The sequence below is a fragment of the Ruditapes philippinarum genome, unplaced genomic scaffold (genome assembly GCF_026571515.1).
Source record: "Ruditapes philippinarum isolate M1 unplaced genomic scaffold, ASM2657151v2 ctg4392_1_1_1_1, whole genome shotgun sequence".
NCBI classification, from domain to species: Eukaryota; Metazoa; Mollusca; class Bivalvia; order Venerida; family Veneridae; genus Ruditapes; species Ruditapes philippinarum.
Window position 1 is genome coordinate 1 of NW_026856530.1, and position 68,728 is coordinate 68,728.

Here is a 68,728-nt window from a genome sequence, read left to right on the forward strand (position 1 = left end):
GGGGCCGCTTTTCTAATAACATATAGAGAGTGGGCCGGTAGATTAGAGTTTCTTATTGTTTATGTATTTTAACTGCGGCAAATTTCATTTTTTTCAACTTCAACGATTTATCTAAAAATAACATATTTCACCTTAAGAGCTAGAGAACCTGAAGCCTGGTCGCTTTAAGTTCTCTTTACTGTAAGCTCAAAAGTCACAACACAGTCTTTTTACACATGCAGAATAAATTGACAATTGAAGTGTTTGTAAAATTTATCCAGTGTAACAGTATTTATTGTTAGGTGTTCTCAACAACTTTTTATCATGAGAAGATTCAGTTGCTGAAGCAAATATTTTCAGAAGTTATTCCCCTATATAAATATTAGACTTTTATGAAAATTTGTTATGAACAACTAAATGTCAACACCGCTTGCGCTGCTCCTGTATTTTGTTTCACTTTGCTTTTCGCCAAATAATTGTTTTCCTAATTTCAATACACTATTAATTATTCTGTGGTCGTAAAAACGGCCCATTTTCTTATCATAAAGAAAATATCAAACAGTAATGTTTCCATCGGAGAGTTTTATTTTTATTTTGGTAAAGATAATGTTATTTGGATCAATATGTTATTTTCAAATGCCTAATTTCACTGCAGTATATAGAATGACACAGAAAACAAAACAAAATATGTTTCATTTAAGGTATGAGCCCCCTAATGGACACTTTAAGGAACTATAAAATTGACAACATCAGGCCAGTTAAATACCTTAAAAGACACAAGAATGCAAAATTTAAACCAAGTTCACCTTATGGTTTACGAGGTATGGAGATTTTACTTAAGGAAAACTTGGCTATTAAAAGGACTCTTTTCAGAAATGAGAAACTCTAAATATTTTATTATATAATCATTATGAAAAAAATGTTTTCCAAAGAAACAAATAATAGCATTCAGCTAACAAATGACCCAGCAAAATTATTGTTTCTATATATGTATATAAATGTTACCTTACCCCACCCATTTTAAGTAGTTGTTTCATCATTTTTCTACCTTGAGGGCCTTATTCCAAATATCCTTAAAATTAACTCAAATCAGGGGCTGTTTTCAAAGTTTGCATAAAATTTTCAAAAGTATATTGGTTGTGCTTGTCAAATATAAAATACTTTTACCGTCTAGTTTTTATTTTATTCGACTTTGAAAATATCAGGTACCATATTTGATAATAACTTCGGCACAATTTAGCAAATAAATACCAATAATAATTTTATAATTAAAATGAAACACTTTTTTCTTATCAAGAGTGATATGAGAGACACAAATAATGTTCAAAGAAAAAAAAAGAAAAAAAAAGTTGCCTCTTCTAGGGCTTGAACCCGCGCCCCTCAGTTTCAATGCAGTTGACAGAAGTACTAGCCTATTGGAGTACTCTTCAAAGTGGAGGTAATGCATAAGTTCAGTTTTTGCCTATATGCAACATAAGGATGTTACACTCTTATAAGAAACATTTCAAATAACATCACTTGTCAAATTTTGAGAATAAATGAGAAATCAATGATATTATTTATACAACACGTTATTCATTATTTGTAAACCTTCACATTCTGTCTTCAAAATATTAAGATTTATTTGCCTTTTATTTTGTTGGGGTGTACTTGTTATTGATGACATTGTGAGAAAAGATGAATAAGGGCAATACAATGATCGTGTACTACTCTAGAATTAATGTCTTTGCAAATGTGTTGTCAAATTTAATAGCTTCACGAACGTTCTATGGCGTTTAAAGCAATGCCGGTGAATTTGTGGTCTTAAGAATGACCTATAAAACAAAATATTGTGGTTGGATTAGCTTTTTAAATTGTTTATTCCAAGAATACATCAAAATCTGAAAACAAAAATAATTTTCTCAATTTGTGAAAAAAACAATCAAGTGACCAGTTAAATAATTTAATCGAGCCTTAACTTATCACACTTCACAGAAAGTATATATAGCATGTTTCTATACGCAGAGCTAGTTCTCCGACTGTATCTGACAAAAATATTTAAAAAATATACTGGTAAAAAAATCCTGACATTTTGGATAAATATTTCGAGGTGTGCAGGTTTGAAGATTCCGATCAGACCCATCATACTCTTCCTCTACTTTTCTTTCTGTTAAATAGTTTTGAAATACCGGTGTCTGTTTGTTTGTTCTAAACGGCTCACTGACAAATTACTGTTTATATCGCACCAAACGTTATAAATATTAATTTAAAATGAATTTAGTACAAGTTTATGAAAGGAGTTACTTTTTACGAATAATATATCAGATTAAACGCAGAATCTATATTTTCAAATTTGAATTAAATCAGAATTATTACCAATCTCTGATACTATGAAACAAGCATTGTTATACGAACAAAACTCTGCATTACCGACGTGATTCGGGATTTTTAGGCTAATTTCAATGGATATCAGTTTATATGGTGCAAAATTTAATTATAGCAATCATTTTGATGCAGAACTCTACCTTTGTCTTGATTTCGGATATAATTGATTTGATTTTATTTTGGAAATATTGCAAGAATTAGATATTGCCAAAAGTGCATCATATAACAGACGACAGTATTGTCAGAAATAAGTTGATTTAGCCAATTCAACGTCTACGTGGAGGGGACTGTTTGTCCAGGTCTTTGCAGTCACGTGGTCACTGGCATTGTTCCTGGTATGATTAAGCTCGTGATCACTAGTCAAAATGTCTTACAAGATAAAATTATTTCCAGTAAAATATCCATGAATGCTTCTTTTAAGCAGTAAGTGTTTCCGTTTACTTATAAATAATACATTAAAAGCTGAATTGAAATCCATTTGGCAAAGATCGTTCGAAGTCAACAGCAAAAGTATAGTCTGTTTTCATTTCAAATATGTAATGTACTTTTCAAACAAGAAATCACAATATCCAAAAAAAAAAAAAAATTATATCAGAGGACATCCGTTGTGATTATGGTCAGTGACTTTAAAGGACTTCCTCCTCACCGTTGTATATTCGAATCCTGTAAGGGACTTTGTAAGATACCTCGCCAGGAAGCTTTGCAGCTAGCTTTCGGAAGATCGGTGGTTCTACTCAGGTCATCCTTTACAAATCTAAACAATTATCAGCAAACAGATATCACAAACAATTTCTACACATAGATGTTTTGTATTGTCAATCATACATGTGAAATTAAACGGGTGCACAGGGGTGCATTTGTACCTATCTTTTGTTGCCACGAAATAATATCTCGTATAATTAACTTGTTCCCACAAGGCATAATCTCGTTCCAATCCCACAGTTATCTGGTACCACCGAGATGAATAAAGAAGTCCACATCTCGTATTTGTGCCAACGTAGAAACACCATTCATATATTGGTTTTGCGTGCCATTTATAGGTAGTAATTGATACTTAAGTGGATATTATATAAAGAAACAATTTAATATTTCCGTAGTAAATTTCTATTTCTAATAAATCAATGAAACTGATACGGTTGCAGTAATTTGTAAAATAAATGATCTTTAAATTAGACATGAATATCGTGAGAGGTAATAATAAATGTACCTTTATAAAAAAAAACACCACATTCATGCATACAGAAATTCTCATTTCTAAGTCCATATTCAAAGTGAGAAACTGTTTGAAATAAAATGAAGACCAAAAGTTGCACATCGGGTAAAGGTCAGTTAAATATACCCTTCAGGATCTATAGATGTCAAATGTTTTAAGGATCAACAATTAACTACATTGTACATGTATGGTAATGGGAACATTTTGAATCTATGAAACGCATATGTTATTTACTCATTGCAAAGATAGTTTTGTTTTTAAAGATAAACATAGGGCTTACTTACAATTACTTTCAATTTAAACAGATTTGAATATCAGTGACTTTAAAACCTAATGTTCGGCGCATACCCCTTAACATACACTTTAATCGTACCCATGATATCTGTTTTATTTAAGATCATTGAGCTAGCAGTCTAAACCGTAGTCATGATTATTGTCCTATTCATCATTTGTATTCTTTCATAAAATGATTATTTTGTAGAGTGCTGTGTACTGTTACAATTAATTTGATACAGTAATTTGCATTATTAACACTAGCTTGTATTGAATATGTGTATGAAATGAAGATGTACTCCCTGCCTCTTGAAGCAAATTAGTATGTGAATTTTTAAAGCTGTATATACTGGAATATTTATGCATGATAATTTAAAGCAGTTATTTTGTATTTAAAGGGAACATTTCGACGAACATTTTATACAGAGTTACTCATTGTTTAACACAAAGCTGTTACTGTAATATACATAGCCTTGATAAGTGTTGGTAATGTGCATGTCAAAACATTAACTTTCGTCAATGCAGCCTATATGCACAGATTTATTTTTTCTTTAAAAAAAGGTCTTGATATAAAACAACAGTATGATACCATATCATTCTTTATCACATTTTTATTTCTATTGAAACCAATTAAGCTTTATGGTGCCCATGTGAGAGTATCTGATTTTCAAAAATTTGCAAACTGTGTTTACCAAATTGCTTACAGCTGAAAACTTTTACCACAAATGTTACTATGAATGATATAATATTGTTCGATTGTAGTTCATCGATTTATGTTGCATCAATTCTGTGTAAGCGTTTTGTAAGGATAAACGATTTAACAACGTTAAGGATTTTGTACAAATTGTATTCTTATTAAAGAATAAACCCCTTTTATTGAAACAGCATATGTGCAATTTTTCGAAAACGATGGACAATCTTTTTTTAAAGAACTATTTCTGTGACCTCAAAGCACGAGTGAACTCATTTCGACATGTAAGAAATTTCATAACAATAATAATTTGATCTTAAGTTAAAATAAGTCATACTCTAAAAAAAAAGCGAAAAATGACGTCATGATATTTTATGCCGGTAAATGTAACTATAGAATATATACTAAGTTTACAACGACCACTGAATTGCAATAACGTTATTTTTAAAGCAAAACTTTTAACAGATATCAACAATCAACAATTCCTATGTCTTAATTTGGGTAAAGATTTATATATTTTTATATTCTTGGAGAATTATCCAATATTAGACATTGCAAATAGTACATCATATTACAGACGACATTAATAAAGACAATTTAATGTCTACGGGGACTGATTGTCCAGGTCATTGTGGTAACATGGTCACTGGCATTTATCTTATTTGATAAAGCTATTGATTATTGGTCAAACAGTATTGCATGACGAATTGTCTCCTAATAAAATATGCTTTTAAGCAATATGTGTTTTCTGTTAATTTATTTATACAAGAATATCTGAAATGAGTTTGTCAACATCAAATGTATGGACTGTTTTCTTGTCAGGTTTGTTACTTATTTCTTAAACAAACAAACAAACAAACAAACAAAGAAACAACATCGACAACAACAAAACAAACAAACAAAAACAATAAAAACGACTTAAGCAGACACACATAAATGGATATTGTTTTAATATTGTAATTAGTACAACAAATTGATGGAAAATTATACATTTAATTTTATATTTAATATGTGTAGTTTGTTTAAATTTAAACTTAATACGTATTAGCAAAAGGGCCGTAATTTTCGAGTGGTAAAGGTGACCGACCCACTTCAAGTCATCTGGCCATCACCGATGTGGGTTCAATTCCGAAACGAACTTTTGACTCTTTCATGTTAGGATGTTTTAAGCATACCTACAGGAGAGCGATGGTTCTAATTCGGTTTTCCTCCACAAGTGTTAATTAAAATCAAGCAAAACAAAACGCACAATTATCAGCAAACATTATAACGAAAATATTGCTATGAATAAGATACACATTCATTATGCACACAATTTATATGAATATATTACTCTGTCTTATAACTTACTTGAATATTGTTATATGTTTGACGAGGAAAGATGTACACACACAAGTCTTCAAATAAATGTTTCGTTCTATCCTGTTACATTTTAACATATATCTGAAATAAAATGGTGACGTTGGTGTGACGTTGGTGTGGTATGTTAAGTTTATTTTTTTCTCACTGCCTCCAGATCAGTTTTGTTTTGTTTTAACGAGATACATTTTAAAGTACATATGTCACCACTTTGTCATTGTAGATTCACTGTTCATATATTGATTTTCTCATGCCATACAACAGGTAGTAATTGATATTCAAGTGGATATTGTCAACAAACAATTGAATATTTCTGTATTAAGAAATCTATTCCTAATCAATTACAATAAAATTGAACTTGTTGCAAAAATGTATAAGATAAATATTATGTAAACACTAAACATAAATGAAGTGTGGGTATTATAATACCGATATGTGAGAACATTACATAGCTTTGTTATTCAATTATTTGATTTATATAACAATCATTTGGTTATGATTAATAACAACTGTAATTCTCGCTATGGTTTTCTTTTTTTGTGTTGATTCATTTGCGCAGAAGTTGACATAATTATATTGAATTACGTTGATTAATATTACCGCAATAAAATGTTTATCAAGCATATATATGAGCGTATATTTTTTTTTATGTGAATTTCACATTTGTAATGTCCATGCTAAAAGTACGTAGCCGAATGTTTGCATTATACATCATTATACATAATCAAATAATCGGAAATAAATTGACAGTCGAAATACTTCAAAATTCATTATAATATTTAAGGGAAATCATGAAAATGTATATCAAAAGATAGTATTCCCTTTTTATAAGCATAAACTATTTAGTTTTGCTAGTTGTTTAACATAAACATGTATTAACATGATAGAATATTCATGAAGATTACGAGGAAAAGATAGATCATTAGAAGTTCAAATGTTAAACCGTGGTTGATCTAAACTGTCGTCATATAACTTGAACCAATTCCAAACATACTTTGTTTAAACCACATATTGACTATGTTTTTGCTTTTGCAGAAAAAAAAAACACACAACTGTTTCCGACTAATTTGGCTCTATATTGGTGGCAAAGACTTTTCACTTTCGCTTCCAACAAACAGACCAAAGTTTACATATTATATATATATGTTTATCAATAATCTCAGATATCATAACAAATACAATACTTTATTACATGTTTTGCAGTAGATTACTGAATTATAACGGTTAATTATATTCTGATAATTTCACAGTAATAATTACCAAATATAATTTCACAGTAGCCGAACTATATTTGGCGTAAAAATAAAATATTTATCATTAATGAATGTTTTTTTCAGCGGAAATGTAGTAAATCATAATAAAAAATGTACGTGATAACTGTAGTTCGTAAATATTTACGAACGTTGTGCTGAAAAACATCTAAAATCTAAAAATAATCATGGAATTATATTTTGCTTCAAGGTTGTGACGTCATTATTTGATGACGTCATGAAGATAAGAGCATGACGTTACGCGGCAAAAATCAGTAAAATGGTGTAAAAATCGTTATAAAATCATGAAATAAACAGAAAATGTGTTTGTTTTACATGTAAGATCAAATAATATTTCACTCGTGAACCCCAGTTATTATATTTTCACTCGTGGCTACGCCACTCGTGGAAAATATTGCATCTGGTGTTCACTCGGTGAAATATTTTTCGATCTTACACTGAAACAAACAAATATCCTCTATATAATAGCCGCTATAGAAATACAGAAGTCAGAAAGGCTACTATGGAATTTTTATTCGCCTTTGGAGAGAAAACTTTATCGTTTATGTATTTAGAGTAACAATATAAAAGTCCCTTTGGTAAAGTTTGAAAGGTGACACATAATCTCATCAATATTGCTATTATACCTGTATACTTTACAAAATAATAAAAGAAACTTCATTTGTTACGGGCGTGCATGAAATGTTCAAATATAATTGGAAAAGAACATTTCATTTCAAATATTTGGCATATTTGTGACTGTTCGATTTCAATAGTCAATATTCCTTATGGAGAACATTTGAAAGGAATGATTGTCAGATTAATAATGTTCATCGTGTTGTTATTTTATTTGATCTATCTCTTGTAAATGTCTGATTTTATTTTCTTTCTCACCACTTCTGCTGAGTCAGTGACATAATGTAAAAATGCGGAAAAGAAAACAACAAAAATTTATGAAAACTGCAGGCTTCATAACCTCAGATCCCCTTTCAAAACAAAATTACATTTTATTTTGTTCCGTCCATTGTTTTCTCGTTTAGGGCAAAAGCATTCTTTTACTCGGGGACCATACGCCGCTTTTCATGGAATGACACGACTGTGTCACATTTAAGGTTCCATGATAACCGCCGTATGAACACATCTGCGGTTGTTTCTAATTCAAAATTTCATAATTTTCGTGTTAAATGTTGAATTCTGCTTAAGCTGGTGCTAGGGGGCGTGGACAGTAACTTGCACTTTCCATTACCGTCCATGAACAGGCTCAATCAAACCGAGCCTGCAACATTTTCAATTTTGTCGTGTTGGACTTTCTTAAGGGATTCTGTTTTCCTCTATTTTATGGTCACATCCGTGTTATTTGTGCCGTGTGGCGGCTGTAAAATGTCTCCCCGTACATTTAATCAAAGATCTCATATTTTCGCCCCTTGAAGATCGTTCAGCACGACATTATTGTTGTGTATACATGTTATGCGGTACTTTAGTTTCTTCTTTTGACCATGTTTAGCTTGGGTGGTTCCAGTATTCCGACTTGAATACTGTATAATCACCCTTAGGATATGTTGCCGGCTTTTTAAATTTGTCTTTTGACGTCTTATCTGTGATATGCAGGCTTCATAACCTCAGATCCCCTTTCAAAATTACATTTTATTTTGTTCCGTCCATTGTTTTCTCGTTTGGGGCAAAACATTCTTTTACTTGGGGGCCATACGCAGCTTTTCCTGGAATGGCACTTCTGTGTTACATTGAAGGTTCCATGATAACCACCGTATGAAAATGTCTGCGGTTATTTCTAATTCAAAATTTCATCATTTTTGTGTTAAATGTTGAATTCTGCTTAAGTCGGTGCTAGGGGGCGTGGACGGTAACTTGCACTTCCCATTACCGTCCATGAACAGGTTCAATCAAACCGAGCCTGCAACATTTTCAATTTTGTCGTGTTGGACTTTTTTTACGGATTCTGTTTTCCTCTATTTTAACAAGTATGAGAGATGTGCAACATTTTCTTACGCCCCTTAGTATTGACTTACGCGAACCTTATCATCAAAACTAAATTTGCTGAAATCATTGACACCACAGGACCAGAAAAATATAACAACTCTAAGCCATTTATACGAGAGAAGGATATAAATTTTGTATGAAGTTATATTGGTCATTTGGGGTAGATGAGAAGGGTATGAAAACAATTTTAATATGTTATATCTATTTTGCAAAAAAAAGTCCTAAATACATCCTAGATAGTAGGATAAATGTTTATTGTAAAAAATACATTATAAAAGAGTCTCCTATTTTTTCTTTATAAAACATGCATAGTTAACTCATTTTACACTAAATGTTGAATAACATCACTAAGTAGGTCAGGATGCGGTCTATAAAAGAATAAAATTGCTTTGATTATGAGACAGACCATGATCATCAATAATGTCATTCAGTACAATACTGATTTCTTTTTGCAAGCACTCTTGTCTTTGAACTCTGGTTGTGAAAGCTTTATGACTTCTAAAGGAATCCTCAAATATTTGTCTGCCACATTTCCTGTGTATGATTTGTATTTCGATTGAAAATGCAATAACCGCTCAATACATGTTAAATTAATCAAAGTATAGTAATGCCAAAGATAAAAATATCAAAACATTACCTTAAAGCGGCCTATAAGAAAACCATTCGATCACCCTTAGTAATCATGATCCTGGAAAACATAAGACAAGTGTGATTATTCTGAAAGCAATAGTTTAGGAGTTATAACCCTTCATTACTTAGACATTGCGTCAAAATGGCATGTTTAGTAGAATGCTTTCAAAATTATAAAACTAGGAATTCTTATTTATTATGAGAAGTTTCAGTTGCTGGAAGAAATTCTTTTAGAAGTTACTCCCCTTGTATAACTAAGAATATTTATGAAAAATTTGTTATTAACAATTTAGCGTCAACACCGCTTGTGCCGCTTCTGTATTTTCTTTCCTTATTCACTTTGCTTTTCATCAAAATCTGTTTTCCAAAATTTATTATGCTATTTCTTATTATTATTCATTATTATTCTGTGGTCGTAAAAACGGCCCATTTTCTTATCATGACAAAGGGAACAACTAAAAGTATGTTTCATTTAAGCTTTTGCCTATATGCAACATTAGGATGTTACACTCTTATAAGAAACATTTTGAATAATATCACTTGTAAAATGATTGAATAAATGAGCAATTCACTATTTGTAAACCTTCACATTTTGCCTTCATAATCTTCATATTTATTTGCCTTTTATTTCGTTGGGGAGTATTTGTGATTGATGAAATTGTTAGAACTTACGAATAAAGGCAGTGCAATGATAGTGTATTACTCTAGAATTAATGTCTTTGCAAATATGTTGTCAAATTTAATAGCTTCATGGACGTTCTATCGTCGGCGAATTTTTGTGATCTTAAGAATGACGTATAAAACCAAAATTCTGGTTGGTTTAGCTTTTAAAATTGTATATTCCAAGAATACATCAAAATATTTTAAAAATCTTAATTTTGTGAAAAGAAATCAAGTGTACAAATTAAATGATTAATTCGAACTTCAATAAATCAAAATTTACCGAAAGTAAATATAACATGTTTATATATGCAGAGCTAGTACTCTGACTGTATCGGCCTAGCATATTTAAAAATGTACTGGTACAAAACAAATCTTGACATTTTGGATAAATATTTCGAGGTGTGCAGGTTTGAAGATTCCGATCAGACCTATCATACTCTGTGTCTAATTTTCTTTGTGTTAAATTGTCTTGAAATACCGGTGTCTGTTTGTTTGTTTGTATTAAACAGCTCACTGTCATATCGCGCCGATTTCCATAAATATTATCCTCAAATCTATTTAGTACAAGTTTATAAAATGAGTAAGTTTTTTCAAATCATCTATCAGATTAAACGCAGAAACTATATTTTCAAAATTGAATTCAAGTAGAATTATAATCAATATTATATCCCTCGGATACTATGAAACAAGCAACGTTGTAAGAACAGAACTTTGCATCACCGACGATGTTTAAGACTAATTTCAATGGTAATAATGGTGCTATATTTAATTAAATCAATCATTTTGAAAATTATCCATTCAATGCAGAACTATGCTCGATGCGGGAATATATATTTATGTATTCTTTTTGGAAAATATTGCAAAAATAAGACATTGTCAATAGTGCATCATATAACAGACGACTATATTATCAGATATAATTTGTTTCAGCCAATTTAACGTCTACGGGGACTGTTTGTCCAGGTCATTGCAGTAACATGGTCACTGGCATTGTTCCTAATTTAATAAATCTCTTGATTATTGGTCAATCTGTCTAACAAGATAAAGTGCCTCCCAATAAATATCCGTCGCTAATAATTCTTAAAATCAATAAATGTTTTCCTTTTATTTATGAAAAAAAAAACAGACTCAATCCAACCGAGTATGAAAACACGTAAAGTAAATGAAGAAAAGCACCAGATAGCTGTTTAAAAGATAAAAGATATGAAATCAAAGTGTATCAGAAACGAAATATCATTTTCTCCTATGTTGTTCAAATACTCTCAAATTCGCCAGAAATACCTTGGTAACATATCATGGCCTCCCTTGAATAAATTTAATAGTATTTTGTCTTGTAACAGCAAAAAGAAACTGACTTTATTATCGAAATTTATTCAAGAAGCTTTGTAATTGCGTAAAAATACCCTTGAAACTGTAACTGTTTCATAAAAGTCTTTGTTTGTACGAATTTGTATTTTTAACAACAACTTTGAATACTGTATCATTACTATTTACAGTGACGAGGAGAGGAATGTGGAAATATAAATATCTGGAAAAAGTGACCATCGCCAGCATTAAAATGGGCAAAATTACGTGAAATTACAAGTCTAAATATTAAAATTACATTCTGTTCTGTTATTCATTCAAGCTTGCACCTGAAATTATAAGCTTTTACAGGGTGATAGTACACTTGTGTATTTATATCGTGACATTGAGATAACATATTGAGATTTTATATTATTCCGACGGCAAAAACATATTGTTCCTACGAGATATTATCTCATTCCCATGAGATTAAATATCGTTCTTACGTCACAAAATGAAGATGAAATGAAATTACATCTTACGCAACAAACAAACAAATATTTTATTATATTCTTTTTATTTTACGCTTATAAACATGTTTAAATGAAATTTTCTCAGTACACGTATAAACTTTGATATTAAAATCCCTGCTAGGCTCAATTTTAGTCCAATTTTGATCGAATTTTTCATTAATACTAGAAGTCTTAAGCTGAAAAATAAGTTCGACAATATTGCACGAGAAATATCATTTGGATTTGTTAGTCATACACCTTTTTATAAGAAAGAAAACTAATTTAAGTATTGTTGCAGACAATAAATAATTGTTGACAGATGTGACATTCAAAAAGCGGTGAGGAATTTGGAAAACATGGATTTGTTCAAAGGCTGGGTTGTTTACTTATTCTTCAGGCTGATGACTGTCATTGCTTTTCAAGTTTACATTTTGCATTAGGCAGTTATTGCTCCTCGAATACTCAAATATGTCAAAATGTCATCAAAAGCAGATTTGCGTGTAAAAGGAAGACTTTTTTAGTGTTTTTCAGATCGTAAAAATGAAACAAATAATTTAGAGATGGTAGTCTATTTGGTGATTTGTTATTTGAATGAATGGAGTAAGTTTTTTTGTCTTTATATTACCTTTGAAATTTAAGTTATTTATCAATTTCAGCTTTTTTCGAAACAACCCTGACAATGTCAGCATTGTCAGCAAAGATAAAATTGAGGTACTACATGGGGAAATCTTTAAAAGTAGTGTCGGCATTGAAAAGTGTGAAATTATATTTTAATTATTTTCACTGTGAAATTATCAAATATAATTTTCACAGATAAATCAGTAATCGACGCAAAAGCATAAAATAAAATCTCATTCTTATGTCTAGCAGTATCTCTCTCGCTTCCACAAGATAAAAAAAGTAGTGCATATGTCATCCCTATGCCACCGTAGAAATAAACCCATCCTTTATTGATTGTGTGTGCCATTTAACAGGCAGTAATTGATATTTAAGTGGACGTTATAAACAAACAAATTAATATCTCTGTTTTATCAATTTTTTTCCTAATCAATTACTATGAAAACGAAAACCTTTGCAAAATGTGTGAAACAGATGATCTGTAAATATTAGATATGAATGTCGTGTTGGTTTATATTGATTTCTGATGATAAAGTGCATGCCTGATAAAATAAGCTTTATCAGTCACTCTAAACTTTACCAGACACCTCATCAATACATATTGAAATAGAATGAGATATTTTAACGAAGTATCTCTTACACTTGACTTAAGCATTCGGGACTGTTTTATATTGATATAATCTTGGCATATGACTGCGCGCAGCATGTACTCGAGAGGTACTTGGTTACCATTTCATTTGAAATTTAAAGAAAAAGTAAATTTCCAAAACATGATAAATGGAATACAGGACACGTGTCTGATATTATACAATTCATCAGGCTTGGCACGAAAATGAAGGACCCAACTTGTAATATCAGACAAGAGCAATGTATTCTCTTTTTATCATACCGATATGTAAGAACATTTTACACATCTTTCTCATTGATATATCTGTTCCTGTTTTGTAAAACAAAACTTTTGACTATGAAAACAACTGTCTTGTTTCCGATGTGGATTTCAATATGCATATTTATTGAATTTACATTCGTTTATTTTGTTGACTTATTTGCAGAGGTTGGCAAAACTTATAAATTGTAAACTAATAGGATCATAGTTTTTAATATCTATCAAGCAACATTTTAAATTAAATTCTATTTCATGTATACATGTATTAATGACGATGACTGTTTATAATTTATATACTGTAAGGCAATTTTAGTGCACAAAAATTATGTTGTTACTTATTTGTTTGTTTGTTTGTTTATTTGTTTATTTATTGGTTTCATTCATCTATGAACTCTATACGATTTGTTTGTAGCATCAACACATGAATACCATTACGCTTCTGATGAAATAACCAATGAAAAACATAATTTGCTAGTTTATGCAAAGTTATTTGAAAATTTTAATATACCGTTTTTCTATGCATGTATTCATTTTGAATTGAATAAAACTTTTAAAAAATACAAAAAGCATCATTTGTATATGGTAACTTACATCCTTTCAACCTTTCTCTCATCCACTATCTCATATATACATATTCTATAATTGTGGCAGTCATTTGATAGTATCTGTTTTGGCTAGGAAATAACAAGCGCGGTCCAATTCGCGTCGTCATGATTATTATCCCATTCATCATTTGTATTTCATGATAAAATGATTATGGTGGTGCCCTGTTACAGTTTATTTAGCATACAACTTTGTAATCTGAACTCTAGATTGTCTTGTATCTGTGTTTTCAATAAAGATGCGCTCTTTTTGTTGATTCAAATTTGAATAGGAGTTTTCAAATTTAAATGTACTTTTATCCGAACGCACGACAAATTAGTTTTTAGTTTAATAATATTTTATTGCATATATAAATATACATCAATTCATTTACATCAACAAAATTAAACAATATACAAAAGGTTGGGCCAAAAGTTTTTACAACATTATCGTGGGCCCTTCCCTGTAAATGTTTAACATCAGTTTCATAAAGTAAAGAAAGTTATACATTAAAGTAAATATGCATTAAGTAACAATACATTTTCATTTTTAAGATGAAAAGATTGAAGAGAAAAAAAAAGAAAAAAAGAAAAGAAAAGAAATGTTGCTGTATCAGTTGTGCGTCGACACTACCACCAACCAATCCCCACTATCAATTGTTAACCAGATACCCATTTGTTTGTACTGAGCAAAAATAACCTAAAATACTTGTTATAGTTAATTAAAGTAAAAAAAAACAATGTATTAACGTTTTATGTAAACCTCTTTGTTTCTTTAATATAATTTTGAACATGCTGAAATAAGATTTTGTTTTGAAAGTCGTTTAAATTTTCAATGACAATTTAGTGACCAAATGATGATTATATGCATTGCAGTATAAAGCAGTAATTTTGTCATAATAGGGAAAGTTTGGCGGGTTTTTTTATATATATTGAGTTTTTTATTGCCTACACAATGCGCGTGAGAGTGTCAAATCATTCAAGAATGTAATTTCATTTTCGTCAGTGCAGCATGTGTAGAAAAGTTAGTTCTATTTTGAGAATAGTTCGTGCTTGATGTTTTTTTATATAACATCAATACGATAACGTATTATTCTTTATCAAATTTCACTTCTATTGAAGCCAGTTAGACTTTATGGTGCCAGTGTGAGCTTATCTGATTTTAGAATTTTGCAAACTGTGTTTTCTAAATTGCCTACATCAGAAAACTCCTTTTACCACAAATATTGCTCTATATATATAAGGTACAATTTATCAATTTCCAGTTGCATCGAATTCAGTGCTTCTATTTGTAGACGCAATATCGTTTTTATAACGTTAGAACATTTTGAAAGAAAGGTCATTTTTAGAAACGTTATAAATAGAAGTTATTTTAATGGTCTGTATCTTACCAAGAGATGATTATAGATATATTCTCTGGACCTGAAAACGATTGCAATTTTTAGATTAGAACTCTCTTCGATGTGTAATGCCATATGCACTTAAACAGTAAATACGTCTCCTTACTCTTTAGTGATTGTATTAAAGGGACTCCACTGAGGTTTTTTGACATGATGGGACGGAAAATATTTTTTTCAGATAAAGGTACCATTTGATGTAGACCACTAATCTTTGTGCAAAATTTCATATCATTCGCGCACTTTGTTTGTCTAGAATAATTATTCAAATTGTAGAAAAATGATCCAAAATGAAAAGCGGTTAAACGCTTTTCACTCGAATCGGGCTAAGCAAAGCATAAACATACGATTTCAATTTATTTCAAAGTATATTTCCTACTATCTTTGCATACATTTCTGTTTAAAGTGCCCCAGATCATTTATGTAAGAAATTCAAATGTTATGTTTTTAGGCTTTTAAACCTCAGTGGAGTCGCTTTAAAGTTTGTCAGACATTGATATTCGTACGGGACTGTTTGGGATATTGTGGCCACTGGCATTGCTCCTAATTTGGTAAAAATTCGTGATTATTGATAAAAAAAAATGTCTTGTAAGTGATTGTCTCTCAAAACATCCATTCATGCTACTTTTAAGCATTTCATTTAGTGTTTACCATAACTTTATGAATACATTATTAAATGAATTGCATTCGATTAGCAAAGTTCGTAAACGCCAAAAGTGTTGGATGTTATTATGTCATGTATGTTATTTACTTCTCAAACAAGACAAAGAAAACAAGGCGATAAACAACAAATGACACAAATGCAGAAAAAAGATAGAATATTGTATAAACATGGAACATCTATATAATTTTAAAACAAAATTGTGATGTAAAATCAAATGTTTTTTTTATCGTTTTTAATGTGTAATGATCTAGTAATTAAGACTTATTATCTCATATTCATTCCTCGAACTTGAGCTTTAATAAAAGAACATGTTTCCCTCTTTGCCTCCATAAAATTGCCATACCTTTATTGACTGTGTTCCATTTAACTGGCAGTAATTGATGTAAGGTGGTTGTTATAAACAAACAACTGAAAATTTTTGTAAAATAAATTCTATGCTTTAGCAATAATTATGAAATTAAAATGTTTCCATTAATTTGTAAAGCAAATGGTCTGTTAACATTACACACAAATATCGTGATGGGTTTTATACAAATAAGTGATAGCAACAATATGTGAGTATCAAAATTTCTTTTAAAATAAAATATCCGTTTTGTAAAAAAACCTTTTGCAAGTGTCATTTCCCGTATTGTTTTCATTGGTCTATCATGTTTACTTATTTGCATAAGCAAAATTGAATTTAGTTTGGCAATATAATCATAGAATTTTTCTGCATTTTTTGTTGTAGTATTAACACAAATTAACTTTACGGTAACGGATACATATTGATTAGATAGGAAAAAAACAGCTGCTAACTCATTTTAAAATAAAAAGAGTTTCCTAATATTAATTTTGAATTAAAAAAAAGATAATTTTTACATATTAACAAAACATAAAATTTCACAAATCATCATGTGTATAAAGGTACTTACATTTCTTAAACAAAATATTCATCCACCTTTTCCTATATCAACATACACTATAAGCAAGGAATTTATTTGATAGTATCTGTTTTATTTAAAAATTGACATTCGCTGTTCATTTAGTGACCAGCCGAAACCTAAGTCATGATAAATATCCCATCCATCTTTTGTATACTATGATAAAATTGATATTCTTTAGAAATAGTGTGGTGTCCTATTACAGTTATTTTGGCACATAATTTGCATTCATAACTCTAGCTTGTCTGCGACAAAAATGCTGTGTCTCTCTTGATGCAAATTTTCAAAGCTGATGTTTAAGACTCCACAAAGATATGAAAACAATCAGTGACAATTTTAAACAGTTATTTTGCATTAGCCTTTTGGTATGCTGGAAGTAATTTGCCTTTGCCACCAGTGAAGAGCCCAGCCATCCATGCAGTATGACGGACGTGACCCGTATCTATGCTGATCTGTATTTTGGTATTGAAATCCCTTAGGATGATAAATCATTACATATAGATAGAAGTGAGAAAGACAGAGCTTGAAAGGTAGCTTATTGCTTTTTTGCAACATGTATTATAGGGAACAAATGAACAAGTGCAATACAATTTTTATTTTTCATCAAAACAAATCTCTTTTGTTTGAAGAAGTATCCTTTAATAAAATGTTGGATGAATAGGGGCAAAGTATGCAAGTTATAAGTCTTAAGAATTGTAAAACCTATAGAAAATATGAGTTAAAATTAAATATGAATTTTTTTCTCTACTCGGTCATGTAATGTAAGTAGAAACAAATACAGTTGCTTCGTAGAAAGAATTGCATTTTCTTGACGATAATGTTGATACAGGGTTATTTAAATATATATTATTCTATGTCCTTTGCATAGTACTTAACAAACGGTTATTGATAACATAATTAAAGGTGTTTGAAAATTCTTAAATAACATTCATTTTGACATTACTCCAGAAGTTCTAACTGGATTCAACGCAGCAATTATCAATAGTTTATTATACACACAAAAACATAAATGCAGGATACATTGTTGCCTTGTTTGGAGTTGTATTTATTGAATTAAAACATAAAACATCTGTAACTTATCAAATAATAAATACTGAATTAAATGCATAGAAAATATGTAATGTTTTTAGAATTATATAGCTTTCGGACGAAATTACATACGCAGATCTTTGTAAATATACAAGTTAACATTGAGCTAGGATTGATTTTGACGGTTTGCATTTCAGTGAAAGCACAGACATACAAAGAGTTCTGTCCGCGACCAATAAATACATAATGCATGAAATGTTTCTCCTTTTTACCCCATACATCATATATTCATGACAACATAATTATTCTTTTACAACAATAAGCGATACTGTTTCAGTATCACTGCCAAGATAATTTGCATTGACATTATTAGTGTCTACTATGATTTTGTTTAAAAGTACATTCTTCACATAGTGGCACCGTGATTCTTTTATATTTTGTGAACACGAAATATCATAGCTCTTTACCTTGCGTTTTTTTTTTTCAAAAGTATTTCTTAAGGGATTAAACTTTATCCTTGATAAATTTTGTTTATATCATTTAAAAATATCATATCATTTGAAATATTACAATATTTGTTTATACTTATAATTATTTATATCAATTTTTTTTTTAAAAATTGTTAAAGATGAATCTCTCTTACAAGTCTACAGTAAACGTATAATCTTAATTGTACTTTTGAATTGCGAAACATTTAAATGAAGACAAAAATCATTATAACGATGAAATAATAATTACAATTATGAAGAGAAAAATAATCATATTGATGAAGATTGTGACTGACTAATTGAATGATCATGGTGATGGTAATGACGATGATAAAGTTGAAAATGATTATTCATTTATTATTTTCTTGATGGTAGTGATAATGATGACGAAAATGATAATGATGATGATGATAATAAGCTAGGTAGTTGTAGTGGTGTAAGATGATGATGTTCTTGATGAAGATGATGATTTGTCTGTAGTTTGTTGATTTTTGTCTATTTTGCTAACTATTTGGCATAAATACTTTACTGCTTCGTCAACGATAACTCTCCAGGACAGATGATTATAACCATATCCCCTTGACAAATCGTTGTAATTTAAGACGTTTCTGGGATACAAACTCTTGTCATGGTATATCATAGTATGATTGTATGAAATAAGCACTGAAGAATTGCATTATTTAGTGATTTATTGTTAGGATCAATAAAAAGTCAGCTTTGAAGTTCACATGAAGGAGGAAACTTTTTAAATATTTTTCATCTAAAACCTAACATTTGATTGGCGTTGTAAACAGAAACGAAATGTAAAACAACTGTAATACATTTTTACGAAGCTAAAGTACATTATATCGTATATATAGCATAAATATTGCTAAATTTAGTAGTTGTAAAAAATAAAGCAATATCTTTATTGTTAAATGATGACTACCACTCTTGTGAATTTTGTTTTTTTCTTATTCATCTGATGCGAAAACAAAATGTTTTTAGAAAATAAATAGACTTTCATTTTCCTGTTGATGAATTGGAATTTAACTTAAATAACATAGGTCTTGAAATGGCATATTACTGTTCCATGTTTCAACATTACGTTGCGTTACAATACATTTTATGATATCTTTGTCCACTGCATCTGTGCTATTTATTTCGATTCAAATACAGTATAGCGTCCCCCTCATAACATTAATGTTAAGTAGATATATATGATAGTACATCTGGGACTAAGTCTGGGCAGAACATTCACTAATATGTTATTACTTTATAATACACACATAAATAATTCATTATAGGGAGATATTTTGACATTCATTTAACATTTCATGAAGGCAAAAATGTGATGTGTTTGCACAATTTGCTAGCTTTTTAGTTGAAATGTTTTACTTTCCTATATTTGATACTTAGACTGCCTCATGAAAGTCATGCTATGCTGAATGTATCTCGTATATTTTAGGGCCTCTGTTCGAGTTAATGAATAAAGTTTTGATAATTTACTAATTAAAGCAGTACGCCTCTAGAAGATACATGTATTACAGAAAATCTACCGTGTAAGAGATATTTAAAAATCTCTTTTCAAAAACACTATAAAATTGAAAGAAATCGCAACTTTAAAATGATCAAATTTTTACTTTTTTGCTCTAAAAACAGTGTTTTCGCCAACGGGAAATACTTTCTTTTATTATACCATGGAATTCTTGCATCCGGGTTGTTTCTAGTCCTACGTGAAGGTACAGGACAATATAGCAACCTGTGATCCGGAACGCACGGAATCCGGGCTCGTATCAAAAATAGAGGGAACAGAATAAACTGTTTTGGATTTGGATTTGATATATATATTGATTTGTGGCATTAAAATTAAAAATGATTAATTTAATAATATACTAGTATTATTATTTTGACAGTATGTCTAAAAACCTAAGTTAAAATATAATAGGGGCCTATTCATTAACGAACATGGCGTTCCCGATCCCGGAATTTTTCCAAATTATTATTGTGACACGTGACAGTTAGTAACGCAGTAGATTATGCAAAGAAGAAACACGATATATTTATACATTTTAAATTCAAGATGTCAGCAGTACATATTAAGCTAACAATGCCAGTTTACAGTCTGCCTGAAATGTAATTTCATTTTGTTTTTCTTTTTATTTCACCATCTGGAGGCGATTGAATTTTAAATAGAAAGAAAAAAAAACATATTGCAAAAAAGAAAAAAAAAACATTAAAAAATACTGCATCGTCGATAAATTAAGCTTATATTTCAATACAAATACGTATTAAAAATAATTCTATTGGCTATAGATGTCTAATTCAAAAAAGGTATTGGAATGTCATGACCCATTTTTTAAAAATATTTATTATCTATGTCTTTCAGGCGATGTCATTCTAAGAAGACTTTTACAGGCTTACGGTTGAAATGTTTAATACAAATTTGATGTACTGTATTGAAAAACTTCTGAACAGTTTACAGTCATAATAAAACAGATTTGAAGAAATAACTCAATGCAGTACAATTAACATGCTGCCAAAATTCACATTCCAGACAATGCTGCACTGCACTTATATTTTGTAGAAATCTGATATAAGTAACATTAAACAAAAACAAACTGACCAGGATGACTTACCTTGTCAAAATAGCTTAATTATTTTCTTGTATAAAGGAAAGGCTTGTGTGAAGATGCACTCACAACCTGTTGGGAGGAAACATTCGTTTCAAGGCGGTCCTCCACCAAAATATTCTACTGTGGTTGACTTCGATGGAACAACAAACTTGCTAAAAGTTGGTGTATCATGTAGCGATAGTGCAATAAATGAGGAGCATTGTTATGCACCCAAAAAACCAGCACGGCTTCCAAACGGACAGGGGACATCTGTGGACGATTGTCGGAACATACAAAAACCGCCAAATAGGAAGAGTATTAAAAGTGCAGAGCTAAGGAGGAAAAGTGAAGCGTCTTGTAATTTGCATAAAGACAGTGAACTACAGAATGAGCAAAACCGTGACGAACTTAGGCGTAAAAGTGACGTTATAATTAGGAAACGTCAGTTACCCTCGGTTTCACAACGTGGAAAATACATGTCAAAAGACTCTGGTGTTTTAACACATCAACGGAGAAGTGTTGTTCATGTTTCCGGTGGAAGTAAAAGGAACCGTAACGTGACGTACAATACGTTACCAGGCGGGAATAGGCGTGCTGTAACAAGTCAACCAATGTCTAGCACGTTTCCAGGACCTACTGAAAATCCTGATTGGCCAGTTTTGAATGAAAATGAGAGTGAAAATAACGGAAATAATTCTGTGTTATTAAAAACAGGAACTTATGGAGTACCATCAGTAACAGAAAGTGTAAAAGGGTTTATGAAAGTTTTATACATTCCATTTCAATGCTGTCAGAAAAAGGTACGTTAATAATGTTGTACTGTGTTGTATTGTGGTTTATAGACAACAGTGCTAAGAGCGTGGACGGTAGATTGTACCTATCACTACTGTCCATGAACAGACTTAATCAAACATTTTAAATTTTGTTGTTTTGGGGTACCTATAGGGATTCCATAAATGGTGCAGTTATATCTTGGTTTACTTTAAATCATCGATTTATACCATGTCATTATGCCTTTTAATAAAGAAGAAAAAAGTAAGGTGTAACGCATGTAACCGGTTATAATTTTTGGTCATATGTTTTAATTTATGGTTGATTTTGAATGTTGTAAACAAGTGTAAAATATTGTCAAATGACGAATTTTCAAACGAAGCAGGTACATGTACAGTACGTGCAAACAGTATTGCATACACAAGAAAAACAAAGATGATTTATTTTTTACTTTTTTTATTCGTCAATGTTATTGACTGAATTATTATGTATATACCATATTTTTTTTAGAATTACACGGTCATTCCTATCGTCAGTCTGATTGCTTGTTTTAGCAGCATGTTTTGGATTCTTGCTAAACATGAAATTTGCTTAGATAAGTATACGATATTTTCATTAGAAACCGTTTTATAAACGTCAAGTCACTCTTTGATATAGCTTCCATCACGAGATTTCCAACAATCAATACGACAAGAATCCATAATAATGTCAGAGTATATTGCTGTATGTTTTAATAACCAATTGTTTAAAAATCGTCTGTCGTTTATGTTTATTTATTGTAAGTGGTAAATAAAGCAAACAATTATTTTTCAGGCTTCTTATTTCGGTTCAAAATTTAACATTAAAATTAACAATATTAGAACACTGTCTGGAAGTCGGGGTTAAAATCAAATGAGCCGCGTCACGACTAAACCAACATAATGTGTTTGCGTCCAGCATGGATCCAGATCAGCCTGCGCATCCGCGCAGTCTGATCAGGATCCATGCTGTCCGCTTACCAACTCTATTACAAGTAGATAAACTGATAGCGAACAGCATGGATCCTGATCAGACTGCGCGGATGCGCAGGCTGGTCTGGATCCATGCTGGTCGCAAACGCACTATATTGGTTTTGTCATGACACGGCTCAAATACTAGTATGGAACATGTAAGAATCAAGTCTTTACCATTTTACTGATCGTGTTGATCATTTTTTCATTATTTGTTTTGTTTATAATGTCACTATAACATACCCGTGAATGTAGAATGATTTATCTGTTAAACGTTCTGCCTTCTGTAAACGAATAATCATTATTTCTAGTCATTTTTGTATATGCCAAATAGTCTAGATATCACTTTATATTCTGTATTTTCATTTTAAAGACAGCTTGTCAATATAAATGTATTGCTCTCCATGCTCTCAGACAGACTCAATCCAACCGAGTCTGCAATTTTTATATAATATTGTTCTTATCAAGCTTGCGAGAAATAGCCTTTTCCAAACTTTATACGAATATCGTCTTTACAATAAACAATAAAATAAATTTCACTTAAGCTTTGATGACATCTTTGAGTCGATTGTTTCTATACGTGCAATGTCAAACGTAAAAAAATATTTCATCAAAGCATCCTACAAACTTTACAGGTACAAATATGTAGCTGTTAAAACTTGCAATAGAAGCTTGACATTATGAGAATTGTTCTATTTGTTGAGAATATCGAGTTGGTACTCATACTGATACAAGAAATGCTATTCCTAAAGCAATACGATTGCGCAAAAACCTAAAAAACTTGTACTTAAAAATTAAATTCGATATTTATTTTCAAATAAAACTCTATGCTTAGTTTCAGTTTCGCTAATGTTGATTCCGTTTGCCTTCAATAAACAAGATCAATCCGATCGAGTCTGCAACATGATGATTGTTTTCCTTTTTTCGGGTGTTCCTTCAAGCTTTCATTTCTCCTTAACTAACCCTCTAACTGCTTTATGATTTATGACGCCAAAGTGTTTGGTGCACATAGTTGATATAATGTTGTTCTAAAGCACTTGCAAGAGAAAGAGACGACATTTTGAAGGCAATTTAAGAAAATCTCAAACTTTTTGAATACAAATATATGTTAGATTAAAAACACAAATTTCCCTAATACAAATTATTTTCTGGGGAAGATTCTTAACAATTATTTATTTATAATCTAGCATACATTCATTGGGTTTTTTTTTATCTGCTACTTTAAGATATGTGATACGTATCGTATATCTAACACTTACGGACAACATATAATTATACTTTTTATGTGTTGTGTTGTCGAGTATCATGTTCAAAGCTATCAGCGGGTGTATAAATGGTATAACAGACCTTCCGTTACGATCAAAACCATGTTAATGATCAACGTTTTTTTGTCCAATCACATTGTAGTATTTTTCAAATTTCTGCTAAGTCTTACTAAAATTTAGTTAATCTGTTGTCTAACCAGTCTTACAAATTTCAATAATGTATAATATTAGGGAGGAGTTAGAGGTGTGGTTTGCACTCTGAATTTTAAAATATCTAGGTTAGTGAAACTATGCCAACGTATAAAAAATAGGCGAGGTCAGGGGTTTCTTAATGTGAGGATACAATCAATTAATTTATTACATAGATAAAACATGTGGGACATGCAGAGACAAATGATTACATAGTAACTTTTTTATATCCTTTTAATTCTTAAAAATGTCTGTTATAAATTGCTGACTCTTTTAAACTTTATATTTTCTAGAAAAAGTAACCAAAACATTATTTTCTTTCACTTGATAGGAATGAACTGCATTAACAATCCTTGATATTAAGATACAATAATTACATTTTTGGCGGAAAACTCATTGAAAATGGACCCCTCCACCTGTTAACCTAATCTTTTGACACAAAGAAAAATAAAAAGAATGAACAGTTTTTCAATTGACCAAATCAATAGGGATTTTAAATGTTAGTGAATAACTTGAAGCTAATAACGAGTTTGTATCAATTAATAATCTCTTATTTATTTTTCTCACATTTTCAATTTATTTTAAAAGGATTTACACATTTCATTAACTGCAATATTTTTATCTAATTGCATCGTTTCCTCGCGTTTTTTCCAGTTATTTTATAGAAACATGATAGTCTTACTGTAGATAAAGGTATAAATTCTGTGACATTTCAGTAAAAAATGTGCCTGATTATATGTTGAAAGGGCCATTTATTTAGCTTATCTAAATGTGACATGCTAGAAACTTGACAAGGTGTAGACATCTTGTAGAGCGAAAGGTTGGAGCTATCGGTGATTTAGAGAAATGCCTTGTTTATGGTTGAAAAAAATAATGTTGATCATTAAATAGGTTAATGTTTAATAATACGCATTAACAAAAATAATTGGTCGCCTCCCATCTATTTTTGAATGTCCATTGTGTAACAATATAAGGTCATTTATGTTAAATATGTCATGATAAAGAACAGATTCTCTTAAAATTTTATTTTTTCATGTTATCAATAAAAACAGACAAAAGAAATATAAATTGTGCAACATTTATACTGTGTAATATATAAGATTAAAAGAGCTTTTTGTAGTTAAATTATTGAATTATTTAATCCTTTAAATTTATTGTTGCAGTTCGTCACCCTTGTTTAATTGTATTGCTGTTTTGTGTTTATTCGACCAGTGGCCTATATTTCTTGAAACAAAAGAACTTATTCGATGTTAACCGAAGTATTGTGCTTTTGCTTCCTCGGTAGGCTCCCAGCAGGATGCGTTGGAAACTTTGCCGGTGAAGCCTTGCAAAAGAACATCCGCTTGACATCGTTTCTGTAATTAATTTAAACAAACTGTGTTAATTTCTCCATCATGTGTTGTTTGTTTAAGAAGACATATTACGTATTCCATTATGTGGTAACTATATTGTACTTACTCGTATAACTAACCAAGAAACAAAAATTAGCTCAAACAAAGAAACGAAATATACTGCATCAGAACAAAAATGTTTTAATGTTAACAATGACACCTGAATTTAACTTATTAATGTGTGTCGAAAGCTAACAGAAGCATAACTTATGAATGAACAATTGTATATTGAGTACTTGTTACAAAGATACTTCAGACGACAAAAAGTGATAATAGATCAAACAGCCTCTGGCTTTATATCATACAAAGAATTCATACATGATATTAAGTAATTAAATGATTTTTGATATACATTAAGAGAAAGTGTTATGTGCCATAAATAGTTCAAAGGTCTTTTACTACACGGTCTACATGAAAAAGTTGCATGACGTATTTCCAGTAAGAAATGATAAAATGGTGCAGAAGATAGCGTTTCTTTGTAAGAGGCAGATCACATACAGAAACATACTTTGATTGGTTGATAGCCTGTCATTATATGATCCTAAAGTCCATCAAATAAACCAACAAACTTTCACTACATATGAAATATAATACAATTAACAATACTAAAGAGTAACTTTTAACATACCAATATGCCATACTGACATCTAGCTTTGAATATGACCCGGTATTCGTCGTTTGGATGTTGAACCTGTAAAAGGTATAATGAATTAAATTCCAAATATTTTAATATTTGGTTTTTCATTTTCGGTACAAATTTTAACATGAGTATGAAACTGAAAGATAAGTTTCTATGCTAATGAGTTTGAGCTTTCGGGAAGAAATATCTCTGTGAACACAAAGCGTTAGAACACTTGACCTGTTAAGAAAGAAACTCTTGTTGCCAATACAAATCCATCACCATCTATTCTAACTTTTGTCACGCTAAATATGTAAAACTTGACTATCTGGACAAACACATTCATTGTTTTTAAGAAATTCATAAACAGCATGAACTGAATGAGCAATTTACAGCGCAGACTATGGTAAGATGTTGTGGTAAGCAGCTTCACAGATTGAAGTTCTAACAAATCAGTTTACAAGGTTAAAATATATGTTAACTATGTACTAATATATATAAACATATCAACATGCTCCGTGACAGGTATTTGATATGGTAACAATATTCGTCATATTATTTCAAACGTCTTTTCATTACCTTGTTATGTTTTTCAAACGTCTTTCATTACAAAAAAATCTTTAAACAATTTAGCAATATTATTAATGTACTTATCTAGACGATATAAAAGTTAAGAAATAAGACTTTAAAATGCTTGACTTTTATCATAAGAGAAATGTACGTTACAAACCAAAAGTGTTTCCTATTCTGGTGATATGATTTTTTCAAGACATATGAGCCGCACCATGAAAACAACATTATGCGTTTGCGACTAGCAAGGATCCAGACCAGTCTGATCAAGATACTTGTTGTTTGTTTACAAACTCTATAACAAGAAGATATACAGCTGATAGCGAACATTTATTCATCACACGGCTCATATATGTTTGCCATACACAAAAGTTATTGCTACTAAGTAAAAATTATACACTCTTTGTATAACATATGCATATTTCTAAATTGCTTCAATGTCAAAGTATGCAATTTCATCTAAATTGTATTTGTCATTTTCTTATGATTAAAAGAAAATAACTTACCTCCACATTTACCCATGCTTGTAACAGGCTGATATAATCAACTTCCAGAAATTTAGCAGCCGTACTTGCAGCTAAGATTGCTCTCTTTGCCAAAACAGAAATTGGTTGCCATTTTGTCGTCGGAGGAGGTGAAGATTCAACACAAACACTCAATAAATAGAGGACGCTTACGAAAAGTGCTACTTTCATTATCAAATTAAAACTGTTCAACAGGAAAAGCTGAATTACAATGATTCTTGAAGAACTTTTGTTTATATGCAGTTCAGCGAAATCTCTGACAACTTGAATGCATTAAATAATGATGTTTATTTCTTTCTAAGGTGTAACCAGAACTGCCAAAATAGCAATTTCAAATGATTTTAAACAAAGCCTTAATTGTAAACCAAATATAAAATTAAAATTGTGTTGTCATTATCTGAAACTTTAAGTATCTGCCAAAGACCTCAACGAACAAAATAATGATACATTTGCATAACTTATTAAATGTTGAACATATCATTCTTTGAGAATAAGCAACTGTTGTTTTGTTTTATATTTTCGCACATTTCTTTCAATGCTAAATTTCTAAAAAAGATATATCTGCACTGTCTTTGTATGAAATTCACTTAACAATAACAATTCTTTTCCTCGAAAATTTTACACGTTTTCTATCTCTTACAGTGACAAAATGTCTATACAAGTGACAATGGTAAATGTCATTGCAATAACTTTCAACTAATTTTCAAATGTATAATTAACAACACATTAAAAATAAAAGTATTATAACCACATGACCAAAAAAAAGCAAATTAAGATGTCCTTGTGAATTTATCGAAGCTTTCATTTTATTAAAATATTGTGGACAGTCATGTTTATAATTATGGCAGTTTATCCAAAATATTTGTCAATATTTTGGTCAATCGCCATAACAACAGGCAATCCTTTGAAAATATAATCAATTTTGTCCAAATTGATTAAAATTAGCATAATGTCATAATGTTATTATACCTTTATCATTTGTAGAAGCAGAAAAATGCATAATTTGTATATGTAGAACAACGTTTTTAAATTCGATGAAAGATTCAAAATTATTTACAGTTACTGTTCTATTATAAAACCTTTAAAAGACTAAAATCATGACTCGAATTTAAATACAGAATATAGAAGTTAAAACAAACAGTGTAAATAGAAAATGTTAAAATGTAATAAAAAGATCATCTACAAGTTGTTTACAAAGTCATCACCTATCTTAATTACGATTTTTCTTCGGGCGAATAAAATGGTAATAAGTATTACAATCAAAACAAAGCTCCACCTGAGTATCGAGCCTTGAACTGCTTGCACACAAGGAGAGTATAGGTATTTGTAAACTACTAGCCCACCTGAATTAAACATTGCAAATTATTCGTAAATAAAAGGAAAGTTTTTCCGAAAATAAGAGATTAAAAGTTCTTCCTCTTCCATTACAAATAGCTATTGACTGTAAAACATTGTTTAAGATTCAAACTGTAATGAGCCTGTTTCTTCACGCAGGTAAAGTCTGCAAAATAGTTTCATCTAAAAACGCTTTCTTTTCCTCTTTTTTTTTTTTTTTGTTTTTTTTGCAGAGAATCGCTCAGCGTAGATAGACCTTGTTTAGGCGCCAATATTTTCCTTGTTGTTATTCATAAGAATACGTCACTATTCCGAAGTCATCCGAAGCTAACTAATATCGTATGCACGCATATTTGTCCAAACAATTGAGTATTTTACGGCCAAAAAATCTTATACCCCGTTGAATCATTGCAACAAGACAGTGTCTATCACTGAATCAATCTGCGAGTATATAAGATGCATTTATGTACTTTATGTAGAATTGTATAGCAACAGCATTATTTTATAAAAGTACTGCCGTCTTGATAAGCACTAATTGGAGATGTCATAAATGGTCATTATGCCCCAGAAGTACTGCTATATTTATTTTACTTTTTTTTTTCATTTTATTGTTGCAGGTGTTCTGTTTATTGTTTCCAAAAAAGTTACTGATTGGCAAATGATTTTTTTTATTTCTTAAAAAAATATAGCATCATTTGCGTTCCTTACTTTTTAGACAAATTAAAAAAAATACAGGCGTTTGTTCTGGTTACAAATGTTATCACAGCAAAATAAAAATAAAATTTAAAAAATAGCAATAAAAAAAATAAAAGTTAAAAAGGATTAATTTAAACGTTGTATATTTGAATCTTAGAAAATAATAACTTAGCAAGCAACATTGTAACATGACATTTGTTTCTGAATTTAGAGAGAAAGTCTTCTATTTATATGAATCCTTGCAAATTTTGTGACAGATTGAATGTTTGAATTGTTATGAAATATGGTAAACAAGATCAACAAGGAAAGTTTATGTATCGGGAATTTCAAATGATTCTAAACAAAGCCTTGATTGTTAAACAAATGTGAAATAATTATAATGATACATTTGCATAACTCATGAAATGCCTATTATTGTACAATTATCTGTATTTTATTTTATCTGTTTTGAATATTTGTACATTTCCTTTAACTTTCAGTACTTGAAAATACATGCACTGTCTTTATAGAAGAACTATATGACAATAAAATGAAGCAGTCGTGTATATTTTATAATTTAATTATTTCCTCTTCAAGCGCGATATTATGTCCATCAAAGGGTAAATAGCTAATGTCAAATAAAAATAATTAATATTTTAGGACTGTACAAATATTAAACAAATTTAACAAATTACTTCTATTCTATGTGCTAATAATTTCACAAAATACAACGTGACAAGGACATCTCCACAAACGACTTTTATGAGAAACAACAAAAGTTGTTTTCTTAGAAAAGTTCAGGTTGAAAATCATTTGATTTATAAAACACGTACTATCAAATTTGAATATTTACAGTACATCAATTATAAAAGTAAACGAAAGCTGTTAGATAATTCTATGATAGATATTAAACAATTCTGGAATATATTTAAAAAAAATTGATTTTTTTAAAGAAAATGTACATTCTTTAATAATCTATAATGAAGGTTTGATTATTTATGGTGATTCTATTAATGCACTGTTCTTGGTCCATGTAAAGTATAATAGCTTCAATTAACGTCCCTTTATCTTTCTTAAAAATCAAACAAAGTATAGACCATTTACGTGCAACTAGATCTGGGTTTGATTGTGTTTACTTTCAATGTGCAGACGTGCAATTTGTATGATTTACCGTTTTAAGGCTTTTTTTGTAGTGAAGGGTTTGTAATTGGTATTTTTCAAAGATTAAAATAAAAAAAAATTATTTTTTAATACTCTATTTTATTTGATTTACAAGTGCTTATCAAAGAAACAGGGTATTTTCTATTATTTCGATGTGTATCTTTTCAGTAATTTCTTGCTCTTAAATAGGGTCTTTCAAATAGAATGGTCTGGAGTCGTACCAAATTTACGAAAAAAGTTGTCTCCGCTGAGTCAAGTGTTTATCAACCGACCGTGATCTGGCACTATACATCACAGTTGAAAATCAAATTATAAACTAACTTTTTGTTACGTCAATCAAAATATTACTGAAAACTAATCCTGGGTGCATTATACTAACAGTTTTTACTTTTAAAAGTATTTTTTTTTTATGGATTTGCAAAGAAATAAGAAATTTATCGTTCCTGGTGTCAAAGTAAAAATCTACTGCTATTATTTGAAAATAGGTCCAAGTTTCATAGGCTTTTTTTTTATTCTATGCAATGTTCAATGACACAATAGAAATTGATTTTACAGACCATTCTATTTGAAAGACCCTGTCTAAAACAATTTATTATCTGCTATATTTAGATACGTAATACCGTATCATATGTCTAACACACAATGTATACTTCTTTCTGGGTATTTTGTCTTGTATAATGTTAAAGCTATCAGCGAAGGTATAAATGGTATAACAGACATTCCATTGTGGTCAAACTCACTTTAACGCAAATGTTATTGTTATTGAGGACGAGTATCATTTATCTTGATTATATAATTTTAATTTCTCGTGTTATCAACAATAACAGAAAAATAGAAGTATAAATTGACGTTTTGTCTGTTGTAAATAGAAAATACAGACTTTAGTAATTGTGTAATATATTTTAAGAAATTAACGATGGTTGTTTTGGTAATTAGAGATATTTTAACAATTTCTTTTTATCTTTTAACTTAGATTGTACGATATAAAGATTTACGGTATAAGGAAAAAATTCAGTTCCAAAAATGACATTGATTATAAGATTTTTTTTATCATTACTGAAATCAAATGTAATCAACATAAACAACAAACTTGGGTATACAGTTTCCATATTAAATCGGATATTTTAACTTGCTTATTACGTCAAAAATATTATTAAGTAGAGACGCCTATAATAGGCGTGGATTTGCATGAACACAGCCTTCAAAGTGTCATCAAAATGACATTTCTGATGAAACATTGTTTCTTTATTTTAACATTATCTCCATTTTGTTCTGTTGAAGAAAACCAGACAAAATTTACAACTAAAAACGTTTAACCTATTTTATCGCCGTTCCTGTACGGCGATATATACAATTGACAGGATTTGAACAGTTCTACCTGTACACCGCCCGCCTTTAGCCAATCAAAGCGAATAATGCAGTATCACATAATTACAAAATGGGCGTTATAAACTTCAATGAGGGACGCTTAAATGGACTCGCCCAACCATGTTGGCGTGTTGGATTTTTTGAAAATGGCAGTTTCCATGGTAACCGTATATCTCAAAATTTTCAAAATAGCCAAACTGTGTTATAATAATGTATAAAATAGCTTATTACACTCACAATAAACATAAGTTTATACAAAGCTTGCTTTGTCTTAGGGTTCAGTATAAAACAAACGATAATTGGAACATATATTTCTTTAAAAAATAAGTTTTCATGCTTTTTACTTAACAAAAAAATGAGAAAAATAAACATGAATTCTGTAAAAAATTAAAGCTATCAAGAAATTTCTTTCATAGAATTTTCTACATTATTGATATATCAAGTAACATTTGATGGTGGATTCAAGAATAGAAATAAAATATATATGTTGAAGTGTTAGTTTTTTGTAAACGGGCAGTTTTCCATGGTTACTGCATATGCCAACTGACAAAATTACCACGCTTTCTTAAGAAATATCAGTGTTATACTAAATGTATTGTCAAATATACAACAAAAACATGTTGTAATAAAAATTTCTTTTTATTTTGATGTTATTGTAAGTAAATGATACTAAATATCTTTTAAAACATATCTAGGGCCATATTATTTTTTTCACTCGAAAACATACCCGAACAGTAAGCAAGTATTCAGAAATTTACAAAGAAAATAATGAAATTCGGAACATTTCTTAGATATTAATTTTTTTTTATTCAACACTTTTAATAAATCATTTAAAACTTCTTTAACCAGTTGCCTGCCAGAAATCAAGTCGTGACGCATTTTCGTGACTATACGATAAGTGGGTGGGGTAACGTGCGCAGAATTATCATCAATGCTGTCGTACTAATGCTTGGAGAATCCTTTATCTGATGTTGTCTAAACGACCTCTTATTCTTTTAACCGATCTCCTTTTGAATTTAGAAATATCTATTCTGTATTATTTACTCATTATTTACTTATAGCCGAAATTTAAACACATATCCGAATACTATTCAACTTGACATTCATTTGAAGAGTAATTATCCGTGATTATCTTTCATGGAAGCGCAAAACGATGCGCACAGAAAACTACCGAAAACGTCTTTAATCTGTTGTCTAACCAGTCCTACAAGTTTCAATAATGTATTATATTAAGGAGGAGTTAGAGGTGTGGTTTGCACTCTGAATTTTAAAATATCTAGGTTAGTGAAACAATGCCAACGTATAAAAAATGGCGAGGTCAGGGGTTTCTAAATGTGAGGATACAATCAAGTAATTTATTACATAGATAAAACATGTGGGACACGCAAAGACAAATGATTACATAGTAACTTTTTTATATCCTTTCAATTCTTAAAAATGTCTGTTATAAATTGCTGACTCTTTTAAACTTTATATTTTCTAGAAAAAGTAACCAAAACATTATTTTCTTTCACTTGATAGGAATTGCATTAACAATCCTTGATATTAAGATACAATAATTACATTTTTGGCGAAAACTCATTGAAAATAGACCCCTCCACCTGTTAACCTAAATTTTTGACACAAAGAAAAATAAAAAAATGAACTGTTTTTCAATTGACCAAATCAATAAGGATTTTAAATGTTAGTGAATAACTTGAAGCTAATAACGAGTTTGTATCAATTAATAATCTCTTATTTATTGTTCTCACATTTTCAATTTATTTTAAAAGGATTTACACATTTCATTAACTCCAATATTTTTACCTAATTGCATCGTTTCCTCGCGTTTTTCAAGTCATTTTATAGAAACATGATAGTCTTACTGTAGATAAAGGTATAAATTCTGTGACATTTCAGTAAAAATGTGCCTGATTATATGTTGAAAGGGCCATTTATTTAGCTTAGTTAGAAACTTGACAAGGTGTAGACATCTTGTAGAGCGAAAGGGTGGAGCTATCGCGTGATTTAGATAAATGCCTTGTTTATGGTTGAAAAAAATAATGTTGATCATTAAATAGGTTAATGTTTAATAATACGCATTAACAAAAATAATTGGTCGCCTCCCATCTATTTTTTGAATGTCCATTGTGTAACAATATAAGGTCATTTATGTTAAATATGTCATGATAAAGAACAGATTCTCTTAAAATTTTATTTTTTCATGTTATCAATAAAAACAGACAAAAGAAATATAAATTGTGCAACATTTATACTGTGTAATATATAAGATTAAAAGAGCTTTTTGTAGTTAAATTATTGAATTATTTAATCCTTTAAATTTATTGTTGCAGTTCGTCACCCTTGTTTAATTGTATTGCTGTTTTGTGTTTATTCGACCAGTGGCCTATATTTCTTGAAACAAAAGAACTTATTCGATGTTAACCGAAGTATTGTGCTTTTGCTTCCTCGGTAGGCTCCCAGCAGGATGCGTTGGAAACTTTGCCGGTGAAGCCTTGCAAAAGAACATCCGCTTGACATCGTTTCTGTAATTAATTTAAACAAACTGTGTTTATTTCTCCATCATGTGTTGTTTGTTTAAGAAGACATATTACGTATTCCATTATGTGGTAACTATATTGTACTTACTCGTATAACTAACCAAGAAACAAAAATTAGCTCAAACAAAGAAACGAAATATACTGCATCAGAACAAAAATGTTTTAATGTTAACAATGACACCTAAATTTAACTTATTAATGTGTGTCGAAAGCTAACAGAAGCATAACTTATGAATGAACAATTGTATATTGAGTACTTGTTACAAAGATACTTCAGACGACAAAGTGATAATAGATCAAACAGTTCTCAGGCTTTATATCATACAAAGAATTCATACATGATATTAAGTAATTAAATGATTTTTGATATACATTAAGAGAAAGTGTTATGTGCCATAAATAGTTCAAAGGTCTTTTACTACACGGTCTACATGAAAAAGTTGCATGACGTATTTCTAGTAAGAAATGATAAAATGGTGCAGAAGATAGCGTTTCTTTGTAAGAGGCAGATCACATACAGAATCATACTTTGATTGGTTCATTATATGATCCTAAAGTCCATCAAATAAACCAACAAACTTTCACTACATATGAAATATAATACAATTAACAATACTAAAGAGGTAACTTTTAACATACCAATATTCCATACTGACATCTAGCTTTGAATATGACCCGGTATTCGTCGTTTGGATGTTGAACCTGTAAAAGGTTTAATGAATTAAATTCCAAATATTTTAATATTTGGTTTTTCATTTTTAGTACAAATTTTAACATGAGTATTAAACTGAAAGATAAGTTTCTATGCTAATGAGTTTGGGCTTTCGGGAAGAAATATCTCTGTGAACACAAAGCGTTAGAACACTTGACCTGTTAAGAAAGAAACTATTGTTGCCAATACAAATCCATCACCATCTATTCTAACTTTTGTCACGCTAAATATGTAAAACTTGACTACCTGGACAAACACATTCATTGTTTTTAAGAAATTCATAAACAGCATGAACTGAATGAGCAATTTACAGCGCAGACTATGGTAAGATGTTGTGGTAAGCAGCTTCACAGATTGAAGTTCTAACAAATCAGTTAACAAGGTTAAAATATATGTTAACTATGTACTAATATTTATAAACATATCAACATGCTCCGTGACAGGTATTTAATATGGTAACAATATTCGTCATATTATTTCAAACGTCTTTTCATTACCTTGTTATGTTTTTGAAACGTCTTTCATTACAAAAAAATCTTTAAACAATTTAGCAATATTATTAATGTACTTATCTAGACGATATAAAAGTTAAGAAATGAGACTTTAAAATGCTTGACTTTTATCATAAGAGAAATGTACGTTACAAACCAAAAGTGGTTCCTATTCTGGTGAAGACATATGAGCCGCACCATGAAAACAACATAGTGCGTTTGCGACTAGCATGGATCCAGACCAGTCTGATCAAGATACATGCCGTCTGCTTACAAACTCTATTACAAGAGGAGATACTGATAGCGAACATTTATTCACCACGCGGCTCATATATGTTTGCCATACACAAAAGTTATTGCTACTAAGTGAAAATTATACACTCTTTCTATAACATATGCATATTTCTAAATTGCTTCAATGTCAAAGTATGCAATTTCATCTAAATTGTATTTGTCATTGTTTTATGATTAAAAGAAAATAACTTACCTCCACATTTACCCATGCTTTTAACAGGCTGATATAATCAACTTCCAGAAATTCAGCAGCCGTACTTGCAGCTAAGATTGCTCTCTTTGCCAAAACAGAAATTGGTTGCCATTTTGTCGTCTGAGGTGAAGATTCAACACCAACACTCAACAAATAGAGGACGCTTACGAAAAGTGCCAATTTCATTTTCAAATTAAAACTGTTCAACAGGGAAAGCTGAATTGCAATGAATCTTGAAGGACTTCTGTTTATATGCAGTTCAGCGAATTCTCTGACAACTTAAATGCATTAAAATAATGATGTTTATGTCATTTCTAAGGTGTAACCAGAACTGTCATAATAGCAATTTCAAATGATTTTAAACAAAGTTTTAATTGTAGACCCAAAATGAAATTAAGAAATTGTTATAATTATCTCAAACGTAAAGTATGTGCCAAAGACCTTGAAGAATATAATAATTATTCATTTGCATAACTTGCACATCATTCCTTTGAGAATAAGAGCCTCTTGTTTTATTTTATATATTCGCACCTTTCTTTCAATTCTAAAGTTCTTCATAAGAATACGTCACTATTCCGACGTCATCTGAAGCTAACTAGTATCGTATGCACGCATATTTTTCCAAACAATTGAGTATTATACGGCCACAAAAACCTTTATATACTCCGTTGAATCATTGCAACAAGACAATGTCAATCACTGAATTAATCTGCGAGTATATTAGATGCATTTATGTATGGTGGCTGATTTGTGCCTTTTGTGTTTTCGCTCCGTGACCCCGTAAGCGAAAAAGTCAAGAATAGACAAGTTAAAATGGCGGGCGCGCAGAGCGAAAAGTCGCTAATGAGCGGGGGCGCGGGGCGAAGTTTAAGAAATAAAACTTCGCCCTGCGGGGCCGCGGAGTGACAGTTTTCGCCCCGCGACCCTGCCAAGCGAAAAGTCGAGAAATAAAAAGTTAAAATCGCGGGGGCGCGGAGCAAAAACACGCTTATTAGTAAGGGCGCAGGGCGAAGTTTAAGAAAAAAACGGCGGGTGCGCGGAGCTAAAACACGCTAATTAGCGCGGGGGCGGGGTCTTGATAAGCACTTATTGGAGATGTAATAAATGGTCACTATGCCCTAGAAGTACTGTTATACTTATTTTACAAAACTTTTATTTTTTTTATTTCAGGTGTTCTGTTTATTTTTTAGTTCATAGATTCGTTGTCCTTTCTTTAAATCTTTAAGTGCTGCAAAACTATATGCACTGCCTTTGTAAGGGGAACTTTTCATATAAACAATTCATTGCCGTTAATATTTTATGACCCTTGTGTGTTGAAATGGTTGAGCCTTCGCGAAATGTATATATTTTTACCGTCAATGTTTGATACTTACAAAATCACATTGTGCTTTAAAAGCAACACTGAAAGACATTTTGTTTAATGTAATGTGTCTCTGTAAAGTTAAACCGTTTGGTGGCTTCGTACTTAATGGACAAAATAAGATCAAGATTAATACAACGAACAAATACGGATACTATATATTCATATTATATAGTATAAAATTGTATTATATAATATATGATCTTGGTCTGTACTGGTCGGTCGTATGGGGTTGTATTAGTTGCGCCAAGCAGACTGTAAGAAATTAAAACAAATATATCACAAGGAGAAAATTCTTCACATATCATAAGAAAACTGCACGAAATTATTACATTCTTAATATTGCCAAATTTTTAATTTTAGAAACATACGTTTTGCAATACTATAAAAATATACATCAAGTAAATAAATGATATAAGTTGTTTATAAATAAGTTTCGATTTAAATGTAATCTAAATAAATAAATAAATAAATCGTGTTTTGAAACAGAATAGATTTACTCTACACAGTTCCATGCTTTTAATAGGCTTAAATATATTAAACTTCAAATATTAAGAGGCCGTACTTGCAGCTAAAATTTCCCTCTTTGACAAAGTAGAAACTGGGTGCCATTGTAGGCATGGAATCTATAGCAGCGCTCAATATACAGACAAAGATTATAAAAAAAGTCCTAGTTTGATTTTCCAAATACATTTTTTACAACAAAAAAGCCAAATCAAGGTGATTCTAAAAGCACTTCTAGGATTATATATATGTATCCTAGCAAGTTCGCTGACAGATTGAATGTCGTTTATGTCCTTAGAATTACAAATCATTTTAAACAAAGCCTTCATTGTCAACCTTACGTGAAATAAAGTATGTTGTTGATATTTGAAACCGGTTTGATTGATATGAAGACTCTTATCTTGTCAGGTTTAAATATTTGTACTTTTGTTACATTTCAAATGCTTTAAACATCTGTACTGTCTTTATTGGAGTAAATTTTACTATTACATGCTTTTTAGATTTTGGTAACTTCACAGTGAAATAATTGAACATAATTTTTACAGAAGCCGGATTATATTTGAATGCAGTTGAAAATAACGTTAGTGGAAATATCGTCAGACATAAACTCTGTCCTCCGAAACTGTGCATATAATGACAAAGAGCATTTGAAAATTTGCACATTTGATGTTAAAACATTTAACAAAAAATTTGACATTTTACATACAAGTAATTTATTTTCAGCAAGTATATTATGTCATAAATGATTTGGTGACACAATGAACCAATCGCAACTACTGGGCCCTTTCCGTCAGTCTTCGGATAAGGACCTCGAACACAATAGTATGAATACACAGAACGGATACGGTATTTCGGTCTAACCTACGCTAAGAAACTAGACATGTAAACAAATGGTAATTTAATGCTGGGAGTTGTTGACAAGTTTATTTCCAATATATCAAGTAAATGCCCACCTAAAATAAGTGAATTCATAGATACAAAAGCAAACAATACATTATTTGTATATTTATTATTAGGGTTGTAGAAACCGAAAGTACAAAATGCCAACCTGTTAACATTCAGTCGCATTTGTTTATAATTGTATACAGCAGTGGGTATATTCAAATTAAAAATGGTTGTCAGATATATTTTCAATCATAATTGTACCGAAACAGACTTAATTTTCTTTTTGATGTCAATCATATAAACATTCGTTTTATATCTCTCTCTTTATGTTTACATCTGAAACCACATGGTAGAACTACTTTCACGTGCACTCCGTATTGTTTCGGAGGTTATTATAGATAATAGCCGAGGTAGTTCCGAATGACCATGAACGAGAATACATGCCATTATGTAGCAATAATTTTTAAAAAGAATGAAATAGATAGAAAATATCGGACATTATATATAATGTAAATTATATAAATGCACTATAGTCTCATTCTGTGGGAAGTGTATTTTTAGGGCGTTCTTTAAAGTTTCATTTATACTTGACTTACCCTCTAACTACCCCCTTATTTATGCCGCCTAAATGTTCGATCCAATCATTTGTTTCGTGTTCGGTGACCATATTAGTTGACTTAATGTTGTTCCGGGTCACGTGCAAGAGAAACAGACGACATTTTGAACACGATTTAACAAAAACTAAAAAACCTTCTTCAACACATATATTTACTTACCGCAACGATGTTATTCCAGAAAAAACCCGTCGTTAGTCTAGTAAAAAATTGACGGAATTATCCGTTCTGATAGCCAAACATAAATCAGATAGGAATACATTATTTTCACCAGATACCGTCTCTTAACGCCAAATTCGGTCTACTATATCATTTCCATCTTGGGACCAATTTAATTATGTATAACACGTACTAATAAATTTTAATCAGCTTAGTGTTTTAAGAGAATAAAGCATTTTTAAAGTTTTTTTCTTTAAGTGCAAGTTTTTGAAAGAAAACAAAATATATCCTTTTTTTAGACTACATTCTCTAATCAGACATGACATGTAGCAAAAATTATTGCTATTTGCTGTGTTTATCCTGCAAGGGACTAAAGGCTGGTACTGAGTCCGTACATTGATAATGATATTTTTCCCGTCAAAACATGGCGGTTGGGCGAGTTCATTTAAGCATTCCTTATTGAAGTTTTTGACGTTTATTTTGTTATCATGTGGTACTGAATTATTCGCTTTGATTGGCTAAAGGCGGGCGGTGTACATGTAAAACTGTTAAAATCTTGTTAATTGTATATTTTGATTCTGAACAAAATGAACGTCAAAAACTTCAATAAGGGATGCTTAAATGGACTCGTCCAACCGCCATGTTTTGAGGGGGAAAAAACATTATCAATGTACGAACTCAGTACCAGTCTTTAGTCTCTTGCAGGATAAACATAGCAAATTGCATTATCTTTTGCTAAATGTTATTTCTGATCTAAAAAGGAGTATACGGTATTTTGTTTTCTTTCAAAAACTTGCACTTAAAGAAAAAACTTTAAGGATACTTTCTTCCGGGCGAGTTTAATACTATGAGTGTTGTTTTTGCAAATTATTAGGTATTATATGTATTATCATTATCACATAAAGTAGGTCAGTTATAAAAATAAAATATTATAAAAACATTGATTTTCAATTGTATTGTTTATGCTGTACATGAATACTTTGATTTATGTGACTCATAAGTAAATTGTTTTGAAACTTCGGTAAACCAGGGTATACAAATCTTTCATGTGGTAAAACAAAAAAGAACACAGATGTAGCTGTGATTCTGAAAGTATAACAGTTTTTATTTGTTTTGGTCGTCAAGAGTTCAAATCCAAGTTAAGGCAATTCTTGTTGTTGTTTTTTTAATTGTTTAAGCCAAATAAACATTGAATTGAATATCAGTGTTGTAATTAGTCTTATAACCAATTTGCTACAGTTATAACACTGGAAACAGCATTGGTGGCACTATACAATCAAAGCACAGAAGGCGCTGAATTTGTTTGGGTCTCAGAATGTCAGAAAGGTGAAGGTTGTGAGATTATAAAACAATTTGTTTTTGTAAAGTGCCACCAATGCATTCCAGCGTTTCAATTGTAGTAAATTGGCTATAAGAGTAATTTAAAATCTGATATTCAATCCAATGTTTATTTGACTTAAACAATTTGAAAAAAAAATGAGTTGCCTTAACTGGGATTTGAACTCCAGACCTCTCGCTTCCTAAGCGAGCGCGCAAACCCCTCGGCCACGGTGAATTTATTTGTTAACAGCCTGAAGAAAACTATATTATTCTATATTAGGGTTTGTAACGACGCTAACTGTTGTTTAACACAGATGTAAATAATCATGGAGCTTACTATAAGCATGTATATCTATAAAGAATAAAACAATATTAGAAATCTTCGACCATTCGGGAATTATTTTGCTTGAAAATTAATGCGCCTGTCATTTGACCATCTTTACGCAGTGATCTCCCCTGAATTTTTCGGCGTTAGTTTACATATAAAGGGAAGTAACCGCTTCAAAAAAGCGGACTACTTTCGGCACTTGCAATTAACAGCATTAGAGTCTGAAATTTCGCTACCATTATTTGTTTGGGCTGACGACCCAAACAAATAAAAACAAATTGGTTTATAACCTCACAACCTTCACCTTTCTGACATTCTGAGACCCAAACAAATTCAGCGCCTTCTGTGCTTTGATTGTTGAAATACTCGCTAATCAAACTTGTGTTGATCAAATCACTTGAATTTTATTGCGTGATTGAAAGTTTCAAATTTTTGATAAGTGCAGATTCTATAATTTATGTAAATGATATTCTTTTTGTTGCATATGATCACTTGAATATTCATCTATTTATTCAAGTGAAGATAATAGTGATATCCATATTTTGAAAAAAAAATTAGATTTAACATAAATTTTCCTTATACAAAATTATTTTCTGTGGAAAATTCTACAAATATGAACAATTATTTATTTATCATCTAGAACGCATTGATAAGGTTTATAATCTGCTATTTAAAGATATGTGGTATCGTTACTTACGAACAATAATCATATGTACATCTTTCGTGTTCTGTTGTCGTGTATGATGTTACATGCTATCAACGTACTAAGTATAAATGGTATAACATACCTTCCATTATAGTCAACATCACTTTAAAGACAAAATTTAATATTGTAATTGAGGACGAGTATAATTTATCTTTGAATGTTCATTGTGTAACAATATAAGATATATTTATGTCAAATATATCATGATTAAGAACCGATTCTCTCATAGTTTTATTTTCTCATGTTATCAACAATAATAGGGAAAAAAATTTAAATTCTTTAAAATTTATTTTACTGTGCAAAGATATAAGAGAAAAAGAACTGTATATAGTTTAAATTTTGAATTATTTAATCCTTTAAATTATTTTTGCAGTTCGTTACTACTGTTTAATTGTATTGCTTTTTTGTGTTTGTCCGACCAGTGGCCTATATTTCTTGAAACAAAAGCACTAATTCAATATGCGTTGTTTTGTGCTTTTGCTTCCTCGATAGCCTGCCAGCAGGATGCGTTGTAAACCTTGCTGGTGGGGCCGTGAAAATACACATCCGCTTGACATTGTTTCTGAAATTAATGTTAAAGCTATATATATCTTGCCATGTTGTAAAAGTTGTTTAAGAAGACACATGTTCATTATTGTCGTTACTATGGGCTCTTGTATTAATAATTAACCGAGAAACAAAATTAGCTCAAACAATCCAAGAAACGAAATATACTGTATCAGAACCAAAGTGTCTTACTTTGTAAAGAAAGACACCTGAAATAATTTATTAATGTTGATCGACAGATGACAAAAACATAACTTATCAATGAATAATTGTATATTGTGTACTCACTTGTTACGCGAAAAAAAGTGATAATAGGTCAAACAGTATTACGCTTTATATCACACAAAGAATTCATACATGATATTACAAATATGCATATCCATAAAGAGAAATAATAAGTAATTTGTATAGTTAATATTCCATAAAATAGTTCAATGACGATTTGTAAAATAGAAATAATAACATAGTGCGGGATATGATGGTTCTTTGTTTTTAAGCAGAACTCATAGATAATCATTCTATGCTAGATTGATTGATAGCATGTCATTATATAACCCTAAATCAAACAAATTAACCAACAAACTTCTACTACATATGAAATATAATACAATTAACAATACTAAAGAGGTAACTTTTAACATACCAATATGCCATACTGACATCTTGCTTGAAATATGACCCGGTATTCCTCTAGTGGATATTGAACCTGTAGAAGAAAAAATGATTTAAGTTTAAAATACAATACTATTTCGTTCTTGAGTAAAAACTTTAACATGATGGGTATGGAACTTGAAGAAAAGCTTCGATGCTGAAGAGGTTGATCTTTTGGGTGGAAAATATTCGCTCAACGTAAAAGTTTCACAATTCGACTTGTACCTCTGTAAGCGCAATGCGTTTGCACACTTGGTATGATATTCACGTGCTCAAAATCTAAAATCTACTGGACAAACCTATTCATTGCTGTTTAAGATATTCACAAACGGGTTGTACTGACTGAGTAGTTAACATTGCAGACTCGGATCAGACGGAGCAAACAATTGTATCAGTTACCATGGTTACGGTCAGCAGCTTAACAGAGAAACGTTTTAACAAAACAAATACGAAGAGAAAATATATGTTAACTATGTACTTATGGATATAATTAGTACCAACATGCTTCATGACAGATATTTAATATAGTAGACAATAACCGTTATATTTTTCAAACGTCTTTTCATTACCTTATTATATTTTTCAAACGTCTTTTCATTACCAAAAATAATCTTGAAAACGATTGTAGCAATATTTTAATGTACTAAACGATATAAAAGTTAAGAAATGAGAATTTTAAAGTCTTGACTTTCATCATAAGAGAACTGTACGATACAAACCGAAAATGGTTAATATTTTGGTGTTATGATTTTTTAAAAGACTTATGAGCTGCGCCATGGCAAAAACCAACATAGTTCGTTTGCGACCAGCATGGATCCAGAAAAATCTGCGCATCCAGAAAGTCTGACCAGGATCATTGCTGTTTGCTTACAAACTCTATTACGAGAAGAGAAACTAATAGCGAAAATCATGGAACTTGATCCATGCTGGTCGCAAACGTACTATGCTGGCTTTTGTCAAGACGCGGCTCGTATATGTTTGCCATACATAAAAGTTATTGTTACTAAGTGAAAATTATTACACTCCTTCTATAACATATGCATATTTCTATATTGCAAACATGTCAGTTTGTAAACACGTATGCAATTTCATCTAATTTATATGTGTCAGTGTTTTATGATCAAAAGGACTTACCAGCACATTTTCCCAAGCTTGTAACAGGCGAATGTAGTCAACTTCTAGATGTTTAGCAGCCGTACTTGCAGCTAAAATTGCCCTTTTTAGCGTAACAGAAACTGGTTGCCATTTTGTCGGAGGAGGAGGTACCAGTGAAGATTCAACACCAACACTCAATATACAGAGGACACTTACGAAAAGTGCTAGTTTCATTTTCAAATTAAAACTGTTCAACAGGAAAATCTGAATTGCAATGATTCGTGAAGAACTTCTGTTTATATGCAGCTCAGCGAATTCTCTGACAACTTGAATGCATTAAATAATGATGTTTATTTCTTTCTAAGGTGTAACCAGAACTGCCAAAATATCAATTTCAAACGATTTTAAACACAACCTTAATTGTTAACCAAATATGAAATTAAAATTTTGTTGTCATTATCTGAAACTTTAAGTATTTGCCAAAGTCTGCGAAGAACATAATAATGATAAATTTGCATAACTTATTAAATGTTGAACATATCATTCTTTGAGAATAAGCAACTCTTGTTTTGTTTTATATATTCACACATTTCTTTCAATGCTAATGTTTTAAAAAATATATCTGCACTGTCTTTGTATGAAATTCTCTTAACAATAACAATTCTTTTCTTCGAATATTTTACACGTTTTCTATCTCTTTCAGTGACATTATGTCCATATAAGTAACAATGGTAAATGTCATTGCAATAACTAAACAATTCAACTGTATAATTTACTTCACCTGAAAAATGAAAAAAATTACAACCACATGATTTGGATGTCCTTGAGAATTTATCGGTAGGATTCATTTTATAAAAATATTGCGGACAGTCATGTTTATAATTAATGCAGTTTTATAACTTATCCAAACTATTTGTCAATATTTTGGTCAATCGCCATTTTAACAGACAATCTTTTGAAATATATAACCAGTTTGGCCCAAATTGATTAATATTAGCATAATGCAATAATGTTATTATACCTATATCATTTGTAGAAGAAGAATGCAATACATAACAACGATTTGTATATGTAAAATCGATGAAAAATTCATAATTATTTACAGTGACTGTTATATTATAGAACATTTAAAAGACTAAAATCGTGCCTCAAATTTAAATACAGTATATAGAAGTTAAAACAAACAGTGTAAATAGAAAATGTTAAAACATAAAACAAATATCGTTTTTCACAAAGTCATCACCGATCTTAATTACGATTTTTCTTCGGGCGTATAAAATGGTAATAGGTACTACAATCAAAACAAAGCTCCACTTGAGTATCGAGCCTTGAACTGCTTGCACACAAGGAGAGTATAGGTATTTGTAAACTACTATTCCACCTGAATTAAACGTTACAAATTATTCGTTACTAATAGGAAAGTTTTTCCGAAAAATAAGAGATTAAAAGTTCTTCCTCTTCCATTACAAATAGCTATTGACTGTAAAACATTGTTTTAGATTCAAACTGTTATAAACCTGTTTCTTCACGCAGGTAAAGTCTGCAAAATAGTTTCATCTAAAAACGCTTTCTTTTCTTCTTTTTCTTTATTTTTTGCAGAGAATCGCTCAGCGTAGATAGACCTTGTCTTAGGCTCCAATATTGTCCTTGTTGTAAGTTCATATGCTACTATAAGAAACAAGTGCGTAATGAAAATACCAGGTTTTGTAATTTCTGTTCTGAAAATAATTGGTATGTAATATGCAAGAAAAAGAATCAAACAACGGCTGTCGGTACAGACGGGAATATCTAGCTCTCGGGTAACTGTTTAAGCGGAAACTCGGCAGAGCCTCGTTACCGCCGTAAACAGTTACCCTCGAGCTAGATATTTCGGTCTGTATCGGCAGCCAGTGTAAGATTCTTATAGTCTATCACCGAATCAATCTGCCAGTATATTAGATGCATTTATGTACTTTACGTAGAATTATATTGCAATAAAATTATTTTATAAAAGTACTGCCGTCTTGATAAGCACTAATTGGAGATGTCATAAGTGGTCATTATTCCCCGGAAGTACTGTTATATTTATTTTACAACATTTTTATTTATTGTTTAATGTGTTCTGTTTATTGTTTCCAAAAAAAGTTACTGATTTGCCAATTATGTTTTTATTTTAAAAAATATAGCTACATTTGCGTTTCTTACCTTTCAGACAAAATATAAATTACAGGCGGTTGTTCTGGTTACAAATGTACATACAGCAAAATAAAAATAAAATTTAAAAAATGCAATTAAAAAATAAAAGTAAAAAGGATTAATTTAAACTTTGCATATTTAAATTAAAAAAAAATAATTTAGCCAGCAGCATTGTAACATGACATTTGTTTCTGATTAAGAGAGATGGATATTGGTGGATGATAGTATGGACGTGACCTGCATATGAATGATGCTGGATAATAACTTTTGGTGGAACAAATGAGATGAATTATTATATCATGATGAGACTAATTATTATATTATGTTAGGAATTATCTTTTTGACAACATTTCTTGGTTGTAAATTTTTATAGTTGCAGAATTGAAGATAATCAATTGGAAGAAAGAAAAAAGTTAAGGATCCCGAGCTCGTTTTTAATTTTTCTGCCGTTGAAATTTTTTTATATTTTTTGTTATTGCAAGAATTTACAATGGACAACTAACTTATACATAAGTCTATCAAACCTAATTTGAACTACGTGTAAATGTTTCCATTTTATTCTTTGGCTACAATACAAAAAAAAATCTTTTAAGTAAAAGTATAAAGACTAAAACTTTGTTAAAAATATGAAAATGTTTAGAAATAAATAAGAAAAAATAAACAAACTACTTATTTCTATTTCTTAAAATTTGGTTTAATACTGAAAAGAATGTCAGCTACGGGCAAAAATAAAAATTGTAAGAAAATGAGCATAATTCTGTGGCATTCCGCATACTTTTAAAATTCAAAGGCTGATAACTCAAAAATGATGTTACTTTTAATGTTTAATGAAAATCTGGAATCAAAGTGTGATCCCTCGTAAGCATTAACCACAATAAAATTACGAGAGAATTGCAGACTCGGTTTGATTGAGTCTGTACATGAGGGATACTGAATAAGTGCAACATCCCTCACGCCCCCTAGCATCGGCTTGAGCGGTACTTAATACTCAACACTTAATAGTGCTGGCATCAATGATCCCGAAGGACCAGAAAAATACAACAACACTGAAGTGAAGTACGGTGCAACTTTTTACAGCTGCCACACAGCACTTGACACCTGCAGTTGTGAAGTATAAAAATCTGGAAACAAAATGTGATCCCTCGGAAGTCTATTATACTGTTTTTATTCCGAAATATGTCTATATGTAACCGAACTATAAAATGTTACATGTTACAATTCTTCACAGAAACTGTACAATACTGTTATCATCTTGTTTTATTACTTTTATATTATACAAAAATATAAATCATATCAAATAAATGTATAAAGGTCTGTATGCAAACAAGTATGCGATTCAATATGAATTATATTAAATATTTTTGTTTCATTGTGTGCTACAGCAGTGAATGAACAAAGGAAGATTTCATTTTCAAAATGAAAGTCTTCTATTTGTATGAATCCTTGCAAATTTGGTGACAGATTGAATGTTTGTAATGTTATGAAATATGGTAAACACGATCTACAAGGAAATGTGGCGTTCAATGAACGCAACCCCAACATGAAGTTTATGTATCCGTTTATTCTAAACAAAGCCTTAATTGTTATCCAAATATGAAATCATTATAATGATACATTTGCATAACTCATGAAATGCCTATTATTGTAAAATTATTTGTATCGAGAATAAAGACACTGTTGTTTTGTCTGTTTTGAATATTTGTACTTTTCCTTTAACTTTCAGTGCTTGAACATACAGCACTGTCTTTATAGAGGAACTTTATGACAATAAAAATGTAACAGTTGTTAATACATTGTATATTATAATTATGTTTATTTCCTCTTCAAGCGCGATATTATGTCCATCAAAGTGTAAATAGCGAATGTCAAAGTAAGAATAATTAATATTTCAGGAATGTACAAATATTATACAAATTTAACCAATTGCTTCTACTCAATTTCACAAGATACAACTTGACAAGAATATCTCCACAGACGACTATTATGGGAAACAAGAAGGCAAGTTCAGGTTTCAAATATTTTGATATATAAAACACGTACCATCAAATTTGAATATTAACAGTAAACAACGTATAGACCATTAATCTAGGTTTGATTGTGTTTACTTTCAATGTGCAAACATTCAATTCGTATAATTTACCGTTTTAAGGCTTTTGTAGTGAAGGTTTTGTAAATGGTATTTTTTCAAAGATTAAAATAAAATAATATTTTTTAACACCATATTTTATTTGATTCACAAGTGCTTATCAAAGAAACAGGGTATTTTCTATTGTTTCTATGTGTATCTTTTCAGTAATTTCTTGCTCTAAAATAGGGTCTTTCAAATAGAATGGTCTGGAGTCGTAACAAATGTCCCGACTGAATCAAGTGATTAGGTTATCTACCGACCGTGATCTGGCACAGTACATCACCGTTGAAAATATTATTAAGTAGAGACGCCAATATTGGGCGTGGATTTGCATGAGCACAGCCTTCAAAGTGTCATCAAAATGACATTTCTGATGAAACATTGTTTCCTTATTTTAACATTACCCCCATTTTGTTCTGTTGAAGAAAACCAGACAAATTATACAACTGAAAACGTTTAACTTTTTTTATCGCCGTTACTGGACGGCGATAGATTTGAACAGTCCTACCTGTACACAGCATGCCTTTAGCCAATCAAAGCGAATAATTCAGTATCTCATGATTACACAATGGACGTCAAAAACTTCATTGATGTATGCTTAAATGGACTCGCCCTACCGCCATGTTTTGTCGGGTTACTTATTCGTACAACTGAAAAATACCATCATCAATGTACGAACTCAGTACCAGTCTTTAGTCTCTTGCAGGATAAACACAGCAAATTGCAATATTCTTACTACATGTCCTTTCTGATTTAAGAATAAAGTCTTAAAAGACTATATTAGGATTTCTTTCAAAATTTGCACTTAAAGAAAAAAAAAACCTTTTATAAATGGTTTCTTCCGGGTGAGTTTAATACTATGCGTGTTGTTATTGCATCATTATCGCATATGGCAAGTAAGTTAATTTATACAACGTAGTCTGTTTCAGAAAAAAAAACTTCGCAAAGAAGTCGACGGAGTATATAACGTAAATTCCATTTATAGAATCACAGACATCAAGTTTAATGTGTAGCAAGTAACTGTTGTTAATTACGCAAGAAGCTAATTCTTTTTGTCGATTGATGCACGTAGTCTAAGCGATTGTGACATCTCCTCTTGACAGGAACGGAATGGTAGAGTAAATCAAGTTTTTTTGTTGGTTTTATGTGTTGACCACATACAATAAAGTATTAGGCAAGAAAGGAAATATTATTTCTATATTCATGGCTGAACGGCGATTCCAAGCATTTTTGGAAATGCTAATACTTGTTCATAGATTGTTAAAATATAAAGATATTAAACAAACAACATCTAAATTAGGACATTATACTTTTTAATTTTCATTTTTATATGACATAACTTTAGAATTACTGACTTAATTTGTTTCATCTAATTTGATGTTGTTTTTTTTTTTTCATTTTTAATGAATACATCTCACGTATACGTTATATCTGGTACATGTGCCACAATCAATCGGTGAGTATATTAGATGCATACGGAATTACATTGGTATTACAATGCACACAAGGTTATATGATTTTAAGTACTGTCGTCTTGATTAAACAATAGTTGGCCATGGATTAAAGGCCCATTATGCTTCAGATATGCTTTTATATTTATTATTCAAAACTTTATTTTTATTTAAGGTGTTCTGATTATAGTATCCAAAATATTACTCATTAGCAAAATTACCTTAACCACCTTTTGCCACAATTTCTCTTTGGTAAAAGTACAGATGAAGTGATTTAGTATTTTATATGTAAGTCAAAATGTTACTTTGTTTCTAATTTTACTACTTTAATGACAAATAACGACAATACCTAGCATGCCCTAAAACTACCAAACCTTGACTATTCAGACGTTATAAAACTCATATTTGCCTATTCTTATAAGACAAAATTGTTTCGGTTCTGAAACAACGTGCCTTTAAACTAATTTCAAGTATTTCACTTTTTTTATAGAATCTGACTTCATGATATTTTCACTTTTCTATTTTGTAATTAGTGTGTCAAAAGGTAACTGATTTTTAATATACAATCATTAAATATAAGATAATTTCATGAACTTTATTGTTTTATTTCAAGTCATATGCCATGTTTACATTTGTATACATGATTATTTCATGTAATTGTTATTTTTACATGGATACACTGAATAAGGTAAATGCCATATATTTATATATGGTATATTGTGACGTCACAATAGACAATTATACTTAGTGATCATAACATTTTCTTAACCTCAAGGTAAAATATGTCTTAGATTAAACAAACAACTCACAGATGTAACAAATATAGAAAAATTGAATTGAGAAAACGATTTTGAAAATAAAGTTGCAGGTGTCATGACAGATTAATTAATAAAATAGAAATGTTGTTGTCAAAAGTATTATGCCATCAACTCTGCCAATATTTGGGACACCAGCAATGTGCATTTAAAACTGTTCTAATAAGTGCAGCTTTAAAATTCCACAGCACATCCGCTTGACAGTGTTTCTGAAAATAAAAGAAAAAATGTTTAATACAACGGACATACATGCATGTAATCATTCTAATAATCAGTTTTATTTAAGATAATGCTAGTCAAGATAAACGCAAATATATAACCTATAGATTATAGCCTGTGTTATAAACATAAAATTATCGTCATTTAGAAAGAAATGTATTATTGTGGGATGTTTCAACCAATAAAGCTGACGGCCACAAAACAAAGGCCACATTATATAACAAGTATTTAAGTAGCGGAGTGATAATTTGCTATCTTTACTTTTGGTATTAAGATATCTAAAATCGAAGATTATTTAAATCGAAATTTTGTAATTTTTTTCTTTGCATTTCGTATACTGAAGTAGTATAGGGGTCGGTTTGGCCCCTATATTTCATACTTACTATAAGACCTTTACTGTCTAGAGCCTTGAACTTCACCCGGTATTCGTCAGTATTTGGCTTTGGCTGAAAGACAAAATATGTGTAAATATGGTATTCATTTTCTACAAAGAATTCGAGTAAAATAAGTAATGCCCCATTAAATAAGAAATGCGCGTAAAAATAAATAATGCTCGATTGAATTAATTTAAGTTTGCATAAAATAACTTTATAATGGTAAAGAAAAAAATGATGTTTGAGTAGAATAACGAATGCTCGAGAAAAATAAGCAATGCTCGAGTAAAACAACTCATGCGGGATTAAAATAACTACATACATAGCATAAAATGATTATGTAAATTAATGATCAAGATTTAAAATATTCTAAGTATTTATTAGTGTAAAATATTTATTTCCAGAATACTTGGGTATTATCATTTACAATGACAACACGTATAATAGAATACGTTCAAATTAAATTAAGGAGATTTTACTAAGCTATAAAAGTAAAAAATATTAAGATACGAATTTTATTTTAATTAAAACAATATGTTATTTTCAGTATGTCATTACAGACAAAACAGAAAATTCTTTTTTCGTATTTGTATAACATGTGTGTACAACAGACGGGTTACATGTTGTTGAAAGAAAATCGTTATCGTTTATTCTATAACAAATAGTATCTCTCAACAAACAGTCAAATACAAATGGTCACATGAGAAAAAAGAAACAAATAAGTCATGACAACAATGCATGTGTGTTTCTAACGAATGTCCGAGTAAAATTACCAGTGCCCGAGTAAAATTACTAATGTTCGACGAAAATTACTAATGCTCAAGTAAAATTACTTATGCCCGAGTACATTTTGATTTTCTGTCCTACACAACTACAAGAACTGCTCACAGGTTAAGCAACAACATCATAATTCTAATAAATATATGCACTTAATAAACTATTAAAAAATATGTGAAATTTATCTCAGATGTAAAATATTTTCATTTAAAATATATGCTTTAATGTGTATTTTACTTTGTGAACAAATAAAATAAGATAATTATGATAAGATGACATACATTTATCCTTTCTTGAGCTGAAATCATGGCTTTGAATGTCACGCCTAGTGCTTCCGCTGCAACAAAAGCTGATCCGAGAGCCCTTCTTGACTGCATGCTTATATCGCGCCATTTATTATACGGTGGTGGTGCAACAACAAAATGTAACATCAAAATTAAACTTAAACAAACTTTAAGCTTCATTATTTAATATAACATTAACTTGAATATCAAATGACAATTACAAATTTCCTTGTGTCTGTCGCTTTATAAACAAGTTGTCTATATTTATATGTAATTAAGCAGTGACCATGACAGGCGGTCATAAATTTATGTTCTTATTTATGTTCCCTTAAACAAACACCACATTTGTAAATGCTTTTTGCTATGTCATTATTTTAAGTGAAATGTGTCTTTTTCGAGAAAAACGACAAAAATTAAGTATATTTTACCTGCACGTATGCATGTTTTTTTTCACAATTTGTATTGCGGTTAGGAAACATGCAGGGTTTACAACAAATTATTGTTTCAATGAGGCCGCTGTTTGTTCGAATCCCGACAGGGACTTATTTGAAAGTAAGATTTTGCAAGATCTGATGCATGAAAAATTCATTCCTTTACACTACAGCAGACTTTAAACTAAATTTGCAATTCATTAAATGTCCTTAAAACATAGACTTGGAAGAGTAATTGTAAATTGTCTATCAATTTACATCGTAAGGTTTTGTCTTTATATGAATATTGGCCTACTTTCACTTTGGACATACGAAGTGAAAATCAAACATGGCTGGCAATGCGGAATCACCTTATTTTGCACTGAAAAAAAAAAACAAAAAACATTTTAAATGTTAAAAGATAATGATTTTTGAAGATGCATTACACCTAAAACAATGCTAGGGTGTATAAGAGCTGTTGCAACTTTCATTACCTCTAATAAGTATTTGCCAGACTCAATAAACCGGATCAGTAATGTTTATCTTTTTACTTTGATTTCATTACTCTTAAAAGCCCTCCTCTTTTCAAAATTGTTGAATATACAATCATATTCTAAACATTGTACTATTAAAGTTAAATCGAAATATGATCTTGAGTTTTAAATTGATTTCTTATTTGATCATACGTTTTTGGGGCTATTATTATTCCTACAAATGTGTGCGGGATCATGATTGCTTGTCATTTGTGTAAGTCTTTTAATTGAAAATAGCTCTTTGGGAACTTAGAGAGTTTCTTGTTTAAATGTGCATGTATCAATAATGTTGAAAACTACTTAAGGTTCTCGTGAATCTATGTTTTATTGTTTAGGTTTTTATAAGCAACAATGATATTTAAGAATAAATTACAGATGATATTCATCTGAATTTCTTAACTTGAATTGAATACCACTTGCAAATACCAATAACAAACCAATGTAGTGGATTTAGAATGCAATAAGGCCCTTTGTCTGCATAAAAAATCATTTATTCATTTTCCAAAACTCATAGCTTTGTCATGCAGTTTTTGAAAATGAAATTTCACTCATTTCTACATTATTATTGTTTATTGTTTTAAGTGATAAAGCACTAAATATAAGACTTAGAATAGCTTTGTTATTAAGATCATTTCGAAAAATTATTAAAACAAATCTATAAAAAAAGCGTTTCCAGAATTCTTATACTCAGAGCAACAAGTGTTCAAAGTTTCCCCATGCCATATCTTAGTATTTTTTTTTATTCTGTTAGAAACATAACGTGAAATACTCTTTGTTTTGAAGATTGAATATTGATTAAACCGGTGTGATGATGTCAAGGAAATTGTACCTTTCACTGACTCATTCAGACCGAGCTGCAAATTTACCTTTAATTTTGTTGTAGTTGTTTCATAGAATTTCGAATAAAACAATTTCAGATATAACTTTAATTAAAATTGATTTAGATAAATGTTAAGATAGCATTGGTAAAATAAGAAGCTATATCGACAATAAACTATTGTAAACTAAAGAGAACTAAGACAATTTGAGAAAAGTAAACAATTTGAAAAAAAAAATGAATTTGAAGGTGTTATGGCAGATAGTCTTTAACAAAATAAGATAGTTAATTCGATCTGTCGCATAAGACTGTCAACAGTTCAGTCATTTTTCTGGAGACCAGCAACTTTCATTTGACACTGATATCCAAGGTGTTGCTAAATGGTCCCACAGAACATCAGCCTTACAGTGTACCTGAAAAAAAGAAGAAAATAACAAAGTAAAAATGGGTACCGTTTTTATGGGAAAAGATAGCTAACACCAAGATTGGTTTGTGTCCTTATATATGGGAAATATTACCTTATGTTAACTCACCAACTTAAATTTTTGCATTCAGATCGAATAAATTGTCTTATTTTGTTAAAGTCTCTCTTTCATGATACCATAGCAAAAGATCCTGAATCTGTAGCCGCATAATTATCATAAGTTATCAAAAAGTGAAATGATAAACTGCCATCTTTAATCAAACAAATCTCTCTGTAATTTGCATATTGTAAACTTACTGATTCACCTGTACTGGATGTCGCCGTAAACTTTACCCGATACTCATCAGTGTTTGGCTTCGGCTGAAAGAGAACAAATTAAAATTAAAATATTTGGCTTCACAATTACTTGAACGACATATTCATATCTTATTGTTTTGTAAAGGGCCATTAACATGTTTAAAATGTGGTCGAATAGCTAATAATATTATTAATTTAGTAATGGTTGAATGTCAAATTCTCTTAATTCAAATATTGTATAGTAAAATAACATTTGAAAGAGATAAGTTTAAGTCATTCAAATTAGTGTACGCCAGAAACCATCAAAATAGCAGAAATTACTTTATTAAATCATTATTGAATTTTTAGATATCGGTAAGGCTTAAACATTATACATAAATAAAAAAAAATACAGCACGTGTCTTGTTTTTTCTTATTTTTAACGCAATTTGTTACATGTTGTTACTCATATCCTGGCGGCCGATCCACCCAACAGGCTTTCCTTGATTACAAACCGGTAATTAAATTACGAATTTCTTCTATTGTGAACGTCTGCTTATTATCCGAATTGGTAGAAGAAAGACTATTATACTAAAAGTCCGAGATCAATTAAACGGATCAAATATAATCTGTTATACCGCAAAGGACGATATAAATTATACCTCTTTCAAACGTAAATTGCCGAATACTTTTAAACATTACTTAAATGATGATGTCACATTTTTAATGAAATGTGAGTAACAATAAAAGAAAACTTTTCAATGACCGAGAGACAACATGAACATGTTTCCATATCATTTGAGCGTTAAAAATGGCATATTTATTACTTCAGAAAGTTTATACTAATGTCTTTCTTATCAATGCTTGTGTGAATTCGTTTAAATTCTTGCGTTTTGAATGGTCCTTCTCAGTAAAATAAAAACTACTTACAAGTTGTCAAAATAATATCATTGTTACAATTTCTACAAACGCTTAAATCTAATTACCTTTGTATAAGACATGCATCTTAGACATTACATAATTTATCAAAATTGCAAAAGAAAACGTACATTTATCCTCTCTTGAGCTGAAATCATATCTTCGAATGCCACACCAAGGACATCTGCTGCAAAGTGAGCGGATCCGACAGTCCGCCATAGTTGTATGCTAACATCACGCCATTCTGGGGATGGTATTGGTGCAACAACAAAATGAATCAGCAATATTAAACTTAAACAAACTTTAAGCTCCATAAATGCAAACAACGTTTAATTCTATATTAAGATGACAATGACACTTATCATTCTGGTGTATCCCGCTGAATTAACAAGTTTCCCGTATATACATACTATTAAAAAACCTGTGACAAACGATGATATGTTTAATGTTCTGATTTATGTCTTATTTAGTTCTTGCAAATTTAAATATGCTTTGAAATGTTGCACCGTCATTTCAATCGTGATGTATTTATTTTAGGAAAAATAAAAATGGAACTGTGTATTCAAATAAATTCAAAGAGACTCCACTAAGGTTTTTTACAAAAAGGGACTGTTAATATTTTACCGCTACTTATGCACCATTTGAGCCTGGGCCATTGACTTGGGTGCACAATTTAAGTTAATTTAAGTTCTTTCCGGGGAATTGCAATGTGTTGCAACCTATTTCACTCAAATCTGGCTAATAATAATAACATAAAAATACGATTTTTGGAGTATGTTTCTTAATTATCTTTTGCATATTATTATGCTTAAAAACAAGATTAAATGAAATTTCCCCAATATCAAAATTAATATCTAAATCTGTTTTCCCCACTGGTAGCCTTATATTAGTCGAATTTCTAAATACAGGAAGTCTTGAACTGAAATTAAGTTCGACAATCAACGTTAAATGGCGATGTTATTATTTATCATATTTCAAAAATATGAATGATCGTTTGATGAAATAATAAAAAAGAAACAATATTGTAGTAGAAGAAAAGTCACACCCTCCGATCTTATTTCTGTTACCTACGGCAATTTATATTAGACCAGGCTTTTAGTGAAATGGCTGCCATTTTTAAAAGTTGTTTATTTAAAGGGAGGAAAATAATTGTGTTTGATTCAAAAAGGTATCATTTGGATTTGTTAGTCATAAATATTTTATAAGAAAGCAAACTTATTTGAGGATTATTAAAGACAATAATAAATCGTTGACAGATGTGCAAACATTAAAATAGCGCCTAGGAATTAGGAAAACATGGAATTGTTAAGAGGCTATTTTACAAATTCTGGTATGTTTACTTATTCGTCTGGTTGATGACTGCCATTGCTTTTCAAGTTTTTATATTGCAAAAGTCAGTTATTGCTCGAAGGATATGCCCAAATGTCATGAAGAGCAGCTTGCATGTGGTAGGAAGTGTATTTTTCAGACTGTAAAAATGAAACAAACAAAAAATAGGGACGATATTTGGTGATTGGTAATTTGAATGAATTGAAGTATTTTTTTCTTTTTATTACTTTTGAAATTTAAGTTATTTTTTAACTTCAGCTTTGTTTTGCTCTAAACAGCCCTGATAATGTCAGTATTGTCAACAAAAATAAAATTGAGGTACCACATGGGGAAAATCTTTAAAGAGAAGTATCGTCATTGAAAAGTGTGAAATTAGTATTTGATATTTTTCACTGTGAAATTATCAAATATAATTTTTCACGAATAAATCAGTAATCCACTCAAAGCATAAAGTTAGTAGCATCTTAAGTTTTTTATTGTAATCATAATATTACGAGTTTAGATTACCAAAAAGTTTTTGAAGTCACACGGTTTTTACATGTTATATATTTGTCTGATTATTTTTATTTTTAGATAAATTATATTAGATTGTACTTCGCAAAAGCCACAAAACCCTTAAGTTCATAGTCAGTGATAAAGATATAATGTACTGTCAAATGATATAAAAACAAGTCTTTATGTTGCTATGTTGATATGTTGCCTCAAGCAAAATTTTCATTGCAACGACAATATAAAAACTGATTAAATAATTGCAGCTTTCAGTCAATTTCAACTTTAATATTATGCACATACGCAATTGATGATTGATGAATGCAGGAAACCTCAGAACGTTAAGCGTTTTTCTATGTTTGCTTTCACTTACAAAGGAATATGTCAACGATAAATATATTGGAAGTTCCTGTTCGCACGAGTAGTACATTGATGTGAATAATTTGTAATCTTTTTCTTTTTTTTTCTGAATGAAAATACCGAAGGTCCTGGTTGAACACAGTAAAGTTAATCTTGATCAAGGTGACTGTCCCGCCGGGTTACTATAAGTCCTTTGTCTGTGAACTATTGACTTTTTTCTATAAACCACACCTTTCCCGTTCAGTTGTCCTAACAAATGTAGGTTCGAATCCATTTATTAATGTTGAAAAAAATCATGTACTCTTGTTTTTATTTCAAAATTTTTATGCCCTCCGTCCGTCGGACCGGACTGTCCGAAAGCCAGTCAGTACATCCATCCGCAAAAACTGTGTCCGAATTATGCTTAAGTTTGCTATAATTGGCTATATATTTGTCGGTAATGAAAAGATTGTCTTACTTTTGGTAAAACAATCTTAGGGACAAACCATTTAGTTAAAAAAAAAGATATAATTTAACTTGACCTTGACTTTTATTTGCCATTGACAGTTATTGCAACAAATGGGTCATTACTCAGATTGATTTTTATACTTGGACAGAAGTCACAAAACTGACATGTTTATTTTTATTTACAGATTGTATTTATATGGACAAAACACGTATAACAAATCTGACATGTTGAATTATTCTAATATGACCTTGGGATTAAATTGACCTTGACTGTGAAGGCCAAATTATTGTTATTTGCTGAAATTTACTTAATCATATCATTTATATAAGATTGGATTTATACGTTGACAAAAATAAAACAAACGACAAAACCAGCATGTTGAATTATTCTTATATGACCTTGACCTTAAACACAAGAGGTTGCAATTAATCAATTGCAAATGATGATTTTTTTTATTTTTCATTGACTTACACTTGCAAAGACCAATAACATGCCATTAGAATGGATGTTGAATGCAATATGACCCTTTGTCTGCATACAAAATCATTGTTCATTATCCAAAACTCACAACTTTGTCGTTTTTTGCGAATGAAAGCTCACTCTTTCCTAAATTACAAATTATTTCTTGTTTCAAGGAGATACTCAGGCAAATTAATCACAAAAATATTAAAATGATCTTATGTACTCAAATTACGCTAAAATGACATTTTTTCAAAGTCTCAACATAAAGTTCTGTATCAATTGTCTATATATTTTTGGTTTGAAGCGTAAAATACATGTATATATGTTGAACGCCGTCAAAATCACAGAGAAGGTTTAAAACAAGTTATGTAATTTGAACAAACCATGGAAATTATAATAACAGATATTGTGGATATTGTATGATTGAAACAAGTCTACGTCATTCATTTCAGATGTTCTTTAACGTTTCCGGAGTTAACTTTGACAACTTTTGTAAAATATATCAAGTTAGGAAACAACTTTTTTATTCTTTATAAGGAGAAAAGTTTTGTTCCTGTGACTGCCCAGTGTATTTGTTTTCAGGACATTTACAGAATAATAAATGAAAAATTGAAAACGAAGAAATTGAAAAGTTATTGCTTATTTATTGCATCCTGTCGTAACACTGAGTAAAAGTCTGCTTTGTTATTTAAATTTCGAACGTTTAACTGAAACATCTTAAACTTAATTGTTTTTTTTCAGAATTCTTATTATTCAAAAAGGAAACAATTGTTTAAAATTTCCCCATGCCATATCTTAGTGGCTTTATATTTCTTTTATTCTATAAGAAAACTTAGGTTCAATACTCTTTGTTTTTTTAAGATTGAATATTGATTAAACCGGTGCCAAAGGGTGTGAGAGAAGTTGTACCTTTCACTGACTCATTCAGAACGAGCTGCAAATTGACCTTTAATTTTGTTGAAGTTGTTTCATAGAATTTCGGATAAAACAATTTCGGATATAACTTTTATTAAAATTTATTTAGAAAAATGTTTACATAGCATTGGTAAACTTAAAGGCTATATCGACAATAAAGGTATGAAATTTAACACAGAGCATGTAAACTAAAAAGAACTAAGACAATTTGGAAGAAGAAAACAATATTACAAAATGAATTTGAAGGTATCATGACAAAAAGACTTTAACAAAATAAGACAAGTCGATCTGTCGCTAAAAATATGTCATCAGTCCGGTCATGTTTTCAGGAGACACGCAACTTTCATTTGACACCGATCTAACAGGTATTGTTGTAAAGTTCCATAGAACATCAGCCTTACAGTGTACCTGGAAAAATGAAGAAAACAACATAGTAAAACGCATCAAACCTTTTTTTATGATAAGCATTTAATTTATCTGAATTCGTATTATTCAAAGAATGTTATATTAAACAAAGGTGAATGACAGAAAACGTATAGAGACATATTTTTAATTTTTAAGCTGATTTTTCAGATTTCACCATACACGTTTATCGGTGTTTAGCGATATAATTTGTTTACCCGTTGTAATTCACATTAAAAGAAAAATGCAAGTAATTCAATCGGTTAACAGTAATATATCACCAGTGCTTTAAAGTATACCTATTAATGATCTATGTTTGTTATTCGGTTGAGTTACATATGTTGGAAATGTAACATCTTGTCCTTATAATTCCCATATCTATGTTTCAATCAACGTGATTGCATTATCAGGTACATCTTAACAAATGGTTCAATAATTTAACTGTATGATTACTAAATGTAATGTTTGTTTAAGTTCAAGTAGTTTTTGTGACCAAAATAAGCATATTTTTCAAGTCAGTTTGTTTATTTGCTTATCAATCTGATTAAAAACAGCTCTAAATAACGCAGCGCCTTTAGATCTGAGCGTGACCATGTAGGAAATTATTTCTGGTGACTTTTCACACAGCCAATCATCGGCGAGCTTTAATAATTTTGTAAGCGACGTAGTTTCTAATTTTAACCCTGGAAAAACCAATACTGAGTAAGTAATTTTCACGATTTCGAGAACTATCATGGCGTTATCCAAATATCCGACAGGTAAATTGGCAATACGATCTTAAATTTGACTCTAAACATTTTTTGCTTTAAACATTTTGTTGCTTACCAAAAAACAACAATTTGTTTATCTTCCATGTTTAACGGTATTTTGATACTTCTTCTAATGCCTATGCAAAAACTGGTTTGATTACATTGCTAGAAATAGTTTTCTCGGGAAATCCGATTTATAAAGAAGCCGAAACACATACAAACGTCATCAGATCTGCATAAAAATAAGGGGCCGTATTCATAAAGAATCTTAAGTGAAAATTTTCTCCTTAACTTGAAGTTTTCCCTTAAAATCATACAGTTTTCCCTTAAGTTTTAAGGAAAATCTTAAGTCTTATTCATAAAAAATCTTAAGTCAAAATTCCCTTAAATTCTGTCGAATTTCTCCTTAACTTTTAAGATACCTCCTATGCTCCCTTAACTTTTAAGGAATTTTTTAAGGGAAAATTTACAGGAAACAAAATGGCGTTCAAGCGTTAGCTCTATCCAATATTTGTGTCTGAAAGTCCTTTTATTGTTCTTAAAAGGTAGGGAGAATTGTCAAACACATCATTTTATGACTAGTACACTGCTCCGTTTTTTATTTACCCGTTAATATAGGGTCCGTGAATTTACCGTACGTACGAAACCGACTTTCAGTCATGAATTTTACCTTGACATCTTCACGTCAATAAATGTTAAATTTAAATGTAAAGACGCGAATAGCAAACATTTAAGTTTGATTATAAAATAAGGAATATTTCAAGGATGATGTGAGATTTAACCAGACGATAGATATTTTATCATGTACCAGTGGCTGAAGGTGAACGATATTCAAATATCAAAGTTGCAGTTTTCGGATGTTCAGTATCCGGATATATGTTAAATTATGTGATGAATAAAGTGTGACATATATGAGATAAGTGGTTGCTATATACTTATAAAAACAGATGTAAAATAATTTGAATTTCAAGCAGTGAAAATGGACACTTGATGGTTTTGGACAAGGAGGTGTAGATTATATCTGGAGTTTGTTATATAAAACTTATAATCCACTAATTAAATCCATTCCACATGTACTATAAGGAATTATATAGACTAATACTGACTAAAGTGTACAAGTATAGGTCCAGATGGACCCACAAAATGAAATCCCTAGTTTCGAAATTTGACATTCATTGAAAGATTGTAACAATTGAAACCAAAAAGTATAGCAATATGTCGGATCAGAGGTGACACTATACAAACATTTGAAATTGTTTAACAAGTCAAAAACAACTGTAAATTTTAACAATTCTTCAGTTACACCTATTCAACAAGGGAACTTAATTTAAACTTTACATAGCATTGTGCAGAATGATATTTTCTGAAGAGAAGTAATTAATACATGGAACTATTCTTCAACATGTTGATGCTAAGAATCAATGTAACAGAGTTGTGTCAAGCATTTGTGACAAATTTTGTCTAATGAACTGGAGAACCCATTTAACTAGATCTCTGCAGAAAGGACAACAGCATAAAAACTAGCAATCTAACATTTGAAGGCTGTAGAAATCTACATGTATGTGCCAAACAATTTCTAGAGGAAGCAGAGCTTAAATATGTATCTTACAGGTAACAATAATTCTGTTAACCATAATTTAATGTTATATTATCTTTTATGAATCATTTATTTACCATTTCAATATCATGTGAACAGTTAACTGTGTACTTATGGCATTGAAAAATTCATAATAAGAATATAGTGATTTGATGCTGTATTTGGTGGTCGTAAAACTCATTTCAATTTATTTCTAGCATACTGGTATAATAATACAGCATGTGGTAATTTTTTATACCTTGCCACAGATAAACTTTCTTTGGAAGGATTTATGAACAAGAAATTCCAAAAATAAAAAACTCAGTGCTGCTTATTGGTCATTATACTTTTATCAAATCCTAAATTTACATTTCAGGTGGGAAGATTTAAGAAGGTATTGTGTATTGCCAAACTTCCCATATTTCATCTATTGCAGTGCTTAAATGTTTAATTCCGGTTAGTATAATTGATATAAGCAATTTGGTTTGTAATGTTTTATATGTTTATTCATGAAGAGAATATAAATGAGCCGCGTCACGACAAAATCAACATAGTGCGTTTGCGACCAACATGTCTGATCAGGATCCATGCTGTTCGCTATCAGTTTCCCTATTTGTAATAGGGTTGGTAAGCGAACAGCATGGATCCTGATCAGACTGCACAGATGCGCAGGCTGGTCTGGATCCATGCTGGTCACAAACGCACTATGTTGGTTTTGTCGTGATGCGGCTCAAATGTACTTTCTTACATATCACATATATACACACTATCATAATAAACAAGTATACATAGAACTTACATGTACACATGTATTTGACTATATTCTTTTACAAATTATGCAAGAAAAATTAAACAATAATAAATTGAAGTGTACATGTGTAACACTAACAGTAAAAGTATTGTACATGTGTAACAGTAAAACTATTCTACTTAAATATTTAAGATTTTACAAGCATTAACTGATGTGAGCTATAAACCTTTTTGTTAGCACCCCTAATAACATATCCTAGTTATTGGTTAAGTAAAGATATTTCTTCTTTGCTTTATATTTGTCAAATTAACATTTAACTTATTAAGATGACATATAAGTTGACCAACTATTTGATAAACCAAAACTATTAAATACTAGTTTAATTAACAAGTTATTTTTTCACATATAATTTTAGTTTCATATGAAGTTGGCTGCTTCAGGCATAATTTGTTTAAACCTTGCCAATACCAGAACTTTCAACAGTAATTTAAAATAAAAACTTTATACATGTAATTGATTTAGATTTTCCTGAATTTCAGGTTTGACAGAGGATGCCATATTCATTTGGCTGCTTCAAGACAAAGAAGATGCACCAGAACATTCATTTGAACAGTTATAAAATCATGGATCATGTTATGACTAATCACTAACATCTTATGTTATACATAATGTCAAAGTTGAATATATTTGGTGAAGATTGACAATAATATACATATTTTATATAAATCACCAATATAAATGAAGTGACACTTTATCTGGATATTCGACATTGATTATTTAATTATTTGTCTGTAACAATATAAAAGATTTAGTAATGTTTCATATAATAAAAAAGTAAGCCTGAGCATGTTTTCTTAAATTTTATAATTTCATTTTAGTAATTTGTTTAAGTATAACTTAAGTTCCATTTGGCCCATGATCAACAAATTTCATATAATGATTGCTAATATTAAGTGGAAAACGCTTTTTAGCTCGACTATACGAAGTATATGGAGAGCTGTCCTACTCGCCCCGGCGTCGGGGTCCGCGTCCAGATTTTAGATTAAAGTTTTGGTGCAGTAAAATATTTTTCACTATAACTTTGTCATTTCTTTAGGTATCAACTTCAAACTTCAAATATATGTTCCTTATCATCAACCACATCTTATGTGACAAGGTTCATAACTCTAGCACCAATATGTTCAGATTTATCTCCCCTTGAACTTAGAATTTTTCTTAAAAGATACTATTTTTTACTTATACTTCTTTATTTCTAAAGGGATCAACCTCATACTTCAAATATATGTACCTTATCATCATCCCCATCGTATGTGACAAGGGTCATAACTCTAGCACCAATATTTTAAGATTTATCTCCCCTTGAACTTAGAATTTTCCTCAAAAAATACTATTTCTTACTGTTTCTTCTTTATTTCTTAAGGAATCAACCTCATACTTCAAATATATTTACATTATTTCTAGAATTATTCCCCTTGATCTTGGAATTTATGTTAACAAATGTTATATTTTTACTATAACTTAATACTTAATTATACATAATTGATTTTTCTTTCATAGTTTTGTCCTCCTTACTGCGTCCAGCATTTTATTAGTCGAGCTTCGCTGTCTCCTGTGACAGCTCTTGTTGATTAATGGGTTGACAGGGTCAAAGGTCAAGGTAACTTTTACCTTAAAACTGAAAATGGTTTCCTCTAAATAACTTTTGTATTGATCAACCTTTTGCTGTAAAATTTCATAAGATGACCAGTCATATTCAATACATGACCCCATTAAATTTTTGGGGTAACATCATCATTAACTAGAAATGTGCCGTCATGCCATGGATGCCCCCTCATGCAGCCAAAATTTCAGATGTTCTAATATTTAAATGTAGTTCCAAATTTGTTTGCACAAATTATTTTTTTCATTTTAAGTTCAAAGCCCTTAAAACTATTCAATGTTTACACAAACTATTTTTATACAAAGTTCAAGGCATGTACAACCGTTGGGGAGATAATGAATGGGAACTGAAAATTTCCTTTTTTTAAAGTAAAAGGGGGCATAACTCTGACAAAAATCATCGAACCATGACCAAATTATAATGCTCCACTTAGTGGTGGCCGTATAATAATTGTGTTTAAGAGCTTGCAGGCTTGAAATCTATTAAAACAAGACTATCAATTTTAGAATAAATCCATTTTAGTACTTGTGCCCTTCTTAAAAATCTTATGTAAATTTGTAGAGGGTCACATAAGAATCATTTCAGTTGAACATTGTTAAAATCTGTTCTGTGGGAAAAGATTTTGTTGACAGAAATCTTTGACTGTCAACAGACATCATGTCATAACAGTAGCTTGATTGATAATTTAGTACAAATTGACTCTGATGTTTATTACACACTTGGAAGTGGCTTTTTAACAAAAATCATTTTAACTATTTTCCACTGTCTTTTATATTTATAAATTGAACAGAAAGTAATGAAACTGTATTAAAAATTGCATTTAAATAGTTTTGAGTTCTTAATAAATATCTATCATTGCCCTTACATCTTTTTTATGCCACCCCAGCATCTGTATAAATTATAATATCAACCTTGAAAATTGACTGGGTAAGATTTAAAAAAAATATTATCAAGATACAAATAGTGTTTCTCAGTGCAAACCTATGCAGAAGTTGAATTCCTTTTTATATGAGAATACTTCTTATTAACTTAAATCAGACCTAGATTTTTGACAAGATTAATATCTTGTAAATTCAGGAAGTGTTTTTAATATTCTAAGTTTATTGTTTAACCTTATAAATTTCAAATATCTAATAAGGGGATATATACAGTGCTTTACATGTAGAATGCACTATTTTTCTTTGTTAAGAAGTGATTCATAGTATTTAATTTGTATTCTAAGTTTCTTCTTCTTTAACTCAAGAAGTTCTGGGTCACAGAAACTGAAATTATGAAGAAATAACTTCTATTAAGACATAAAACATTTTTTTTATTTTAGCTACTATTTGAATACTCCAAATTATTTCAGCCAATTTATCATAAACTGCTTTGTTATAAAGTTTATCAGTATGTAAGATAAATTAGGCTTCTTATATTTAAAATCTATAAATAGAACTAATACAGTAAATTGATTGACAGAATTTATGTAATATTGATAGTATTAGTAAATGTAGTACTTAAATACAGAATTTAGTAAGATGAACCGAGACATGAAAACATTACACATTTTGTGAAATATATGCAATTTCTGAATTGAATGATTTGGTCATAATTGTAAACCATACATACAGACATACAGGCATGTAGCCATAATAATCATAATAGATAGCCCTGTGTTTGACAGTGAGATTCTCCCATTTTTTTTTACAGATCCTGGTTACTACAAACACATGTTGTAGCATTTGAGTTACAGTCCTCTATTGCTGACCAAATTTTTTTGTTTGTAACACTTGTTATTCCTGTGACATATGAATAAGTGTTATATCTATATAAGTTCAAATACATATGAGCCGTGTCACGACAAAAAAACATAATGGGTTTGCGACCAGCATGGATCCAGACAAGCCTGCGCATCCGCACAGTCTGATCAGGATCCATGCTGTTCGCTATCAGTTTCTTTACTTGTTTTAGGGTCTGTAAGCAAACAGCATTGATCCTGATGAGACTGCGCGGATGCGCAGGCTGGTCTGGATCCATGCTGGTCGCAAACACATTATGATGGTTTTGTCATGACACGGCTCATATATGGGATAAGTATATCACTTTTTGTCATTTTGTTGTATTTAAGAAATGTTTTTACTTTTTATTTGCTTTCAAAGTTTCAACCCTTCTATTTTTCTGCTATTTGTGAAAAGTAATATTTTCAATACTGAAAATGAGTGTTATTAACACATCAATGACATTTTCAAAAGAAAATACTTTATTGTTTGTTTTTGGTTGGTGTTCTTTGGAGTAATTTTGCAACTCATTTTATCTTTTATATAAACTGCAGGGTAACTTCGGGTGCCAGGTGATCACAATTTAAACTTTAAGAATAAAAGCTTAAAAAATAATTGTAATTTGTATTGAAACTTTCAACGAGAAACCTAAATATTTGTTGATTCCAATGGTGAAGTTTGTAAAAAGATCGAACAAAAAAAAATGGTATTATCTTTTGAGAATTAGTGTTACACTATTATTGAATTACATACAGACTTTTTATAAATAGATTTTTTACATTGAACATAATGAAAAGTGTTAATGCATGTATTGCATATTGAGAGTAACAGTCAGGGACTATCAAAACCGGACAACCATCAAACCCAGATGGCCCCAAAAGTGCCCTATTCAGTTTTCCTCTTTGTTTAGTGGTTGTCAATCAGTCAGCCGCCTTTTTATCAACAATAAATGCATGTTTCTTCTATAATTTTGCAATTAAATTTATTTCAACTAATATAAATGGTAATACTTAAATGTCCATTCAAAGAATATTGCCTTTGAAAATTTGGAATAGTGCATTACTTGACCTCTTATACTAATACTAGCTACATGTATAATCATTTGCAGTGTATTGTAAACAATAAATTTTGAATAAAATATCCAAAAATTCAGCATTTGCTTCTGAAATTTTGTATATCATGTTAAAAATAAAAAATTATAACACCATAGGTTTTATCTGGATTAAATCAACGCCATGTAATATCTGTCCAGACACATGGTAGTATGGACAATTTAGGTAATTTTTATACCCTCCTCAACAGGACTCAAATTAAGTGTCAACATACTCAGATACAAAAACTTGTAAACGTGGGAGCCTTAACTGACAGACTGAATTACTTGATACAACTTATATTTTATTAAGCAGAACCAAGACTTGGAAAAAAACAACAGGATTTTTAGAGATTTTATCCAGTTGATATATTATTGATAATTACATCTACAAAAATAATCCTTACTGTCATTAAATTTGTGATTCAGAACTCTGTATCTGCTACCATAGCCCTCTACAGTTTCTCCTAATAAATGGGCCAGCAGAACGC

The 68,728-nt window shown here is 30.4% G+C and overlaps 4 protein-coding genes and 1 long non-coding RNA gene across 7 annotated transcripts; 1 reads left to right on the top strand and 4 right to left on the bottom strand.

Annotated features, from left to right (window-relative positions):
* Positions 1–25,617: 25,617 nt before the first annotated feature.
* Positions 25,618–36,740, bottom strand: LOC132746888 (uncharacterized). Of its 3 annotated transcripts, none has more exons than XM_060736168.1 (3): positions 36,481–36,740; positions 26,627–26,689; positions 25,618–25,962 (listed from the first exon to the last, which is right to left on the bottom strand). In XM_060736168.1, the coding sequence occupies exons 1-3, from the start codon at positions 36,664–36,666 to the stop codon at positions 25,858–25,860; spliced, it is 354 nt and encodes a 117-aa protein (XP_060592151.1). In that variant the 5' UTR covers positions 36,667–36,740; the 3' UTR covers positions 25,618–25,857. The 3 variants fall into 3 exon arrangements, with proteins under 3 accessions (XP_060592151.1, XP_060592148.1, XP_060592149.1); XM_060736165.1 differs by lacking the exon at positions 36,481–36,740 and adding an exon at positions 27,694–27,926; XM_060736166.1 differs by lacking the exons at positions 25,618–25,962; positions 26,627–26,689 and adding exons at positions 34,431–34,775; positions 35,430–35,492 and having other exon boundaries at positions 36,481–36,737.
* A 5,885-nt stretch (positions 36,741–42,625) lies between these two features.
* Positions 42,626–44,923, bottom strand: LOC132746889 (uncharacterized). The gene is made up of 3 exons (XM_060736169.1): positions 44,688–44,923; positions 43,546–43,608; positions 42,626–42,918 (listed from the first exon to the last, which is right to left on the bottom strand). Exons 1-3 carry the CDS (start codon positions 44,880–44,882, stop codon positions 42,811–42,813), a joined length of 366 nt encoding a protein of 121 aa, XP_060592152.1. The 5' UTR covers positions 44,883–44,923; the 3' UTR covers positions 42,626–42,810.
* Positions 44,924–50,983: 6,060 nt separating this feature from the next.
* Positions 50,984–53,165, bottom strand: LOC132746886 (insoluble matrix shell protein 2-like). The gene is made up of 3 exons (XM_060736163.1): positions 52,869–53,165; positions 51,820–51,882; positions 50,984–51,426 (listed from the first exon to the last, which is right to left on the bottom strand). Exons 1-3 carry the CDS (start codon positions 53,049–53,051, stop codon positions 51,328–51,330), a joined length of 345 nt encoding a protein of 114 aa, XP_060592146.1. The 5' UTR covers positions 53,052–53,165; the 3' UTR covers positions 50,984–51,327.
* Positions 53,166–54,873: 1,708 nt separating this feature from the next.
* On the bottom strand, positions 54,874–56,642 carry LOC132746887 (insoluble matrix shell protein 2-like). Its single transcript, XM_060736164.1, has 3 exons — positions 56,381–56,642; positions 55,353–55,415; positions 54,874–55,044 (listed from the first exon to the last, which is right to left on the bottom strand). Exons 1-3 carry the CDS (start codon positions 56,561–56,563, stop codon positions 54,955–54,957), a joined length of 336 nt encoding a protein of 111 aa, XP_060592147.1. The 5' UTR covers positions 56,564–56,642; the 3' UTR covers positions 54,874–54,954.
* A 5,285-nt stretch (positions 56,643–61,927) lies between these two features.
* Positions 61,928–64,574, top strand: LOC132746890 (uncharacterized). Its single transcript, XR_009628043.1, has 3 exons — positions 61,928–63,014; positions 63,356–63,435; positions 64,270–64,574. It is a non-coding gene; the product is annotated as an uncharacterized LOC132746890 (long non-coding RNA).
* The last annotated feature ends 4,154 nt before the right edge of the window (positions 64,575–68,728 follow it).

Excerpts from the sequence above, each read along its gene's own strand:
- LOC132746888 (XM_060736165.1), bottom strand. The coding sequence starts at position 27,882 with ATGAAAGTAGCACTTTTCGTAAGCGTCCTCTATTTATTGAGTGTTTGT. Across the intron at positions 26,690-27,693 it reads AAGCATGGGTAAATGTGGAG|GTTCAACATCCAAACGACGA; the intron begins GTAAGTTATTTT and ends TACCTTTTACAG. Across the intron at positions 25,963-26,626 it reads GATGTCAGTATGGCATATTG|AAACGATGTCAAGCGGATGT; the intron begins GTATGTTAAAAG and ends AATTAATTACAG.
- LOC132746886 (XM_060736163.1), bottom strand. The coding sequence starts at position 53,051 with ATGAAGCTTAAAGTTTGTTTAAGTTTAATTTTGATGTTACATTTTGTT. Across the intron at positions 51,883-52,868 it reads CAGCTCAAGAAAGGATAAAT|CCAAAGCCAAATACTGACGA; the intron begins GTATGTCATCTT and ends TTTGTCTTTCAG. Across the intron at positions 51,427-51,819 it reads TAGACAGTAAAGGTCTTATA|AAACACTGTCAAGCGGATGT; the intron begins GTAAGTATGAAA and ends TTTTATTTTCAG.
- LOC132746889 (XM_060736169.1), bottom strand. The coding sequence starts at position 44,882 with ATGAAACTAGCACTTTTCGTAAGTGTCCTCTGTATATTGAGTGTTGGT. Across the intron at positions 43,609-44,687 it reads AAGCTTGGGAAAATGTGCTG|GTTCAATATCCACTAGAGGA; the intron begins GTAAGTCCTTTT and ends TTTCTTCTACAG. Across the intron at positions 42,919-43,545 it reads GATGTCAGTATGGCATATTG|AAACAATGTCAAGCGGATGT; the intron begins GTATGTTAAAAG and ends CATTAATTTCAG.
- LOC132746887 (XM_060736164.1), bottom strand. The coding sequence starts at position 56,563 with ATGGAGCTTAAAGTTTGTTTAAGTTTAATATTGCTGATTCATTTTGTT. Across the intron at positions 55,416-56,380 it reads CAGCTCAAGAGAGGATAAAT|CCGAAGCCAAACACTGATGA; the intron begins GTACGTTTTCTT and ends GTTCTCTTTCAG. Across the intron at positions 55,045-55,352 it reads CATCCAGTACAGGTGAATCA|GTACACTGTAAGGCTGATGT; the intron begins GTAAGTTTACAA and ends TCTTTTTTTCAG.